The sequence below is a fragment of the Daucus carota genome, chromosome 6 (genome assembly GCF_001625215.2).
Source record: "Daucus carota subsp. sativus chromosome 6, DH1 v3.0, whole genome shotgun sequence".
Classification (NCBI taxonomy): domain Eukaryota; kingdom Viridiplantae; phylum Streptophyta; class Magnoliopsida; order Apiales; family Apiaceae; genus Daucus; species Daucus carota.
The window spans coordinates 15602225-15674313 of record NC_030386.2 but is presented as its reverse complement, the minus strand read 5'-3'; the positions used below and the strand labels follow the sequence as shown (position 1 = coordinate 15674313).

The 72089-nt window shown below is 35.5% G+C and overlaps 4 protein-coding genes and 1 long non-coding RNA gene across 5 annotated transcripts; 2 read left to right on the top strand and 3 right to left on the bottom strand.

Moving 5' to 3' along the window:
- Nucleotides 1-20647: 20647 nt before the first annotated feature.
- On the bottom strand, nucleotides 20648-21443 carry LOC108227142 (uncharacterized). Its single transcript, XR_010284375.1, has 3 exons — nucleotides 21188-21443; nucleotides 20996-21108; nucleotides 20648-20781 (listed from the first exon to the last, which is right to left on the bottom strand). It is a non-coding gene; the product is annotated as an uncharacterized LOC108227142 (long non-coding RNA).
- Nucleotides 21444-24773: 3330 nt separating this feature from the next.
- Nucleotides 24774-26332, top strand: LOC135147219 (protein MAIN-LIKE 1-like). The gene is made up of 2 exons (XM_064080088.1): nucleotides 24774-26205; nucleotides 26328-26332. The coding sequence occupies exons 1-2, from the start codon at nucleotides 24774-24776 to the stop codon at nucleotides 26330-26332; spliced, it is 1437 nt and encodes a 478-aa protein (XP_063936158.1).
- Nucleotides 26333-26337: 5 nt separating this feature from the next.
- LOC135146950 (putative ubiquitin-like-specific protease 1B) lies at nucleotides 26338-27842 on the top strand. Its single transcript, XM_064078885.1, has 3 exons — nucleotides 26338-26825; nucleotides 26947-27273; nucleotides 27368-27842. The coding sequence occupies exons 1-3, from the start codon at nucleotides 26340-26342 to the stop codon at nucleotides 27680-27682; spliced, it is 1128 nt and encodes a 375-aa protein (XP_063934955.1). The 5' UTR covers nucleotides 26338-26339; the 3' UTR covers nucleotides 27683-27842.
- A 25728-nt stretch (nucleotides 27843-53570) lies between these two features.
- On the bottom strand, nucleotides 53571-54512 carry LOC135147218 (protein FAR1-RELATED SEQUENCE 5-like). Its single transcript, XM_064080087.1, has one exon. The coding sequence runs from the start codon at nucleotides 54510-54512 to the stop codon at nucleotides 53571-53573; it is 942 nt and encodes a 313-aa protein (XP_063936157.1).
- Nucleotides 54513-54558: 46 nt separating this feature from the next.
- Nucleotides 54559-56052, bottom strand: LOC108204209 (protein FAR1-RELATED SEQUENCE 5-like). The gene has a single exon (XM_017373538.2). It carries the CDS (start codon nucleotides 56050-56052, stop codon nucleotides 54559-54561), a length of 1494 nt encoding a protein of 497 aa, XP_017229027.2.
- Between the last annotated feature and the right edge of the window lie 16037 nt (nucleotides 56053-72089).

The following is a 72089-nucleotide window of genomic DNA, read 5'->3' as shown; positions in this document are numbered from 1 at the left end:
ATCAGTTGAAGATAATGAAGAAAAAGGCATAGAAGCTGTGACAGTTGAGTCTGTGGTGATTGATTTTGCATGTAAATCCACAGAGCACATTGTCACAGTAGAATAAACTGGATGAGATTGATCCAACAAATCATCAAAATGATGATGATCAACCTCAGAAGGGGGCTTCTCCAAGAAATCTAAAGATGGAGAATTTACAAGTGTGGTGTGAATTAATTCCACATCCACAGAAGAGGTTGGGGATTGTGTTTGAGTAGTAGATATGGTAAGATCATGTATATGTACAATAGGTTGAGAGGAGGAAGGGGGCTGTGACTCCACATTTATTGGAGTCACATCAAGCTGACTTTGTGAAGTTGAGGTTACAGGCATAAAATTCAGAATGGATGCCTGTGTGTGTGCAGAGTGCTTTGCCTTCTCACCTTTGAGCTTCTTTCTCCCATAGGCTTTTATAGGTGAAAAAGTAGTGTCCCTCCCCCTTTTTTGCTGTGTCCCTGGATGGGGACTATTTTCAATAGCACTATTTTCAATAGCAACATCCTTTTGGGAGGATGCTACTAGGGATGTGCTAATTTCCATATTAACATCTACAGTCTTTTGGGAGAGACTGCAGAGTGGCTAGGCTGGTTAGCACTCACCTCTCCATCCTTATCCTTAGGGATTCTTTGGTTTTCACCCTTTCCCTCCCCCTCACTTCCACCAATCACACTCCCCTCAGGTTTGTGTTTCTTGGATTTTACAACAGATGCCTTTTGAGAGGCACCTGAGGTTGGTTTGTAAGACTTGGTTTTAGAAGGTTGTGCCACTTATGTAGACTGTTGATGGGCCTCTTCAACAGCCCTGATGGCAGAAAGCAAAGAAGGTGAAGGTTGAGAAGGAGTAGTAGGATAGCAATGTACCTCTTTTTCTTTACCAGGCTCCATAATTGGCAGGAAATCACCTCCAAGGAGGGGTAGAGATTCATCCTTAAGAGGTCCTTGAAGACCCTCTTCTCCTGCACAAAACTTGGAAGCTTGGCTTCCTGGTTAGTGATGACTAATTTGTCATCAACATGGTTAGCAAGCATCATAAGAAATCTAACATAGTATATGTTCTTAGGCCTATCAGTCCTATCACCTAGCTTCTCCCCAATTTCATGGATCAGCAAAGTGCCAAAGTTAAAGTACTCATTGGTCAAGAACATATAGAGCATTTGAAGAATTTGAGAAGTAATAGCATTGAAATTACTAATTTTACCAGAAAATGACTTAAAAAATGCATCACATAGGTAACTCCATTCTCTCCTTAAACCTCTCCTCTCAATCTTACCTAAAGCATCAGTTGGTAACACATAATTCATGGCATAAAGCATGTTAACTAACTGGATATCAGAAGGCAAGGTAGAAACAATATTTTCAGGAATTCTAAAGCATGCATTCATAACATCACAATTAATTATATGAACATTATCTTTAAGAGTAAAAGAGATAGTGTCATCCTCACTATTAAATTCAGCTGTTGTCCAAATTTCTTCCACAACTTCATGGTAGATAGTTGGAGTTGAGAGCATGGCATGAGACAGCTGACTGGATTTGATGAACTCCATCATCCTGTGATATTCCTTCTCTTCTACAGCTTTAGTGTCCACAAAAGATGCGAAGTTGTTCTTCTCATAGATAAAGTGAGTAGGAGAAGAGTACTTCTTCATTGGCGCCATTGAAGTTACAGTTAAAAAGCTTGAAGGAAGAGAGAGTTTTCTTTGCACAGAGAGAGAAGGAGAGTTTGTGAATTCGAAAGAGTGAGATGAAAGGAAATGAAAATAAATTAAAACACTTAAATACTTTCTCAGAAAATTGTTGTGATTGGCTGAGAAATTACCGTTGAGAAGAAATAACTCTTATTTAACTCTACGAAGATTACACACACGATCGTGTGTATAAAGCAGGAGAGAGATAAAAGAAATTTCAACGGCTCAGATCTGATAATATTTTCAACGGATGAAATAAGCGCCTCTTTAAACTTTCTATTCAACTGATGATGATCAGTTGAAAGTGTTTTCAACTAGTGTCATCAGTTGAATGAAAAACAAAACAAGAGCGCATTGTTTCAAACATCAGTTGAAACAATTTCACTATTACATCAGTTGAAATATTACACATTTTATCCAGAATTATAACTAACTTAATTTTGATAAATCAAAATTAGTCGAATTCTGGCTGCCAAATTACATAAAAATTCACTATAAATTAGGAAAAATTCAACATACCTAATTTACTTACCAACCTTGTGAATGTGGATTCATCAAGAGGCTTTGTGAAAATATCTGCAATTTGTTCTTCACTTGGAACAAAATGCATTTCAACTGTGCCAGCCATCACATGTTCTCTTATGAAGTGATATTTGATGTCAATATGCTTGGTTCTTGAGTGTTGTACTGGATTTTCAGTTATAGCAATAGCACTAGTGTTGTCACAAAATATTGGAATTTTAGAGAGATTTAAACCATAATCAAGCAATTGATTTCTCATCCACAATATTTGTGCACAACAACTTCCACCTGCAATGTATTCAGCCTCAGCTGTAGAGGTTGACACAGAGTGTTGCTTTTTGCTAAACCAAGAAATCAGCCTATCTCCAAGAAATTGACAAGTGCCTGTTGTACTTTTTCTATCAATTTTGCATCCTGCAAAATCAGCATCTGAATATCCAATTAGATCAAATCCAGAGTCTTTAGGGTACCAAATACCAAGATTTGGTGTTCCCTTAAGATATCTGAATATTCTTTTTATAGCAATCAGATGTGATTCTTTAGGATCAGATTGAAATCTAGCACAGAGGCATGTAGAAAACATAATATCTGGTCTACTAGCTATCAGATATAAAAGAGAGCCAACCATGCCTCTATAATTAGAGATGTCCACAGATTTCTCATTAGGACTTAACTCCAATTTAGTGGCAGTTGGCATAGGAGTCTTAGCTTCTTTGCAATCCATTAAATCAAACTTTTTAAGTAAATCATAGATATAATTAGTTTGATTTATGAGTATACCTTCCTTTACTTGTTTAACTTGTAAACCAAGAAAGTAGGTGAGCTCTCCTATCATGCTCATTTCATACTGAGTTTGCATTAAATTAGCAAACTTTTTGCAAAGTCTTTCATCTGTAGAACCAAAAATTATATCATTTACATAAATTTGAACCAGAATAAAGGCACCATTTACATTCCTGTAAAATAGTGTTTTATCCACAGTTCCTCTGGAAAAATGATTATCCAACAAGAATTGAGATAGAGTGTCATACCATGCCCTTGGTGCTTGCTTTAGTCCATAAAGATCTTTTAATAAGAAGTAAACATACTCTGGAAATTCTGGATCTTCAAAACCAGGAGGCTGACTCACATATACCTCCTCTTCCAGTTCACCATTTAGAAAAGCACTTTTGACATCCATTTGATAAACTTTGAAATTTGCATGAGCAGCATAGGCCAAGAAGATTCTTATGGCTTCCAATCTTGAAACTGGTGCAAATGTCTCATCAAAATCAATTCCTTCAGATTGAGAGTATCCTTTAGCCACAAGCCTTGCTTTGTTTCTGGTGACAACTCCATTCTCATCCATCTTGTTTCTGAATACCCACCTTGTGCCTACAATTGTTCTATTCTTAGGCTTGGGCACCAGCTTCCATACATTGTTTCTCTCAAATTGATTTAATTCTTCTTGCATAGCAAGAACCCAATCAGCATCCTTGAGAGCATCTTCTATGACTTTAGGTTCATCCTGTGAAAGGAATGCACTGTACAAACACTCATCTTGAGTGGCTTTTTTTGTTTCTACAGATGCATTTGCATCTCCAATAATTAACTCAAAAGGATGATCCCTTGTCCATTTTCTTTGGGGTAGAAGTGATTGCCTTGATGATGTAGCTTCACTGTTGAAGTTCAGATTTCCATGTTGGAAAGCTCCCCTTAAATTTGACATCTCATTATTTCTAGATTGATTGAAATTTTGAGACATTCTTTCAACTGATGATTCTTGAGGTGTTTCAACTGATGCCTCCAATGTAGTTTCAACTGATGCTTCAGTTGAGTTTTCAATAGCAGTTGTTTCTTGTACTAAGGTCTCATCAGTTGCAATATTAATTCCAGGATTAATTCCAGCATTCTGAACAGTGTCATCACAATCATCATCACTGTCATATAGATCACTTTCACCCTCATTCTCAAATCTGAGATTATCATGAAATCCTTCATCTGTCAATCCTTGAATCTTTTTATCATCAAAAATTACATGAATTGATTCCATAACAATGTTGGTTCTCAGATTGTATACTTTAAATGATTTTCCATTAGAATATCCAACAAAAATAGCTTCATCTGCTTTGGCCTCAAATTTTCCAAGATTTTCACCTTGATTTCTTAGAACATAGCACTTGCATCCAAATACATGAAGAAAGCTAATTGTTGGCTTCTTTCCCTTGAAGAGTTGAAAAGGAGTTAGATTGTGAGGTTTGGTAATTAGAGAAATGTTTTGAGTAAAACAGGCAATGTTCACAGCTTCAGCCCAAAAGTAGATAGGAAGTTGAGCTTCATTAATCATGGTTCTTGCAGCCTCAATGAGAGTTCTATTCTTCCTTTCTACCACACCATTTTGCTGTGGAGTTCTTGGTGCAGAGAACTCATGAATAATTCCCTTTTCTTCACAAAATTCTTTCATCACAGAATTCTTGAATTCTATTCCATTGTCACTTCTTATCCTTCCAACTCTGATATCTGGATTGTTGTCTAATGCCTTGATATGATTGATAATGATTTTCCCAGCTTCATCCTTAGAATGCAGGAAGAAAGTCCAAGTAAATTTTGAAAAATCATCAACAATTACTAGGCAATATTTCTTCTTTGAAATGGACATTATGTTGACTGGTCCAAATAAATCCATATGCAAGAGCTGAAGAGGTTTCACAATTGATGAAAGAGATTTGCTTTTGAAAGAGCTTATCTTTTGCTTTCCTTGCTGACAAGCTCCACAAAAACCATCTTTGGAGAATTCCAGCTTTGGTATTCCTCTCACCAAATCCTTCTTGACTAACTCATTCAAAGTCTTGAAATTTAAATGAGACAACCTTTTGCGCCATAGCCAATTGTCATCTGAGCTTGCTTTACTGAGAAGGCAAGTGATAGATTCAGACTTTACAGAGTTGAAGTCAGCTACATACAAATTTCCTTTTCTTTGTCCAATTAGTACCACATTGATGTCATCTCCCTTGGTGACAACACAGGCTGCAGGAGTGAAATTTACTTTGTATCCTTTGTCACAAAGTTGACTAATGCTAAGCAAGTTGTGCTTAAGACCAGACACCAATGCAACTTCATCAATGATGACATTCTCTTTTGCAATCAAGCCATATCCCATAGTATATCCTTTGCTGTCATCTTCAAAGGTAATGCTAGGGCCAACTTTCTCTACAAACTTTGTGAGCAGGGAAGAATCACCAGTCATGTGCCTGGAGCATCCACTATCCAAATACCACAAATTCTTCTTATGGTTTCCCTGCACACATTCCAAAAACATATCAAGTTGATTTTGGTACCCAAATTGCTTTGGGTCCAGATTTGTTAGTCTTAACAGCTTTTACTTCATTCTCAACTTTTCCCTTGGATTGAAGTGGTTCAATCTTTGGTTTTGGTTGAGAAATAGGAACATCAACATTGTTTTTAAATACAGACATTTGAGGCATGCATACATTGTTCATACTATGCAGATTTGAATGGAATTGAGGCATGTTAAAAGCATTGAAATATGGATTGAATATATATGGCATGCTAGGCTGAGAATATGGATTATGAGGCAGTAAACCAGGCATCATGTTTATAGCAGATAAGTTCATGTGAGGAACAGATGGCATAGGAATAGGCAATGATAACTTAGGAGCAATCACAGTTTTACAATTAGCAGATAAGTGATTTACACTACCACATTTACTGCAAGTTTTCCTAGGAGCACTGGCATTGGGTGTGTAATTAGTGTGCTTATTGACTCCAATTTTACCATTTCTATTTCCTTTCTTCTTTTTAGTCTCTTCTGATTTAGGCTCACTAGCATCCAACTTCTTCTTGGTCTTATGAGTGTTGTTAACACTCTCACTAGTCTCAGAAGAATCATTCTCACCTTTAACAAAGTTCTTTTTAACAGGACCATATTTCTTATTAAGTTTCTTGAGAACTTTCTTGTCAACTGATGAGTTTTTGTTCAACTGATGACTTTCATCAGTTGAAGCTTTACTTTTCATCTGATGATCATCATCAGTATTCTCATCACCTGAGCTGATCTCAGAAATCTCAAGAACTTTCTTATTCCTTTTCCATTCATTTTCCACAAAGGTTTCTCTACCTTGCATGTTGATGATATTAGTGGAAACATCTCTCCCAGATTTCCATTTAGCAATAATCTCTTGTTCCTTATCAAGCTGTTTTCTTATGATCTCTTCTCTTTTCAGAACAACCAAGAGATCATCTTTGGCTGTCTGACACTCAATTTTCAGTTTCTCAAACTCAATAAATTGAGCTTCTAAAGCACTGTTTCTATCACTAAGAAAGGTGTTAGCCTCCTTAATCCTACTATTTTCCTTAGTGAGAGATTTTAAAGAAACATGCAAATGATACAATTCTGTAGACATTTCATTTATGGTAGCATTGCATTCATCTTTAGTTAACTCAACTAAGTTTGTAGTGAATACCTGACTACTGCTTCCAGTGTTTTCTTCTTGATCTGTGGAGTTGGCCATTAGAGCTAGATTGACAAACTCCTCCTCTTCATCAGAATCATCCCCAGCTGCCCAATCATCCTTTGTGATGAATGATCTTTCCTTTTGTTTGAGAAGTTCATAATATTTCTTTTTATAGTCAATGTTTTCACTTGACCTCTTCTCAACTTTAGGCTTTCTGCACTCATTTGCAAAGTGACCTGCATTCCCATAGTTGAAGCACTTGAATTTTGATCTGTCAACCATGCTTCTATCAGACTTGGGATTGCCTTTAAATGATTTTGCAGAATTGAAATTCTTTTTGAATTTCAGTTTGGAGAATCTTCTTGACAGGAAGGCTAGGTGCTCATCAATTCCATCACTTTCTTCACCAGAATCAGCTACATCTTTCTCTTTTCCTTTTCCCTTGCTTGAATCTGAGCTCTCTTCTTTGACCAACTTCTCAGTTTCTTCAACTTGAGACTTTCCCTTGTCCTTGACAGCATCATCAAGAGATGCAACTAGAGCCACAAATGAGTGCCCTTTCTTTTGGCTTTTCTCAATCTCTTCATCTTGTTCCATTTCAAGCTCATAAGTCTTTAAGGTTCCATACAGTCTCTCAAGAGTATAGTCTTTGAATTCTTGTGTGTTTCTGAGAGAGACTGTCATAGGTTTCCATTCTTTGGGAAGAGCTCTGAAGAATTTCAAATTTGAATCCTTAACTTGATATACTCTTCCAAAGAGTTTTAGACCATTTAACAGTTTTTGAAATATGTTAAATGTGTCACTCAAACCTTCACCAGACTTGAAATGAAATGACTCATATTGTTGAATCAGAAGCTGCATTTTGTTTTCTCTTACTTGCTCATTCCCTTCACAGATGGTCCTGATGGTGTCCCAAACTTCTTTGGCACTTGTGCAGCTGATAACACTATCAATCATTTCTTGATCCAAACCATTGAACAGAAGGTTCATGGTTTTCTTGTCCTTGTGCACTTCTTCAGTATCTTCTTGAGAATACTCATGGATAGGTTTTGGAATCATTTTACCTACCATATCTTCACCATCAGCTCCCATACTGGTGCAGACCTTCATTGGGACATGAGGTCCTTTCTCAATGCAGTTCACATAGCTTTCATCAATGGACAACAAATGCAAATGCATTCTCACTTTCCAGTGAAAGTAGTTGTCCTTGTCAAGAACATGAATCTTCACTCCAGCATCCTTCTTACCCATCTTTCTTTAGCAGTGTTGATCTTTTTCCCTGTTTGGTGGGAACCTCGCTCTGATACCAATTGTTATTTTACACCAACTATAAGAAAGATTGTAGAAGGGGTGGGGGGTTGAATACAATCTTTTACAAATTTAAACGATTCAAGAACAAACACTTTAAAACAATAAAACTGAAAACACCAAGTATTAAAAATACGGGTGGATTGAATGATCCACCCGTGAGATTTTATATAGAAGAATCCGTGGATTGATTACAATTCGCACAGCTGCTGGTTCATCACTTGAACAAATTCTAACTCTCAAATTTTCTCTCAAGTGTTTCGAACAAGTTCAATTGATGCTACTAACTTGGTTATATACTCCAAGTTTTACAAAGCTTTTAGCTAGATTACAAAATGCACTCTAATATAAAAATGATGCTGCACATCTTTGTCTTATGCATGCTTTCTGAGATGTCTTCATCTTTGACCATCATCTTGATTTGATCCAGATAAGAATGTTTATGCTTCCTCTTTATTTTCCTAATCAGGCTTCCATGTCTATTTTAGTGTAATTCAATCCATGTGATTTTCGATCCATGTGATTTGTCAGACTTAAGCTCTAGTCACTTTCAACTGCTCTTTGCTTCATCAGTTGAAAGTTCTGGTTACTTTCAACTGCTCTTGACTTCATCAGTTGAATGTTGCGCTAGACTCATCAGTTGAATGAATTACAAGCTTCATCAGTTGAATGCTATTCCAGTCTCATCAGTTGAATTCCTTAGCATCATCAGTTGAATACTTTGTCTTCAATTGAATGCTTGGTTTTCATCAGTTGAAACATGATTCAGTCTTCATCAGTTGAATAGTTACATCTCATCAGTTGAATATCCTTCACTTAGATAAAATTACATGACATTGGATATTTACAATTAGCCATCCTATTCTACCCATCCGTTGATAATTCCCAAAGACAAGAAATAAAACAATTACAACTGAAATTTGATATAGATTCTAAGTAAGACATGTTACAAAATGTTTATGTTATCATCAAAAATCATTGATCCCTAACAAAGTATATGAGCATTAAATTTCTGTTGGGAATCTATCAGAAAAGTTAATTGATCGTGCGCAGGTGTAACAGTTTTTTCAGACGCGTGTAAAGGTAGATGAAATCTGACAAAAAAAATAATGGGTAAACAACATTGAACATGTGAACCTCAATTCCTATATATTATAAGTTTGAGTTTATCTAACGGGAAAAAATTTGACGGAGAACAGTAAAAAAGTGCATTTTTACATTAACTGTATAAATATAGATAAAAATCAATATAATCAATTTAAATTATAAAAGTACCTCATACAATAACTTTAAATGGAACGGTGAAATCCAAGTCCTGCTAGTAATATCAATAGAGAGAATGGGAGACTAATTTGAATAACAGCGAGGAAAATAGGATCATACAATGGTTTATCAATCACAATTGGGTGTCGCGACAAACAATCAATATACACTACGGTGCATATATTACTCGTGACTACCTAACATAAAAGTATTGACAGTATTAGTAAACATGCTAGAAATTCAATGACACTAGAGCATATACAGTTGAGATATATACCTGATGATTAATAAAAAAATTTCAGAAGTGCTAATGAAAAGGAAATAAATTCTTCTGATCGCTAATAGAAGTTGTTCTTCCTTTAAAGTATATGATGAACATTGAATTTATGTTTTGAATTTATAAAAAAATTTAACTGATCGTGTGTGGGTGTAACAGTTTTTTCTGACGCGTGTAAATGTAGATGAAATCCGACAAAAAATAATGTGTAAGCAACATTGAACATGTGAACCTCAATTATTATATATATAAGTTTGAGTTTTATCTCATAACGGGAAGAAATTTGACGGAGAATAGTTAAAAAAATGCATTTTTACATTAACCGTGTTAATATAGATAAAAATCAATATAATTAGTTTAAATTATAAAAGTACTTCATACAATAAATTTAATTGGAACAGTGAAATCCAAGTCCTGCTATCAATAGAAAATAGAAGACTACTTTGAATCACTACAAGGAAAACATGATCATACAATGGTTTATCAATCATAATTGGGTGCCGTGACAAACAATCAATAAACTACGTTACACATATTACTCGTGAATGAACATAAAAGTGTTGATAATATTAGTAAACAGGCTAGAACTTCTATGACACTGGAGCATATAAAGTTGAGATATATACCTGATGCTTAATAGCAAATTTTCAGAAGTGCTAATGAAAAGGAAGTAAATTCTTCTGATCGCTAATAGAAGTTGTTCTTCTTTTAAAGTATATGAGCATTAAAATCCTATTTTGAATTTATCAAAAAACTCAACTGACCGTGCGTGGGTGTAACAGCTTTTTCTGACGCGTGTAAAGGTGGATGAAATCCGACAAAAAATAATAGGTAAACAACCTTGAACATGTGAACCTCAGTTACTATATATATAAGTTTGAGTTTATCTTATAACAGGAGGAAATTTGACGGAGAATAGTAAAAAAATGCATTTTTACATTAACTGTATTAATATAGACAAAAATCAATATAATTAGTTTAAATTTTAAAAGTACTTCATACAATAAATTTGAATGGAACATTGAAATCCAAGTCCTGCTAATAATATCAATAGTCAATGGAAGACTACTTTGAATCACTACAAGGAAAAGAGGATGATACAATGGTTTATCAATCACAATTGGGTGCCGTGACAAACAATCAATAAACTACAGTACATATATTACTTGTGACTGACTAACATAGAAGTGTTGATAATATTAGTAAACATGCTAGAACTTCTATGACACTGGAGCAAATACAGTTGAGATATATACCTGATGCTTAATAGCAAATTTTCATAAGTGCTAATGAAATGGAAGTAAATCCTTTTGATGGCTAATGGAAGTTGTTCATCTTTTAAAGTATATGATCATTAAATTTCTGTTTGGAATTTATCAAAAAAGTTAACTGATCGTGCGTGGGTGTAACAGCTTTTTATGACGCGTGTAAAGGTAGATGAAATATGACAAAAAATAATACGTAAACAATATTGAACATGTGAACCTCAATTACTATATATATAACTTTGAGTTTATCTTATGACGGGAAGAATTTTGATGGAGAATAGTAAAAAAATGCATTTTTACATTAACTGTATTAATATAGATAAAAATCAATATAATCAATTTAAATTCTAAAAGTACCTCATACGATAACTTTAAATGGAACAGTGATATCCAAGTCCGGCTAGTAATATCAATAGAAAATAGAAGACTACTTTGAATCAGTACAAGGAAAATAGGATCATACAATGGTTTATCAATCACAATTGGGTGTCGCGACAAACAATCAATAAACTACGGTGCATATATTACTCGTGACGGACTAACATAAAAGTATTGATAGTATTAGTAAACATGCTAGAAATTCTCTGAAACTAGAGCGTATACAGTTGAGATATATACCCGATGCTTAATAACAAATTTTCAGAAGTGCTAATGAAAAGGAAGTAAATTCTTTTGATCGCTAATAGAAGTTGTTCTTCCTTTAAAGTATATTATGAGCATTAAATTTCCGTTTGGAATTTATCAAAAAAGTTAACTGATCGTGCATGGGTGAAAATGTTTTTTCTGACGCGTGTAAAGGTGGATGAAATCCGACAAAAACTACTGTGTAAGCAACATTGAACATGTGAACCACAATTACTATATATATATATATATATATATATATATATATATATATATATATATAAGTTTGAGTTTATCTTATAACAGGAAGAAATTTGACGGAGAATAGTAAAAAAATGCATTTTTACATTAACTGTATTTATATAGACAAAAATCAATATAATTAGTTTAAATTTTAAAAGTACTTCATATAATAAATTTGAATAGAACAGTGAAATCCAAGTCCTGCTAATAATATCAAGAGTGAATGGAAGACTACTTTGAATCACTACAAGGAAAAGAGGATCATACAATTGTTTATCAATCACAATTGGGTGCCGTGACAGACAATCAATAAACTGCAGTACATATATTACTTGTGACTGACTAACATAGAAGTGTTGATAATATTAGTAAACATGCTAGAACTTCTTTGACACTGGAGCATATACAGCTGAGATATATACCTGATGCTTAATAGCAAATTTTCAGAAGTGCTAATGAAATGGAAGTAAATTCTTTTGATGACTAATAGAAGTTGTTCTTCTTTTAAAGTATATGATCATTAAATTTCTGTTTGGAATTTATCAAAAAAGTTAACTGATCGTGCGTGGGTGTAACGACTTTTTCTAGACGCGTGTAAAGGTAGATGAAATTTGACAAAAAATAATACGTAAACAATATTGAACATGTGAACCTCAATTGCTATATATATAACTTTGAGTTTATCTTATGACGGGAAGAAATTTGATGGAGAATAGTAAAAAAATGCATTTTTACATTAACTGTATTAATATAGATAAAAACCAATATAATCAATTTAAATTATAAAAGCACCTCATACGATAACTTTAAATGGCACAGTGATATCCAAGTCCGGCTAGTAATATCAATAAAGAATAGAAGACTACTTTGAATCAGTACAAGGAGAATATGATCATACAATGGTTTATCAATCACAATTGGGTGTGGCGGCAAACAATCAATAATCTACGGTGCATATATTACTCGTGACGGACTAACATAAAAGTATTGACAATATTAGTAAATAGGCTAGAAATTCTATGAAACTAGAGGATATACAGTTGAGATATATACCTTATGCTTAATAACAAATTTTCACAACTGCTAATGAAAAGGAAGTAAATTCTTTTGATCGCTAATAGAAGTTGTTCATCCTTTAAAGTATATGATGAGCATTAAATTTCTGTTTGGAATTTATCAAAAAAGTTAACTGATCGTGCGTGGGTGAAACAGTTTTTTCTGACGCATGTAAAGGTGGATGAAATCCGACAAAAAATACTTTGTAAGCAACATTGAACATGTGAACCAATATTACTATATATATATATAAGTTTGAGTTTATCTTATAACGGGAAGAAATTTGATGGAGATGTTAGGTCCTATAAACTCACTATATATATAAGTTAATATAGTGAACACAATCAATAACCCAGTATGACAATATAAGAGATTGAAAGCAGTAAACTCTTATTCACAAAGCTCAGTAGGTTACAAAAACTCTCTCAGTGATTTATATATTATCACTAAGAGCTGCTAGGGTTCTTCTAAGAATATACTCGATAACTTAACTCATATAGAGTAACCCTAATCTGTGTTTATATAGACACAGTTACAAAATCAATCTCTGATTTGATATCCTATAAATCAGCTATGTATTCTATCAATCAAAGATTGCTACTGTTTTCTGTTTAGTTTCCATAGTCTGCAAATCACTCCTCCGCTTCTATCCTTCCTTGAAGTATATCCGCTTCTGAGCTCTTTCCACGTGTAAACTCTGATGAGTCTTGACTATGTAAACTCTGATCAGACTTTATCAAACTCTGGTCAGACTTTATTAAACTCTGATCAGCTTCCAGCTTAAACTCTGATCACTCCTGTTCTAAAACAAACTTTAAGAACATTAGTAATCATCAATTATATCTAACAATCTCCCCCAACTTGTGCATAAATATGTTATGTGCAAGTTAACAGATAATTGATGATGTCAAAACAAATAAGTCAAATGCAACAGAGTTTAGCTATATAACAGAAAACTTTTAAAACTTACAGATACTTTTACTCCTTAGCTTCATAGACACCATTGGCTGTCTTTAAGTATTCTCTGAGGAGTTCTCTTTCAGCTTCTGCAAGTGCTGTGATCATCTGTCTCTTGATCCCCCTTAGTTCTGGATCTGAAACTCCAGTTTGATAGATTGCAGCTCTAAGATCATAGATCTTGTTTCTTCTCATGTCTTTATCCAGCCTGATGTAATAACCTTTGTCAGACTCTTCATTGAAACTAAGAGTACTGATTCCAGCTATTGTTTCTATTTTTGCTGAATTCTTCTTCATCTCAACTAGCTGACCTTGATAATTGAAGTACTTTGGAACAAAAGGTCCAGCATTCTTATTTCCAGTTATACCCATCTTTCTCTTGATTTGATCTTTGATCAGATTTGAGATGTGTTGACATGACTTGTTCTTCACTTGAAATATGTGTGAGACATATCTAAATTCCTCCCAGTGTTTAGCATAGAGATCAGCTTCAATAACTCTAAACACTGTCCCATCAGACATAAAGTAGATAAGAATGTTATCACTTCTGTCATTCTTTACCAGTTGGACTGAATCAAGTTTGCCCATTCTTTCTTGCAATGCTCCAGTCTTGGGTGCACAGAGAGATGAGGGGTCTGTTGACATTGATCCTATACTCTGATCAAATTTTTCATATTTAGATCCTAATCCTCCTTTATCTCTTCCTGCCTTTCGATGAGAGATTGGTTGAATTGAGCCTTTGTCGAAATTTATCTCAGTCATCAGACTTGGCTTTGCAAATCCTGGCAATGGGGTTGTTGTTGGTTTAAACACAGCTTGAGCCTTGTCAGAGGTTGTGTCTTTCTTTGCTTCCTCATTAACTTGAGCTGTGTCAGAGGTTAATTTTTCTTCTTGTGATTCTGCAATATGAGCTTTGTCAGAGATTGCAGCTTCTGATTTCTTTCCCTTTACAACTTGATCTTTGTCAGAGGTTGTAGTCTTCTTCTGAATCAAACCTTTCTCTAGGTGTTCATCTACTTTGCTTTTTCCCTTGGATGTATACTCATCTTCAGAGTATACCTTTTTGATTGGTAAACTCTGATCAGCAATAGTAGTTTCCTTGATCAGTATCCCCTTTTCTTTTGGTCTGGCAGTTGATTTTGCAGGTTTCTGGATTTTGCCTGAATTTATAGCATCAACATATTCTTTCTTCAGTTCAGCTTCCTCTGCAGCAATCAACTCCAAATCCAATTTAGCTTCTGGATTTTCTTGTTCAAATAACAGTCTAGCATATTCTTCATCAGTCATTGGTTTATCTGATCCAGCCACTGGTCTTTGCTTTGATCCAGATGTGACATTGTGTGTTGGAGCAGATTTAGAACTTTGCTTAGACTGTTTTGCACTGTCAGAGTTTGAAACTCTTCCACCAGTTGCAGCTTGAAATCTCTTGTTCTTTGTAAAGTCATCCACATCATCATCATCATTTTTCTTTCTTTTCAGAGTTTGAGAAGTAGACTTGCATTTGACTTGTGCTACTCTCTCCCCCTTTTTGACATCATCCTCATCAGGAATCAGTACTGAGGTTATCAGAGAAAGTGAGGATTGGATGGCTTCAAGCTGTTTAGACATTGTCTCTTGAGTGGACTCAATGGTTGACATCCTCTGTTCCAGAGATTGATTTGCAGATACCAGCTTCTTCATGTCTTCCTTCAGAGGTAGTAAATGCCTTTTCTTATCCATATTCCGAGTTTCCTTAAAGTTAGCTACCTCTGTTCTAAGACCATCTACTGACTTAGATGTCTGAGCATGAGCAGTATGAAATGTCTTCAGATATAGAACTGTGGCTTTGAGGCTTGACATGACATCAGAGTTTGTAATTTTATTCTCTGCCATAGATAAGAATTCTTCAGCCTTTACTGGCTCCAGAGAATGCTGGTGACTCAGCCAGAGTTTATCCCATACTTCATTTGGTGGATCAACCTGAAGATCCCTGGGAAGAGGCTCAGAGTTTGGCTTCAGAGTCTGCAGTCTGGCATTGTATTGACTGGTAGACTCCCACTTCTGTTGTTGAAGAGACATGGGGACTTCATCCTCATTTTCATCATCTTCATTGTCATCATCCTCATCATCATCAGATGCAGGATCAACAGCATCTTTAATAGAATCTGGAACAACATTCTCTTTATCTGCAGATTTTGATTTGCTGGGCTCCTCATCAGCTTTGGCAAGAGACTGCAATGCTTCCAGTACTACCTTGTCAGAGTCTTCAATTACAGCATCTAACTTGTAATTTTCTGGAGCTGTATCATGAATAATGGCACCCTCAGGAAATTTCAATGGAGAATGAGGAATTGGAGTGGAGGGTCCATGATCAGAGATTGGAGTGTGAGGATCAGACACAGCTTCAGTTGTAACTGGTTCCTTGCAGATTATTTCCTCATCTACTTCAGATGAAGTAGAAGATGCTATAGCAGTAGAGAGTGGAACAACTTGAAGAGGATGCACCATCAGAGCTTGAGATAAATCAGGAGTAGTAGTAGATGGTGCTTGCTCTTCCTCAAGAGTGAAATCAGTTATCTCAGTGATGGGAACCTTTGCCTTCTTAGGCTTGTTTGCCCTTGCTTTAAATCTGACTTTTCTTGACTGAGGGCTAGCCTGAGGAGGTTCAGAGTTTGTTGCAGGAGAGGCTTCCAGATCATCATAATCATAAGCTGCAACAAGTCTCCTTCTTTTCTGCTTTGGTGGAGAAGCAGCTTCAGAGTTTAAAGTCTTAGAGACTGTGTCAGAGTTTATTGTTGGAACTGTATCAGAGTTTGTTGGCACATCAGACTTTGTCTTCAGAACTTGTGTAGCAACAGAGGTTCTGGTTTTCACAGTGGAAGGGGCTGCATCAGACTTTGTAGCCCTTGCTGTCTTTGATGCAGAAGATCTGCTTGCTGTGGGAGTTCTGGAGGGTTGAGATTGTTGTTGTTGGACTAGGGGCAAATCCATCCTAGCTCTAACTGGAGCTGGAATTAGGAGGGGCCTCTGGATTGGATACTTCTCATCTTTTGAGATGAGGTCCTTGAACACCCTTTTATGAAGCCTAAAGGGCTTGATCTCATCATCAGCAGCAAAATCCACCTCACCAACAGTGGCATTAAACAATAATTGATAGAATCTTGAGAAATATATGACTTGTCTATTTTCATGCATTCTTTCACCAATATTTCTAAGAACTAATCTACCAAAATCAAAATTAGTAGAGTAGATCAGAGAATACCCAATTTGTAGCATATCCATGGGTATAGCATCCCAGTTGGTGCTCTTCTTCTGAAACGCCCTTGTGATACAGTCAAAGAAGAAGCTCCATTCCCTTCTTAGTCCTGGACGCTTCAATTGTCCCAGTTTATCAAGCGATTCACTGTAGCCCAGAGCATTCATCATGCCCCTGAGATTGGTATCTCCATTTGTGATGTAAGCTGCATTCTCTGGCAAGTTGAATGCTTGACGAACTGTGGCTGGAGTAACAGCATACTCCTCCCCTTCATATGCGAACACAATAGATGGTGATCCATCTGCACCACCATTATCATATTGCCCTGTCCTCTAAAAATTGATGATTTGGCTTCCAAAGAGTCTGGCAGGAGCGGTAAGAGCAGTAGCCAGGGCACTCTGTGCCAATAATTGCTGGATTGGATGATAATCTCTTGGAGCATCTGCTGTGTTAAGAATGGCAGCGTGGTTGTTGGGAACAAATTCCACACCTGCATGAATAAACGCTGAAGTCGCCATTAGAACAGAGTTTGTGAAGGAAGAAAGGTGTTTGAGAAAGTGTGTAAGAGAAGATTTGAGTTGCAGAGGGAAAAGCTTAAGAGTTTGTTGAGAGAGTGTGTGTAAAGATGAAGTGTATAGGCAATAAAATCTGATGTGATAAACTCTTCAGATTTTGTTTAGCTGTACACGCTTGGGCTCTTGTTCAGCTGTACACCTGTCAGATTTTAACTGGTAGATGAGTGTTAGTGGCATGGAGAAAAGAAAATAGTAATCATGAGCGCAGTAAAACTTGTGCAGTTATAAATGCTGATTACACGTTCTCCTATTAAAATGTTTTACATGTAAGCCCACTAACAATACAGCCGTTTGGTACACTCTGTTCACATTCTCTGAATATTTAAACTCCTGAGATATACAAGATAAAAAAAATCAAGATAAAATCCCTCGAATTTTAAACTCTGAGATTTAAAACAAAGAAAATAAATTTCTAAGTACCTCAGAATAAGACATGATGTTTAGAAAATTTATCAGAAAATCAGATTTTGTCATAAAATCCATAGCTCAATAATGTGCTTGTGAAATAATGTGTGTGATTTAACATATTAATCAGAGACTAAAGAATTTCATAATTTCTTAAGAATAAGGAAGACAAATATAATCTGTTCAAACTCTCAAGACATAGAGAAGTGACATACTCTGATGAAGAATTATGCAATTAAATACCCCCTATATATACATATATAAATATTTTTTTTTAAATTTTTTTTTATTTTTTTTAAGGACGCTTCTCAGTGTAAATGAGGCACGACCTTTAAATATAATATAGCATCAGTATTTCTCCAGTAATCAGAGATTGTGACTGGTCACCATAGATTATAAAATCTTAGCAATTACTTAATACCAGCAAACGTTTGGGTCTTCCCAGTCACTGTCATATAGACATCTAAGATCTCAAAGGAGTACCATGCTTATCATCTGGGGTATATTAGCTTAGAAATAAATTCATCAGAGTTTATAACCACTGTGCATCTCTAATTTAATGAGAGAAAATTCAAATTAATCAGTCTCACTTATAATTAAGATATGTGAAGTAAAAGAGTCTCAATGATATTAACATGCTTCTTGTGTAATACAGTTGCACAAAATTGAGATCAAGATTGAAGAACTTAACTGAGATTCATGATTACTAATTCAGATCATGCTTCATAGTTTCTTCACAGGTTATTTGTCTCAAAAAAAATGAGATCATTTATCAAGATTCAGAGTTTACAGACATCAGAGAATATTGTCAGAGAATGACAATCAGAGTATAACAGACAGAGTATATCATCAGAGAATATCATCAGAGTTTAACAATCAGAGTATATCATGGCAAATTTGTGAGCAATACATATGGTAATTAAACTTGAAAGATCTGACCATTATGTTTACTCAGTTCCTGTTATCATTCCTAGCTCATTCACCAGCCTAGTAAAGGTTGCTTCACATAGTGGTTTGGTGAATATGTCTGCTAGCTGCTGTTCAGTGGGAACAAAGTGAAGTTCAATGGTTCCTTCCAGCACATGCTCCCTTATAAAATGATATCTTATACTGATGTGCTTTGTCAGAGAATGTTGAACTGGGTTTCCTGTCATAGCAATAGCACTTTGGTTATCACAATAAATAGGAATTTTAGAAAAGGATAACCCATAGTCCAACAATTGATTCTTCATCCAAAGAATTTGAGCACAGCAGCTGCCTGCAGCTATATACTCTGACTCTGCTGTTGATGTTGATATTGACTTTTGCTTCTTGCTGTACCAAGAAACAAGTCTTCCACCCAGAAATTGACAACTCTCACTTGTGCTTTTCCTGTCAATTTTGCAACCTGCAAAATCTGCATCAGAGTATCCAATTAGACTAAAATCTGATTCTCTAGGATACCATAATCCCAATGATGTGGTTCCCTTGAGATATCTGAATATCCTCTTTACTGCAATCAGATGAGGCTCTCTTGGATCTGCCTGAAATCTTGCACATAGACATGTGGCATACATTATGTCTGGTCTACTTGCAGTCAGATAAAGCAAAGATCCAATCATTCCTCTGTAGTTTGTGATATCCACTGATGCACCAATATCTTTGTCTAGCTTGGTTGCTGTTGCCATAGGAGTAGTTGCAGCTGAACTGTCTTGCATACCAAATTTCTTCAAGAGATTTCTGCACTACTAGAATTATGCTAATATACATCAGTTAAAAACTGATGTCCGGTATAAGTTCGACTGATGTTACTGTGGGCGATGTTAAAGGTCCCTGTCTTTAACATCAGTTAATAACTGATGTAAAAGACTACTTATTACATCATTTTCACTTAAAAAACCGATATAATAACTCAATTTTCAAATTTTAACACACTTTTATCTTCTGAATATGATCATAATATGATATTCTAATCTAATTGAACATACTCTAGACATGCCAATTTATTAGTTTTTTTCTAAAAAAACGATGTTGTTACATTTTACATCAGTTTTTTAATAAGACTGATATCTATGGTACTTTTTTACATCAGTTTGGTGGTCAAAACGATGTCTAAACGTAAGCTAACTGATGTCTTTTGTTGTCATTAACAACAGTTCCGGTTAAGGTAGATGATGTCTATTGTGTATTTAACATCAGTTCTGGACACTTAAAATGATATCCAATGGTCCCTCTAACATTAGTTCTGTAAGTTTTGTCGATGTGTATTATAGTCATTTACATCGGTTATTAACTGATGTAAAAGCTTAACGCCTTTAACATCACCCACAAAGACATCGTTCGAGTTTTTTGATTACATCAGCTATTAACTGATGTCTACATCTTTTAACATCACTTCAACTTTTAACCGATGTTTTAATAATCAATAACATCATTTCTAACTATAGTGCTTGATGTTATAATGATATATTAACATCATTTATCTTTTGTAACCGATTTTATGCATTAATATATTTGGACATCAGATTGCTGTATAAATGATGTCAACCAACCTGTTTACACAAAACAAATACCAAACCAATTACAAAATCACCAAATCAACCTCCAAATTTAATTTGCATATATATATATATATATATATATATATATAAACCAATGTAGATCCAACATTCATCCAATACAACTAGTCCAACATTCAAATTTATCTACTCCAAACATCTAATTAAACATAAATTTAAAATGCACATCTTAAAATATCCGATAACATGCAATTAATCTGTCTAACTTATGAGAATCCAAACTACATAATAGACTGGATATAATTTAGCGACTCCAACCAATGATGTCGAGGTCCGCCTTAGAATAAGTCCTGCGACTCCTTGCAGCCTACTGGAAATATAACACACATGCAAGCAAATTTATATAATCTTTCTTTACTGACATATATAGTTAGAATATGTTGTTCAAGTTAAATGACTTTTATAAAATAAACTACCGCAAACAGAGCTTATGAAGAAGAGATAAAAAAAAATGATTAATATCTAGCTGCATTGCATGAGTCATTAGACAAACACAAAAAGAAAATGCCTAATTAGCTTATTACCAGTTGGGGAACCATGGATATGCTCATATATAGATGCTCCCTGATAGATTATTACTCTCATCAGCTACTTTCATGCCTTCATATGTTGATCTGGCCATTAACATTCCATACACCTAAATAAACAACTTAAACTGGGTAAAATTTACATATAGATGTTTACATAGAGAGAAACAAAGGACTGACATAATATACATTGTGATAATGTGCGTGATTTTGGCATCCTCCAAGTTCAGCATCTCCCCTGTGAATAGTACTCTCGGGCATGATTTTTGTAATTGTCTCAAAAGAATAACTGAGATGAGAGATTAAGCAGACATATAGAATAATGGAATGCAAAGAACTTGATTCACTTCACCTCAAAGACAGCAGGCTCATTCATGTCATTCCATAAACCATCTACCCCAAATTTGGAAAAATCTTTAACTAGACAAAATAACCAACAAAAGGCCTTCCCTGTCCAGACGTCCTTTTCAAAACCACTGTCATAAACAAAATAACTTTCTTTGTGTAAATATAAGACGTTTATTTAGAATATAAAGGAGTTGAAAAGAAATTATAATGATATTTGATTGACGATTTGAACCATTAACATTTATTTAGAATTTAACCTTTTTGGAATTATATTAAAATATGAAATATTTTAATATTTTTTCTCAATATTTATTTGAATACATGTAAGCCAGATCCAAATTATAATTTTTAAAATTACTTTAAAATATAAATTATTTTTAAATATGCTAGAAAGGAAACACAATATAAATATAAATTTATCTCTCTTTAAATCTTTTTATTTCTTTCCCCTCTTTATTATTTTTTTAATCTCTTGTCATGCATTAACATAATAACACAATATATGCCAACATGGCATGGATTTTTCTAAAAGAATCAAACAAGAAGGAAACATGTAGTCAAATGAGAGCAGACTAATGCATATGTATAAGTGTGCCATAAGTAAGCTACATACATATATATTTGATTTTCAGGCCATGCATAAATACATATTCATGCAGAGGTCTGAACGATAGATGTTTCAATCTTGCTTAGCATAAGATTTAAAAACTTGCTCAACTTGTTCCAGGATTTCCAGATTTGTCAAGATGATGAGCTCACCTTGTTCGGGCTAATCTATAATTTAGAACTAGTTGAACTCAGCTCGGGCAAGTTAGATAGAATCAAATTACAAATGATATTATATATAATTTAAATATGTTTGAAGTAAAATAGAGCTGGGAGTATGTTATTTTCAAATATGTTTGAATCAAGAATATGTTGAATAGTAGATTCTAAGTTACCTCCAGCTACAAGGTTTGATGTTGCATGGCCATATACATCTGAATCTGATCTGCTTTGGCAACTAAAAAAAGCAACAATAAACAAAATAAGATTTACAAGTTTATAACACAACTAATAACCACCATGTGAAATAAGCACCTATTTTACAAACCACAATGTGCACCCACACGGATACAAATGTTCACTGGTAGAAATGCAACATCTGGAGCAATCAAAAAATCCACTCCCTGCTTCCGGAAAAGTTCTAATGCCTGGAATAAATTCATCAAATAATTAGTGCAAGTATTACATGGGGTTCTGATAATAAATCTGTAATGTGTCAACACAATTTTTGTCTTAGAAGTTACTACCTCAGATATGTACAGTGGCACAATGGTTGATGAGATGCCAATACCAATTCCAGCAAGTAAGCATCCAATTATAATTGTCAGAACATTCTGAGCCGTGGCACTGGAAAATTAGGACTTGTGTAGACTAATGATTAACATTTAGTATGAAGCCCATTAGAAAAAAAAAAAAAAGAAACAGACCACAGAAATGCACCAGCTGCAAGTGGGATTGCATCTATTTGAAATATTATCCTTTTAACTGAACTTCTTCATAAAATATGACAATTGATCAAGTATTTTACTTGTAGACAGCATTGCCTGACAAGGATTAATATTACGCTTATTATATAGCTTTACCAAAGAGATACAGGTCCTGTGTTATTTAATCAGGGAAGTGCCTTATGTTTTGTCTGAATGGAGTTGGCGGAAAACAGAATTATACAGTAATCTCATCAGAACCCAACGATGAAGACTTACCGTCGAGGACATTTAAATTTTTTCGGACTAATAACTATATGCGGATAACTTGAACTAAAGAGATAAGAAACAAAGATTGACAACAACATGAAGTTGGATATAACAATAATCACGAACAAGATAAACTGGACCAGATTAATGTACCTTCTATCCCTTTGAGTTCGACACATTCACTTTCACACCAATTCCTGAAATCTACAGCTTTTGCAACAGAGCATAAAAGTGAGATCAGATTACAAGAATTTTTTACACACTGCATCCTGATATACAAGAATTTTTTATGGAATTCTTTCATATTCGACACATTACAGGTACCTATATATTAACGCAGCCTCTAGGAAGGAGAATCCGAGTTCATGTGTCAGCCCCCAGAACAAATCGAAAATAGTTAGAGAGGAAAAGATGCCGATCTTCCAAGGGGTAACTACATATATTTACGAGCAGACAAACATAAGAATCACAAGTACACCACAAGTACATACACCAAATCAAGCAAACCATAACGACCCTAAAATTAAACCATCAGAATCATAAGCAAACCAAATCGAGAAAATCATATGAGATACAAATCACAAGCAAACCCCTAAAAAATTAGAAGCCCTCATATACATACAAGAAACCCAAAATCAAGAATCGTCATATATAGAAAGGGTCCAGGTCCCCAGCAATCGGTTGCTGGGGAACCTTTAAACAGCCCACCATCTGCGAGCCGTTGGATGGGCTCGTGGACGGCCCCGATTTAAAAATCATCCAGCGCTTTTTTAGCGCTGTACGACTAGCGTCCAGCGCTAAAAAAGCGCTGTACGAGTGAATGTTTTTAACGCGTACAGCGCTAAAAAAGCGCTGTAAACACAGGAAGTATATAGTCGACAGTCCGTTATAATTCAAAACACAACTCAGCGCTAAAACCCTCTCCCTGTACGAACACCCCCAAACCGGATCATCCAATTCATACATCTATACAAACTCGTGCTTGTGATTGGATTCTCCAGTACATCGTGTTTAAATCGTTTCGAAGCCACTGCCATTTCGAAGCCACTGCCATTTCAAGTTTTGTTCAAAGGCTAGCATAGCTTCTAGGTAAACTCTTATTGCAAGCTTATTTGAATCGTGTTTAAATCGTTTGATCAGTGCTTATAGTTGTTGGGATGATATGTGAATTGTTGTGTACAAAATTGCATGTTTGAAGCACGACTACAAACTGTTTGATGAAATGCCCCAGTCAAAATTTTATTGTATTTTGTGAATTACTTTGATTTCTCGATTTATAGCAGTTAAAATGTAAGAATTGTAGCAGCTGAAATGGTGAATTACTGTTTTGGGGGATGGATATAGCAGTACACGTTGTGATTTATAGGTCCCCTTGGTTGAATGATACATAGTTTAGATTGTTAATTATTGTTCTTGGGGAGGGATATCGCAGTAAATGGCTTATTAATCTGTTATACTTGAGGCATAAAAACTGCATCCAAGTATTTTGTGTGGATTGTACAATAAGCAAGATGCATTGAATTATAGCCGTTTAAATGTATGGATTGTAGCAAGTGAATACAATAAGTTTGGTATGCATTGAATTTTGTGTGGATTGTATGAATTGTTACTCTTTCGTTCATTTGCTCTGTATATGTGTTATGTTGCTACATTGTTAATCGTTCTTTTCTTGTTTGGGAATTGCAGAGATGAAGGAGATATTGCCAGGACCGAGCAGTCGGGTACTTATCACTGACAATGCTTATCATGTCAGTGATAATGTATGGAGGGGCATAGACAGGGGGCCTATAGAGTGTTTTGGTGCCAGCCGTCTACTTCACGTTTGGGTTTTGTCTAATGCACAGAAGGAGCTGCTGCACGACGTGGGATTTGGATTGTTTGCTGACCAGGATGTGGGGGTACAGAATGACACGGCATTAGTTTCTGCACTTGTGGAGCGGTGGAGGCCTGAGACTAACACATTCTTCATGAGGCGGGGTGAGATGACTATTACTCTCGAGGATGTTGGTTATATTCTTGGTCTGCCTATTCTTGGGCAACCCTTGGCAGGGCCAGCCATACAGAACCCGGCGTCGTGGTTTAAGAAATACTGGTTCGAGCCACTCAGTGATGAAGATTTTGAGGCTGCTTGGAGTAAGTCGGGCATCAAGTTTACTTGGCTTTATGAGAGATATGGACGGGCGGGTGTGGAGGGTGACCCTGAGCGGATTGCAGTTCACACTCAGGCTTACCTTATGCTGGTTCTGGGTGTTGTACTCTTCCCTACGAGGAGCCGGAGTTTTGTGCACCCGAGGTTCATTGGCCTCCTTCGTGATGTTTCACAGATTCATACATACTCCTGGGGGTCCGGTGTGTTGGCATATTTGTACAGGGCTTTGGGGATGGCTGTGAGGAAGGATAGCACACACATAGCTGGATGTATGTTGCTACTTCAGATATGGAGTTATGAGCGGTTTGATATTGGGTTGCCTACTCCATTTCCTGGGGCTATTAGATATCCGGTTGCGCTATACTGGGCATATCCGAAGACGAAGTCTGTTCTAGTTGAGGAAGCTGGGAAGGAGGAAGAGGTGGTAGTGAGGCTAGTGCTTGGGAAGCGGCGCCGGGGTTCGAAGGGTCCACACCACAACTTGCCACACTATAGGGCTGAGTTTGATGGTGTCGGGTCAGATAGAGTGCAGTGGACTCCTTATGATGAGGAGGAAGAGGAGGTTGACGAGGACTTGGGTGAGCCCGTTGTGATTCGTCATATGGATTGGGATCAGATTGAGGCACAATTGGCTGGACAGTCTAGGCTTCCACTTATATGCTTCGACATCTGCGAGTACCAGCATTCTGATAGGGTTTTGAGGCAGTTTGGGTTGAGGCCATGCATTCCGAGGGCCCCTGTAGACATGACCCCATATAGGGTGCCGAAGCAGAGGTTCCGGGCAGAGAATTGGATGGCTGTGTGGTTCGCAGAGATTGCCCAGTGGAGGCGCTTTTGTGACAGGCCTGACATTGCCCTTTGTGATGATACACTCTACACTACCGAGGATGCTTACATGGAATGGTATCTGGAGGTGTCGAGGAGGGGCATTGGGAAGCCAAAGCCCGTGCCTCAACCAGATTATGCGAGTCGTGAGTTGTTCGACAACTACGAGGCCTTCCAGCTTGTAAGTGTTTTGTTAAGTCCGATTTTTGCAAGTCCTCTATTAATTATTTGCTATGGCCATGTTGTATTCACTTATGTTTTTCTGCAGATTGAGGCTAGTATGGACCTAGTCCGACAGTTGGATGCGCGTCTGCCTGAGAGTTTTGTCCCCGACTTTCGGCAACTTGCACCCAAGTTTGTCGATCGATACAATCGGTTCATGAGGACTGTTAAGGGGCCGGGATTCACCCCTCCAGTCTTTGAGCATCTAGATCGGGCAGACATGTCTGGCACAGGTTTGGCAGGTGTCGCTGAGCAGGACATCATTCCCATGACTCAGCCTTCGCAGCATATCCCTGATCAGCCAGCATCTTCGTCCCGTCCCGACAAGATGGCACTTGTTAGTCTGAGAAAGGGGAAATGGAAGATGAACAAGCCCCTTTCTTCTGCAAAGCAAGATACAATAGCTACTGATTGGGGTTGGAGAGATGGTGTGGTGAAGCTAGACGGGGGGGTGAAGAATGCATTATACGAGTTGAAGCCCTTGAATTTGTTGACACTGGCTCCGGGATCTTGGATTGATGATCGGATCATTTATGCATACATGGTACATTCCTACACCTCTATGTGTATTCCGTTTTGAATATTATTATGTGATTTCTGTACAATTATGTTATGTATGTGGAGTGATATGGTTACTAACTCTTAGCTATCTATTCATGCCACAGATGTTGCTCCGTGATAGGGAGGAGGTCGTTGCTTCGCTATTTGAGAGGAAGCCAACGTACTTTTTTATGGATCCATTCTTCATTCCCTTGGCGAAGACGAAGAATTGGAAGAACCCCGAGTCCTACGTGAGGTTGCATAACTTCTACTGTGACTATGGAAGTGGCGAAGTGGGGCCGACGATCAACAAAGTTGATTTCATCTTCGTCCCGACTTGCGTAGAGGAGAATCACTGGATTCTATTTGTCTTCTCCGTGAAGACATGGGGCGTTGTCATGTTGGATCCTTTATATGATGACCCAAGTTACCCGGAGGAGGAAGAAATTGTGGTATGTATACACATAATGCACCCACTTATGTCATTATTGAATATGTTTTAGAGTATGTTTATTATTAGTATTGACTTGATTAAACATATTTCAGACGGAGATGTTGCCCGAGTTGATCAGATTCTGCGAGAGGTCCCAACATGTTTTTCCAGATGGCCTGGCTCAGATTAGTGCCTTGATGAGAAGGCCAAAGCAAACCAACTACACTGACTGCAGTATTTTTGTGATGAAGTACATGGACTACATGTTGCAAGGATTCCATTTACAGTCGATGACTTGGACGGCTTCCGATGTTGAGACTTTCCGCTATAGGATTGCGAAGGAGATTCATAGGGGAAAAGCAAGAATGATCCCGGGGTTCCTAATGAAGCAAAGGCTGGACAATGCTTCTAGGGCTCAGTTGAAGTAGCTTTGTTTATGTTCTTTTCATTTGTAGGTAGGATTTTGTAGTTGAACTTGTCTTCATTTGGATTTGTAGAACCTCGTTCATTTATCTATATAATGCGGCCTTCGTTTATATCGGTTGTTTAACAACCGTGTCCTATTCCCTTCCCCGATATTTAGTTTGAATTTTTGTTCAGTTTGGTATGATTTTGGTAGGTTTTATGGTTGATTTTGGTTTTATTGTTCAGTTTTGGTTTCAGTTTTGGTATGATTTTTGGTATGATTTTGAATTAAGGTTGATTTTTGGTATGATTTTGGTTTATGGTTGAGTTTTGGTATGAGTTTTTGGTTTATGGTTGAGTTTTGGTATGATTTCTGTCGAGCAAAAAAAACAGGGGGAAACCACAGAAAACAGGGGAAGGCTGGGCAAAACCTTCCCTGTGTTTCCAGCGCTTTTTAAGCGCTGGACACAAAAAACTGTTTTTGCCGTCCAGCGCTTTTTAAGCGCTGTACGGCAAAGACAGTTTTTTGTGTCCAGCGCTTAAAAAGCGCTGGAAACACAGGGAACTTTTTGCCAATCCAAGCCACATTTATGCAGGTTTTGGTAGTACAAAATGTTGTTTTTTACACCATTCACACAAAAACCTCCAAAATCATAGAAATTCATATAAAATCTTTAAAGTTCTAAAAATTCATGGAAATTAGGAAATCCTTACAAATTCATACGCATTACGAAATAAGGAAATTGTTAGAAATTCATACAAATTCATACAAATTAATTGAAAATGCCTAGAATATTGGAGTAGCCAATGGAAAGTTGATGGTGAGGGGTTTCGTCCATGCTAATGAAACAAGTCGCTTGATACAACACCAAAACACTTCCCTCGCGAACCTCTCCCGTCGTGATCATTGGATGATCTTTTGTGTCATCACCAAGCGAAACTAGAATAGACTCGGACCCGTCATACAATCTAAACTTTGCAAGAAGAAACGGATTTGGCTTATCATCAAGATTGTCCGTTTGCAAATTATGTACGAACCCCTTCACATATGCGATACGAAATGTGTCTTTTTGGAAACGTGTCTCGCGGGGCCTCAAATTGCTTATCTCAGCAATTCGCTCGACATTGACAAGTTCACCTCCATCCCAAGGACGTAGCACAAAACGCCTGTCTCTGTCCAAAGCGTCCGCTCCCAAAAGCCGAATGTGAATGAAATACGGTGGCGGGCATCTCCTTGCCTTTGCCTCCATTTCTCCACTTGCAAACCATCCACACGCTTCACTCCATCTCCTCTCCCTTTCAATTTCTTCCTCCATAGGGTACAAGTTGAAATCTTCTTCTTCAACTACGGGAGCATCTATGAAGAACCCGTTTGCATACGATGGACAATCTAATGCCTCCATTTCTCCACTAGCAACCCATTCACGGGGTTCAATTTCTTCCTCCATAGGATCTAAGTTGAAATCCTCTTCTTCAACTACGGGAGCATCAATCAAGAATCCATTTGCATACGATGGACCATCTAACGGCAACCGGTCAATAATGTCAAGCATCTCATTGTCCGACGGGGTCGACCAAGAACGGAACCAACTTTCACTAAGAGCCTCCTCCGAGGGTGAAAGCGAATCACTAACATGAGTAAGTGTGTCACTACTGTCAGATTGATGGCCATTTTCCATTTTTCACCTACAAATAAATATGAAATAAAATCATAAAAAATCACTTTAAATCACATAAAATCATACGAAATGACATTAAATCATCTAAAATCACGCAAAATCACATACAATCATATTTGCCAAGATCACATAAAATCATATAAAATCACATAAAATCATATAAAATCACATAAAATCATATAAAATCACATAAAATCATGTTAGGTCCTATAAACTCACTATATAAGATGATATAGTGATCACAATATGTAACACAGTATGACAATATAAGAGATTGAAAACAATAAACTCTTATTCACAAAGCTTGAATGGTTACAAAAACTCTCTCAGTGATTTATATTTTATCACTAAGAGCTGCTAGGGTTCTTAACAATGTACTCGATAACTCAACTCATATAGAGTAACCCTATTCTGTGTTTATATAGACACAGTTACAAAATCAATCTCTGATTTGATATCCTATAAATCAGCTATGTATTCTATCAATCAAAGATTGCTCCAGTTTTCTGTTTAGTTTCCATAGTCAGCAAATCACTCCTCCGCTTCTATCCTTCCTTGAAGTATATCCGCTTCTGAGCTCTTTCCACGTGTAAACTCTGATGAGTCTTGACTATGTAAACTCTGATCAGACTTTATCAAACTCTGGTCAGACTTTACTAAACTCTGATCAGCTTCATCAAACTCTGATCAGCTTCCAGTTTAAACTCTGATCACTCCTGTTCTAAAACAAACTTTAAGAACATTAGTAATCATCAATTATATCTAACAATCTCCCCCAACTTGTGCATAAATATGTTATGTGCAAGTTAACAGATAATAGATGATGTCAAAACAGATAAGTCAAGTGCAACAGAGTTTAACTATATAACAGAAAACTTTTTAAAACTTACAGATACTTTACTCTCTAGCTTCATAGACACCATGAGCTGTCTTTAGATATCCTTTGAGGAGTTCTCTTTCAGCTTCTTCAAGTACTGTAATCATTTGTCTCTTGATCTCTCTCAGCTCTGGATCTGAAACTCCAGTTTGGTAAATTGCAGCTCTGAGATCATATATCTTGTTTCTCTTCAAGTCTCTATCCAGCCTGATATTGTAAGCTTTATCAGACTCTTCATTGAATGCAAGAGTCCTGATTCCAGCTATTGTTACTATTTTTGCTGAATTTTTCTTCATCTCAACCAGCTTTCCTTGATGATTAAAGTATTTAGGAATGAAAGGTCCAGCATTTTTGTTTCCTGTAATACCCATCTTTCTTCTGATTTGATCTTTGAGCAGATTGGAGATGTGTTGGCATGACTTGTTCTTTACAAGAAATATGTGTGAGACATATCTCAATTCCTCCCAGTGTTTAGCATAGAGATCAGCTTCAATTACTCTAAACACTGTTCCATCAGACATGAAGTAGATAAGTATATTATCTCCTCTGTCATTCTTCACCAGTTGGACTGAATCTAATTTGTCCATTCTTTCTTGCAATGCTCCAGTCTTGGGAGCACAGAGAGATGAGGGGTCTGTTGACATTGATCCTATACTCTGATCAAATTTTTCATATTTAGATCCCAGCCCTCCTTTATCTCTTCCTGCTTTACGATGAGAGATTGGTTGAATTGAGCCCTTTTCAAAGTTTATCTCAGTCATCAGACTAGGCTTTGCAAATCCTGGCAATGGAGTAGTTGTTGGTTTGAACACAGCTTGAGCCTTGTCAGAGGTTGTGTCTTTCTTTGCTTCCTTATTAACTTGAGCTGTGTCAGAGGTTAATTTTCCTTTTTGTGATTCTGCAACATGAGCTTTGTCAGAGATTGCAGCTTCTGATTTCTTTTCCTTTACAACTTGAGCTTTGTCAGAGGTTGTAGACTTCTTCTTATTCAATCCTTTCTCAAGGTGTTCATCTACTTTGCTTTTTCCCTTGGATGTATACTCATCTTCAGAGTATATCTTTTTGACTGGTAAACTCTGATCAGCAACAGTAGCTTCCTTGATCAATATCCCTTTTTCTTTTGGCTTGGTAGTTGATTTTGCAGGCTTTTGGATCTTTCCAGAGTTTATAGCTTCAACATGTTCTTTCTTCAGCTCAGCTTCCTCTGCAGCAATCAACTCCAAATCCAATTTGGCTTCTGGATTTTCTTGTTCAAAAATCAATCTGGCAAGCTCTTCATCAGTCAATGGTTTATCTGCTCCAGCCACTGGTCTTTGCTTTGATCCAGATGTGACATTATGTGTTGGAGCAGACTCTGTGCTTTGCTTAGACTGTTTTTGACTGTCAGAGTTTGAAACTCTTCCACCAATCCCTGCTTGAAATCTCTTGTGCTTTGTGAAGTCATCCACATCATCATCATCATCATTCTTCTTTCTCTTTAGAGCTTGAGAAGTAGACTTGCATTTGACTTTAGCTACTCTCTCCCCCTTTTTGACATCATCCTCATCAGGAATCAGAATTGATGTGATCAGAGAAAGCGAAGATTGGATGGCTTCCAGCTGCTTGGACATTTTCTCTTGAGTAGACTCAATGGTGGTCATCCTCTTTTCCAGAGATTCATTTGCAGACACCAGCTTCTTAACATCATCTTTCAGAGGTAGTAGAGTCCTTTTCTTCTCCATAGTCTGAGTTTCCTTGAGACTGGCTACCTCTGTTCTAAGACCATCTATAGACTTAGATGTCTGAGCTTGAGCAGGATGAAATGTCTTTAGATAAAGAACTGTAGCCTTGAGGCTTGACATGACATCAGAGTTTGAGATTTTATTCTCTGCCATAGATAGAAAATGTTAGGTCCAAAGTATCGTAGAAGGGGGGGTTGAATACGATACTCACTACAATTTAAAATTCTTTCGAATCTTGCGGATAAACAAATTGCAGTTCGGATATTTATTGGGTCGATTTCCGAGGATATGAAAATATTAAACCAACACACAATATTTTCCAAGGTATATCTGTATATTGATAAATACCTCGAAGGTGCTATAAATCCAAACCCGAAGGTTGGCTGCAGAGACTACAATACACTCTACACACAAACGCCTATCAAAACAGATCTTCTATCTAAGCTCTCGTATGTGTGTAGTGTGTGCACTTTACAAAGTGTGTAGTTATTTTCAAATGAAAACACAAAGCCCTATTTATAGACTTTCCAACAACTAACCATGGTTAACGAGTTCGTCCTGGACGACTTGAGTTCGTCCTGGACGGATTAGATTGATAGAAATAAATCTAACTCCAGAATGTACCAAAGATGCGCCACTGACCAGTGATAGTCAAACCTTGCGCTTTGACTTCATCACAGTATATGGTTTGTAGTACTTAGAATAAAATTCTAAGTAATGCTTAAATGAAAAGTCAAACATGGCGCCTTCCCTTGGTCAATGGTTGCGCCAAGAGCTTCACAGTGGACAAGACTTAGATTAAATTCTAAGTAATAGATGCACTTGACTCTTCCCTTGTATAGGAGGCGCCAACTTTGACCAAAGGTCAACAGTTGCGCTTAAGAAGGAAGACAGTGTATGCACTGTGAATACTTAGAAGATTTCTAAGTGTTTGAGAGAGGTTGAGGCGCCAACTTTGACTTAGTCAAAGTTTGCGCCTTAACAGTGTTGGTGCTTCCCTTGATGAACACTTAGACAGATTCAGGAGTTTTCTCATTTAGCATAGGAATTAAATATACATATATATATATAATTAATTGTGTTTAATTAATTACTTGAATTATTTAAATTCAAAATAATTCACAATTAATATATATATATATATATATATCTAATTGATAATTTCCTTTGGCAGTAAATCCTGGAGTAGCTCGATTGACTTGATCAATTAATTCGTTGATCGAATCCACTGAATACTTTCGTGCGTCCTGACGTCCTGTGCACTGGTCTGGTTCACGAACGACTCGAACTGAAATGATTCTTTGAATCCTTTGCTTGATAATAAACTTGATCAGTCATTCCGGGTTAGATGTTGCTTCGATTTGTTGATTATAAATAACCAACCAAGATATATAGAAATATCTTGCTTCAGGGGTTGCACTGAAATCTTTAGAGTACTTGGACAACATCTTCATTGCTTCCACAATCTTGAATACTTCAATCTTTATTCTTCACTGAGGCATGAACATATTAATGAACTTCTTCCAGTGAACTTATTCCTTCAAGACTGTAGATGGCTTCTTCAACCTTTGTCTTCGTATCTTCCGATTCCGGTGCAGGCGTAGTGTTATTTACTTGTCCTGTTCTATTGTTGAGTTATCATCCCTATGTAACAGATAGGGTTTTCTTTACATTTAGACTTACAATCTCCCCCTATTTGTTTGTTAATCATAACAAGCAAATCCTCTGGAGGATAACTCAACTAACACTAGAAAAAGTAAAGTCCTGGACTAGTAAATAATGCTACAAAGTTTCTGGATCATATAATACATTTCCAGATTTCATGAATAGAAATAACAAATGTGCATATCACCTTTATTTCTCTGGTTCTTGCTTTCCTGCCAGATAATCCTCATAGTCTGTCTTGAAGAGAATTCAAAACATTCCATTATGCAAAGAACAATCAGCAGCTTCATTGAATTCTTCAATGGTAATGAATAAGTTCCTGTCTACCACTTACTGAAGAATAAATGTATCACCTTATACTTCTCCTCCCGTTACCTTGATCAGGTTCCCCTTAGTGATAAGTAGCTATCTTCATTAGATGAAAGACAATCCTCCCTCTTAGTTGAAAGAAGAATCTCCCCCTCAGTAGTACACAGCTAAAGAGTAGTTTAATCCCCCTTAGTCGTAGACAATAGAAGAAAGCTAACTTACTTTTTCTTCCCCCTTTCATATATTCTCCCCCTAAATATATTCTCCCCCTTAGTTGTGGAATCCTCCGAGGATATGTGGTATCAAATAGGTCAAGGAACGTGTACAATACTTCCTGTACCAAAAGATAATCTCCCCATAGAGAACTAAACAACGCTAAAGCTGGGGTCGAAGAAAGAGTTTAGAAGAAGGGTTTACTTTGATTGGGTTGGTCCCTATGCTGAAAGAATAGATTCCAAACGGAAAAGTAATGAATAAGAACTGACATTCCAGTAACAACATCCACTTTGTCTTTAGGTATAAATTTGGTAATTAGTAGGTGTCTCACTAAAATGTTCTGCAGGTGTATCACTCAACACTCAATTTTCTCTCGGTTTTAGGGTAAGGGTGTCACTCACGAGTTCTGTAAGTGTATCCCTCCACACAAATACTGAGCTTCCAAAATGCTGAGTACCTGCAAGAAAATCACCTTAGCCACCCTTAAAGGGGGTCACCGGTGGTGCAATGGGAGTTCGTAATTCCCAATCCCTGCAGACTTATCAGATAAATCCGAATCATGGTCCACAAGTTGCCAACCACTAAGTGGCTTATCCAATTAAGGATCCAGAGTTGTTTGCTCTAGGAGGTTAGACAAAGGCTTAATTATGGCAAAGGCCTAAGTCCTCCTCAATGTCTGTGAAGACACTTGATTCAAGTGAATCATCAACCATAAGTTCACACCGTGAAATGGAATGAACCATAGTTGCTTCCGTCAATTCTTTCAACAACTTGTGAGCTTTCAATACCAATTATTATATGTACCTCACAAGTGTTTCACTCTTCTCAAAATCCTATGTGTTTGCACTCACTCATGCTCACATATTTCTCATTCTGATGTCTCACTAGTTCTTCTCAGAATCTCACCAAGTGTTTAACTCTCAGTGTTTGGCTCACAGTGTTTCTCTCAGCACTCAAAGTATGGTCTTCTGTACCTGCATGAGAAAATCACCATAGCCCCTTCAAGAGAGGTCACTGGCGGTGCAATGGGGTTTCGTAAATCCCCGATCCTCAACTGACTCATCAATAAATTGACTCATAGTCAGAGAGTTGCCGATCTCCTATAAATAGGAAATCCATTCCGATTGGATCCAGATCTGTTCTTATCTGGGGAGGGAGACGAGAATCCTGAAGATTTGGCAATTGAGATCCTCGTTTCCTCCTTACACCTGTAAAGGCATCAACCATCTTATCTACCGTAAAATGGTAAATGAAGAAGTTGCTTCTGGAACAAAACCTTTAACCTCACTGTGCATTCTCTTGTATCGTGTCCATAAGATTTTTTGTTTAGGCTCTTCATCAGAGTGATTACTGATGATGTGCTTGACTCAATACAAGATGCTCTGGCTGACGAGCGAATTTCAATGGACTCATCCTGTTGAGAGAATGATTCCAGAGACTGTTTTATTGCCTTTTCAGCTCTATATTCTTTTGAGAGAATACAGATGAGCAACAGTTACCTCAAGTTCAAAAACACCTTTTTCTCCTTGAGAGGTAGAGCTGTGGGTACACTATCCCTCACATCCTTATTTGCTGCAACAAGTACAGTTTCTCCCTCATTGACCTCTAGTCTAATAAGTTCCTTATTACTCCAGGGGGAAAGTTGGGATGTGTTCTGAATTTGGTTTTATAGTCTGGGATAAAGATTGTTGGTTTTCAACCTTATAACTATTTAGGAAAGCCGAAAGGCTGATTAAGTTCCGAAGAACAGAAAGAGATATAAATGCATTTTTGAAAATCTATGATTTTGAATGAAAGCAATTGCATTTAATCTTTTGAGAAAAATGAATCAGCTGTGACTGTAAAATGATTTACATAAAGAATGACAATCACAACCGATGAAAGAAATAAAGTTTTCCTTTAAAAAACTAGTTTGAGTACGAGAGTCTCAATCTATGCATAAAAAGTTTAGATGAACTTGTCTTTGAAAAAGACACAGACTCCTGTTTCTCACTACAATTTAAAAAGGAAACAAGAAAATTTATGCGCTACAGTGTATAAAGCACTCGCCACACTAATTAGTGAAAAAGCCTCATACTAGCACATCGTCAAAACAGACGCTGCAAGTGACAAAGATCACCAAGTACACAAATACAAGATAATCAATGTCTCGTCCTATGACGCTACATGTATAGATGCAAAATATTCTAAGAAATATTTATGAAATAGAGTAGTGGATACCAATTGTTGAAATCAATTGATAAGAAAATTTCTTTGAAGAAACTCACCACTCCAGAACATAAATATGAGACAAAATAAAGATTTTGTTGTCTCCCTTGTACTCAGAATATTAAACACCTAATATATATTTGCACTAGTGGTTTTAAGAAATATGCAACAATATTTCACCAGTGCCAATACATCACAATCAATTCACAAATAAAACATCAATAAAGCATCAAGAAAAGATACCAATCAAATATTTCAAAGATGAATTAATCATGCTTCTATTATTCTATCAAAGTCAATCATGAAACAAATAAGCATATAATTGTCATGGATCACAATCTAACTAAGATAAAATAATAATTACCTACGCAATATCATATAATTATCAGATCAGCATATAACAACTAAAATTATGACAATCATACAAAGATATTCGCAAGCCCGAGGAAAAGTTGAAGAAAAATTCACAAGTCCTATACATGTAAGCATTGGGTACAAGTAAACTCACACAACTCCTCGCAGAACATATTAACAATTAATATTAGTGATCTACATATAAGCATGCAAAATATCACTAACACTAAAAGTATCACAACTATATGCAGTTAGACATGAAATAAGATATCAATTAATAAATCATCAAATATCCAACACAAATAGTTATGCTTCAAATATATACACTAATATAAATGGATTCAGCCTAGAGAGAATCTAAGTAACTCCACAAATACTAGTATATCATGACTAAATTCTAACTAGATTCTAACCACATACCAATTACTGATACAAGTTACAAGTCTAGAAACAAATAAGTCATGCTTCAGATTTTATACCTATAAAAATGAATTCAACCTAGAAAATAATCCTAAGTATGTTCACAAATACAGATATATCACAACTTGATTATGACAAAGTTCTCTACTAGATACCAATTGTTAAATAGGTATAGATCAAGAAAGATAACATAATTAAGTCATGCTTCATGTCATCTCTAATCATTTAAATCATGAACAAATAAGTCACTTAATTGTCATGCACCATAATTTAAATAATTTGAAATAACAAACACTCATGCTAAAATATATAATCACCATTTAAGCATGCAAAGCAATAAACATGGCAATCATATAAAATAGCAAAAGGCACGAGGTACTGGATTTTAAATAAATTCACAAGTCCTATGTATAGACAATTTAATACTCATGAATTCATTCAAGAAATACGATAGACATGCTCATGAAAGAAGTAATACCTTATAGAAAATATATCATGTGATCCACTTGCAGTTAAGTAAAGTGATAAGTTGAATACCTCTGAGACTTGACATTTCAGTTGATGTACCTTTCTTGTACTGATCAAGTCCAGTGGTTGTTGGCACATGTCTTGGCAAGTCTAGAATCTTCCAAAATGCGCATATTCAAAAGATCTTTGACTTCCTTTTATTGCCATCATTCTTTAGGCTAACTAGTAGACCATAAAGAATTGCAACTTTCCAACAAATTCATCATATCACTAATCTGCATTCACTTAGCAATTATCTTGCACAAGTGACGTTAGTCCACATATAATATAATCATGGTATCACAGCACATATAGTTATATTGTGTGTGCCTTGTATCATGAGAGGTAATAATTTGGATACCAAATATGACTCTAGCAAACGGATATTTAAAATAATATGCTAGTCAGAAGTCATACCATGTCCGTGACGATCATCAGGTCCTGGAGAGTAACTCACAGAGAGCTGGTGAAGAAATAGGAATACAAATTCCGTTGGATCTGCAACTGCAAAGTCCTTGAAATTTTGTATGAATCTTCATCTTCTAGCTCACTTTAATATCGTGAACCCGAGTCTCGTCAATGGTGCTTTAGTTCAATCATGAAGGTCGTTGAGTCCCCTAAGATGTAGAGTCCTGAACTTGAAGATTCTGTTTCCATCATCTTCATAACCTTCTTCTTTGTAGTAACTCTAAGCAACCAAATTGGCTTGTCCCTCGTAACAGAGCCAAAATTATCCAGTTGGAATCTGAATACCCGACAAGTACTAGGTACCAAATTGTCTTTAGGTCAGGGTATCAGAATCCGCACAATCTGCTTTTCAAATTGATTGAGATCATCTTGCTGTGCAATCACTCAATCTGGATCCCTTTAAGAGCTTCTGAATCTTCCTCTAGTTTCACTTCAGATTGAAACCCAAAGAAACAACATCTTTTTACAATAGCTCTCCTAGTCTTCACTTCACCATTCGGAACACTTAAGAACTAGAACCCGGGAATGATATTGACTCCAAACCCTTTGTCTAAGCAGATACGTTCTTGATATGTCCTGTTCATCTTCAATGTGGTGTTGAGTTTGACTAGTGGATCCACCAAATGCTCCCCCTAAGCTGTTGCTGGGATCTCCTTAATAATCCTTATCCTTGCAAAGAGATTCTGCTTGGATCTGAATAATTATAATACCAATAATATCACCTTTAACAGCTTGGAGCAAAGTGTCGTTCAACGTCCCATCCAGACTTACAATCACCTTCTGTTGATCAATCATAATCACCCTGTAGACTGTAGACTCCATTGAGTAGCAGAGGAAAATATTCTTTGAGCTTCAAATGCAAGACTTGCAAAGAGGCATTTTCCTCCAAACACATACCAAGAGTTAGTGTTTACTTCTGATTGGCCACTGACAAGAATGGTGTCTTTCTGGATTTATCAATGATCAGGGTTCATCTTGATCAACCTTCATTTGTGACGTCTTGTCCTTCGAACACATACGAACAACACGAAAAAATCTAGAGTAGTCAATGATCATCGCAAAAAGATATCTGGCTTTGTTTGCAGACATGACATTAGCTGCTCCGTCGAAATCCATACGTATCATCTGAAGCGGCTCAGTAATGTTGATCATATCTTTGCTTCTGTGCGATGCTCCTTCGACTTCCCTATTGACATACCTCATGAGCTTCATCCATATTGAATTCCAGATGAGGTAGTCCTCTCACCAATGCTCTTCTTGCAAATAGAAAGAGCTCCTTGTTTTGACATACAAGTTTGAGAGCTTCAAGTGCCATAGCTAATACTCATCTGATGAAGCTTCACTATCGAAACAGCTCACTCCATCTTCAATTGTAGTTCCATATTAGCTACGAGCAGATTCACATCTTTCCTGATTTGAGATAAAGCACTATTCCATGAACTGACATAATGTCCTTTGTCAGAGAATCGTCTGATACTAGGAATTTGTGTGCTTTGACTCTTTCAAGAAAGATATACTTCCATGATGACATTTCATAAAAACAAGCATGTCCCGTAAGAGAATCTTCGTTGTCATCTTCCAAAGATTATTGACGGAACTGCTCACACGATCACATATGCTAACAGGGTACTTTTTGTAAATCATATTATTTCAGTTACTCAGCAAACAGAGTGCACCAAAAATCATATGGAACATATGTAACCTGCAATCACAAATGGAAAGAGTTCTATGGTCCCCAATCATAACTGGGTCCGGATGGATTAGAGATTTTTCTTTAACAGTGGTAACAACATAATCAACCTTAACATGCTAATTCTTATTTAGACATTGCCCTAATGTGATTCTCAAACATGCTTTTTTAAAATCAATGCAAGTACAAAGAAATGCATTCATGACGTGAAAATAAGCAGACATGATGTTGAATACACATGGCAAACAATCAAAGATAAGACAAGAGCAAGACAGGCAGTTATGCAATTCAGAAGATTCAGTACTCTCTACTTAAACCAATTAACACAAGTGCAACAGGTATAAAGTAGAATTACATATATTCAATAATCTTCTAAGAGCATAAGTATCTGATTCCAATCTGTTGTTATATGGCATTATACTATCTCTATTACCTAAGTCAGTTTTAGATCTAACATGAAGTTCTAAAATTTCTACTGACACAAGGTAGACATTCCATCATAGAACAAATAAATTCCTTAACAAACAATTCAGATAAATAAACAAATCTAATTGTACTGGGGAATCTGAAAGTAAGTGTTTTAACAAAGTTATACATGCTAGGATCATAACCCCTAAAACTAAGAGTTGTTTTCCAAAGGAAAGCTTCTAATCTCACCATTGCAAATAATCAAATTCTAAATATTCATACGCATGCTAAGAATCTGCTAAAGACACATGCACAAGATTATCATCAATCCTAGTTACCAGAATGTGCTCTAGCATACTAGTTCAACATTATCTATTGTGATGCTATCATGCTTGTGCTTGTGTGTTAAACAATTCTACTCGAAGATTTATAACATGCTTTGAATATAAAGAAATAAGTATTGCATAGTTAAAAAGAATTCATACCTGAGATGTGCAAAGTGAATCATCTTCAGAGAATGCTTGGATGGCCATAATCATCCTTCTCATCAGCAATTGATCCATCTCACACCTTTCCTAAAATAGCATAAGAACTTGTTGTGATGCTTCTTTCAAAACATCCACTTGAATTTCAGACAAGCCCTATCATCCTTGTTTGTCGAGGCTTCAAATATATATATAGCAACCCTCCTTTGCTAAAGATACCAAACAATATTGTGTGTATTGACCAACTCAGTTTTGAAAACAACCTCCTTGAACTGAACCCTGAAGAGTCACCACTTGAAACCAATGGATTCCATCTGAATCTGACATGACTAAACCTCTCAGACAGTGTTATGCTAATCCTTGAAGTTCTGTCCTCACATTCTTCAAAAGTGTTAACTTTCGTCGATTTGAGCTTCCTCAAATTCAGCAGTTACAAACTCTTCTGTTCAATCCTAAGGTTCTGACATAAATGCACGAAACTGATTTGGTGCGGTAGTAACTCGATAATTATATCCTTAAACCTCCACAGTTCTCTGTCTTTGATTCAGTTGATTCTGGATGGATTTAGCATTGCTACAATTCACTGTGTAATTGTATATCCCCGAATCACTGAGTTAGATTGAAATTCCTTGAAGATTCGTCCGTAAAAACTTCTCTTTTCCTACTACCAGTGGTGCCAAAGTTGACATTTCGAGCCCTGGAAAGATGCTTCACTGCAGATGTAGCAAATTCCCATCCTGATCTGGTGATCTGATAATCAAATAGGAGTAATTACTCAGATCAAGGCCTGAAGTACCTTCTTCAAAATTCACTGTCAGTAGTGTCCAATCAGTCTTCAATAGAATCTTCTTCGAATCACAATCAGTTTTGTCGAACATAGAAAACTGCTTCTAATAATCCTTTGAGTAATCAATTGGATTGGGTCATCAATGTACTTCCATTACCGGTTCTGAGAATCTGGTATTTGAAAACCCGGTGTTTGTCTTGTAATCTGTCAGCCTGATCTGTCTCAACTAAATGTCAATCTGATTTGTCTTGGAGTAGAATAATTAAAAAGGTTACGGGACACTTGATTATTTAAACTAAGTTTAAATTATAGAGAAAATAAATTTAAAAAAAGTTTTAAAAGATGAAAGAAAATAAAGTATAAAATAAGCTTAGTCAAATCTATAAAATAAATTTAATTATATTTAAAAAATAAATTCAAATAAATTCATAATAAACTGAAAAGTTTAGAATAAATTTATTTCAAATTCATTTAGTAAATATATTAAAATTTATTGTATAAATTTAATTTTTGAAAATATTCAAGTGTCTCGTCTCCAATTAAATCATAGCTTCCAGAACAAACTAAATTGAACCCTTGAACTTGAACTTATATCCATAATCAGTTAAATCCTCTTAAATTTATATTTTATATTTTAACTTAAATATAAATTATAAACTATAAAAATTTAAATAATAAATTTATAAAATTTATGATAAACTTAATAAAGTCTAAGAGTAAACTTTACAAGTCTAAAATAAATCTGAACAAATTTATTAAATGAATTTCATAAGGTTTATAAAATAAATTTAATTAAGTTCATAAAATAAATTTAATTAATTCATAATAAACTCAATTAATAAGTTTAAAATAAATTAAATCAAATTTATAAAATAAACTTATTAAAATTTAAAATATAAATTTATAAGTCCTGGTCCAAAGTTCAGTATCCAACAGATAATCCTTGCTTAGGCCTACGGACAAATTCAGCAACACAAACCGGAAGAACATTTCCCCTAATCAAATATCAAAAGCTAGGTTCTTGATTTTCCGTACGATTAGGATCCTGATTTGTATATCAATCAGCCTGGCTCTGATACCAATTGTTAGGTCCAAAGTATCGTAGAAGGGGGGGTTGAATACGATACTCACTACAATTTAAAATTCTTTCGAATCTTGCGGATAAACAAATTGCAGTTCGGATATTTATTGGGTCGATTTCCGAGGATATGAAAATATTAAACCAACACACAATATTTTCCAAGGTATATCTGTATATTGATAAATACCTCGAAGGTGCTATAAATCCAAACCCGAAGGTTGGCTGCAGAGACTACAATACACTCTACACACAAACGCCTATCAAAACAGATCTTCTATCTAAGCTCTCGTATGTGTGTAGTGTGTGCACTTTACAAAGTGTGTAGTTATTTTCAAATGAAAACACAAAGCCCTATTTATAGACTTTCCAACAACTAACCATGGTTAACGAGTTCGTCCTGGACGACTTGAGTTCGTCCTGGACGGATTAGATTGATAGAAATAAATCTAACTCCAGAATGTACCAAAGATGCGCCACTGACCAGTGATAGTCAAACCTTGCGCTTTGACTTCATCACAGTATATGGTTTGTAGTACTTAGAATAAAATTCTAAGTAATGCTTAAATGAAAAGTCAAACATGGCGCCTTCCCTTGGTCAATGGTTGCGCCAAGAGCTTCACAGTGGACAAGACTTAGATTAAATTCTAAGTAATAGATGCACTTGACTCTTCCCTTGTATAGGAGGCGCCAACTTTGACCAAAGGTCAACAGTTGCGCTTAAGAAGGAAGACAGTGTATGCACTGTGAATACTTAGAAGATTTCTAAGTGTTTGAGAGAGGTTGAGGCGCCAACTTTGACTTAGTCAAAGTTTGCGCCTTAACAGTGTTGGTGCTTCCCTTGATGAACACTTAGACAGATTCAGGAGTTTTCTCATTTAGCATAGGAATTAAATATACATATATATATATAATTAATTGTGTTTAATTAATTACTTGAATTATTTAAATTCAAAATAATTCACAATTAATATATATATATATATATATATCTAATTGATAATTTCCTTTGGCAGTAAATCCTGGAGTAGCTCGATTGACTTGATCAATTAATTCGTTGATCGAATCCACTGAATACTTTCGTGCGTCCTGACGTCCTGTGCACTGGTCTGGTTCACGAACGACTCGAACTGAAATGATTCTTTGAATCCTTTGCTTGATAATAAACTTGATCAGTCATTCCGGGTTAGATGTTGCTTCGATTTGTTGATTATAAATAACCAACCAAGATATATAGAAATATCTTGCTTCAGGGGTTGCACTGAAATCTTTAGAGTACTTGGACAACATCTTCATTGCTTCCACAATCTTGAATACTTCAATCTTTATTCTTCACTGAGGCATGAACATATTAATGAACTTCTTCCAGTGAACTTATTCCTTCAAGACTGTAGATGGCTTCTTCAACCTTTGTCTTCGTATCTTCCGATTCCGGTGCAGGCGTAGTGTTATTTACTTGTCCTGTTCTATTGTTGAGTTATCATCCCTATGTAACAGATAGGGTTTTCTTTACATTTAGACTTACAGAAAATCTTCAGCTTTTGTTGGCTCCAGAGAATGCTGGTGGCTCAGCCAGAGTTTATCCCATACCTCATTTGGTGGATCAACCTGAAGATCCCTGGGAAGTGGCTCAGAGTTTGTGTCCAGAGTTTGCAGCCTGGCATTATATTGGCTGGTAGACTCCCACTTTTGTTGTAGATGTGACAGAGGGACTTCATCATCATTTTTATCATTGTCATCATCTGAACTGTCATCATCCTCATCATTATCAGATGCAGGATTAGCAACTTTCTCAACAGGATCTTGAACAGATTTTTCTTGAGCTTCAGAGTTTGTTTTACTAGGCTCTGCACCAGCCTTAGCAAGAGACTGTAGTGCTTCCACTGCTACCTTATCAGGTTCTTCAACTACAACATCTGACTTGTAGTTTTCTGGAGCTGTATCATGAACAATGGCATCCTCAGGAATTTTCATTGGAGAATGAGGAATTGGAGTGGAGGGTCCATGATCAGAGACTGGAATTTGAGAATCAGATACAGTAGTCTCAGCTTCAGCTGTAGCTTGCTCCTTGCATATAATTTCCTCATCTACTTCAGATGAAGTAGAAGATGCTGTAGCAGTTGAGAGTGGAACAGCCTGAAGAGGATGCACCATCAGAGCTTGAGAAGATTCTGGAAGTGTAGTAGATGGTGCTTGCTCTTCCACAAGGGTAAAATCTGTGATCTCTTTTATGGGTACCTTTGCCCTCGCAGGCTTTTTAGCCCTTCTTTTGAATCTAGCTGGCTTTTGTTGAGGACTGGTTTGAACAGGTTCAGAGTTTGGTGTAGGAGAAGGTTCAGAGTTTGGTGCATGTGCAGGTTCAAGATCATCATAATCATAGGCTGCAACCAGTCTCCTTCTTTTCTGCTTTTGAGGAGAAGCAGCTTCAGAGTTTACACGATCAGTGTTTACAGCATCAGAGTTTACAGCATCAGAGTTTGCTGGTTTATCAGACTTTGTCTTCAGAACTTGTGTAGCAACAGAGGTTCTGGTCTGCTTAGTAGAAGGGGCATCAGATTTTGTAGACTTTGATGGTTTAGGTGTTGATGATCTGGGTTTTCTGGTGACTGTAGGAGAAACTGGATGTTGTGATTGGGGTTGTGGTGCTTGAGGCATATTCAGCCTAGCTCTTAATGGAGCTGGAATTTGTAGAGGCCTGAGAACTGGTCTCTTCTCATCTTTAGATATGAGATCTTTGAAAACCCTTTTATGAAGTTTAAAAGGTTTGATCTCATCTGCAGCATCAAAATCCACTTCTCCAACAGTGGCATTAAACAACAATTGGCAAAATCGTGAAAAATATATAATCTTACGATTTTCATGCATTCTTTCACCAATATTTCTAATCACTAATCTACCAAAATCGAAATTAGTAGAATAGATCAGAGAATACCCAATCTGTAGCATGTCCATTGGAATGGCATCCCAGTTGGTAGATTTCTTCTGGAAGGCCCTGGTAATGCAATCAAAGAAAAAACTCCACTCCTTCCTGAGTCCTGGACGCTTTAATTGACCCAATTTATCCAAAGAGTCGTAGTAACCCAAATCAATCATCATTGTTCTGAGATTAGCATCTCCATTTGTAATGTACGCAGCATGCTCTGGCAGGTTGAGTGCTGCTCGGACGGTGGCCGGAGTAACAGCATACTGCGCTCCGTCATACTCAAATACAATGGATGGTGACCCAGCTTCACCACCATTGTCATAATGCCCTGTTCTCCAGAAATTAATGATTTGGCTTCCTGAGAGTCTGGCAGGAGCTGTAAGGGCATTAGCAAGGGCACTCTGTGCCAAAAATTGTTGGATGGGATGATAATCCCTTGGAGCATCGGCAGTATTGAGAATGGCAGCATGGTTGTTGGGAACGAATTCCACACCTGCAAAGGTAAAAGCTGTAGTGGCCATTAGAACAGAGTTTGTGAAGGAAGGTGTTTGAGAAAGTGTGTTAGAGAAGATTTGAAATTCAGAGAGAAGAGCGTAAGAGTTTGTTGAGAGAGTGAGTGTAAAGATTAAGTGTATAAGTGAATAATAAGCAATAAAATCTGATGTGATAAACTCTTCAGATTTTGTTTAGCTGTACACGCTTGGGCTCTTTGTTCACTTGGACACCTGTCAGATTTTAACTGGTAGATGAATGTTAGTGGGATGGAGAAACGAGATTAATAATCATGAGTGCAGTAAAACATGTGCAGTTATAAATGCTGATTACACATTCTCCTATTAAAATGTTTTTCATGTAAACCCACTAACAATACATCCGTTTGGGATACTCTCTTCACATTCTCTGAATATTTGAACTCCTGAAATGTATAAGATTTTAGAAAATCAAGATCAAATCCCTCGAAATTTAAACTCAGAGATTTAAATCAAAGAAAATAAATTTCTAATTACCTCAGAATAAAGACATAATTTTTAGAAAATTCATCAAAAAAATCAGAGTTTGTCATAAAATCCATAGCTCAATAATGTGCTTGTGAAATAATGTGTGTGATTTAACATATTAAATCAGAGACTAGAGAATTTCACAATTTCGTAATTATAAGGTAGACAAGAATAATTTATTTAAACTCTCAAGACATAGACAACAGACATACTCTGATGGAGAAATATATAAAATAAACTAACCCTTTTTTTTTTTGGACGCTTTTCAGTGTAAATGAATTACGACCTTCAAATATATTTTTGCAACAGTATTTCTCCAGTAATCAGAGATTGTGACTGGTCACCATAGATTATAAAATCTTGGCAATTACTTAATACCAGTAAATGTTTGGGTCTTCCCAGTCACTGTCATATAGACATCTAAGATCTCAAAGGAGTACCATGCTTATTTCCAGGGGTGTGTATAGCATCAGAGTTTATAAACACTGTCTGATTTACTGAGAGAAAATGCAAATTAATCAGTCTCGCTTATAATTAAGATATGTGAAGTAATAGAGTCTCAATGATATCAACATGCATATGGTGTAACGTAGTAGCACAAAATTGAGATCAAGATTAAAGAACTTAACTGAGATTCATGATTACTAATTCAGATCATGCTTCATAGTATCTTCACAGGTCATTTGTCTCAGAGAAATAAAAATGAGATAATTTATCAAGATTTAGAGTTTACAAACATCAGAGAATATCGTCAGAGAATGACGTCAGAGAATGTCAATCAGAGTATAGCAAACAGAGTATATCATCAGAGAATGTCATCAGAGTTTAATAATCAGAGTATATCATTACAAATGTGTGAGCAATACATATGGTAAGTTGACAATTTCAAATTTGAAAGATCTAACCAGTATGTTTACTCAGTTCCTGATATCATTCCTAGCTCATTCACCAGCCTAGTAAAAGTTGCTTCACTTAATGGTTTGGTGAAAATGTCTGCTAGCTGTTGTTCAGTAGGAACAAAGTGAAGTTCAATGGTTCCTTCCTCCACATGCTCCCTTATAAAATGATATCTTATACTGATGTTCTTTGTCAGAGAATGTTGAACTGGGTTTCCTGTCATAGCAATAGCACTTTGGTTATCACAATAAATAGGAATTTTAGAAAAGGATAACCCATAGTCTAACAATTGATTCTTCATCCAAAGAATTTGAGCACAGCAGCTGCCTGCAGCTATATACTCTGACTCTGCTGTTGATGTGGAAATGGACTTCTGCTTCTTGCTGTACCAAGAAACAAGTCTTCCACCCAGAAATTGACAACTCCCACTTGTGCTTTTCCTGTCAATTTTGCAACCTGCAAAATCTGCATCAGAGTATCCAATTAGACTAAAATCTGATTCTCTAGGATACCATAATCCCAATAATGTGGTTCCCTTGAGATATCTGAATATCCTCTTTACTGCAATCAGATGAGGCTCTCTTGGATCTGCCTGAAATCTTGCACATAGACATGTGGCATACATGATGTCTGGTCTACTTGCAGTCAGATAAAGCAAAGATCCAATCATTCCTCTATAGTTTGTGATATCCACTGATGCACCAGTATCTTTGTCTAGTTTGGTTGCTGTTGCCATAGGAGTAGTTGCAGCTGAACTGTCTTGCATACCAAATTTCTTCAGAAGATTTCTGGTATACTTGGCTTGATTTATAAAAATCCCATCTTCAGTCTGTTTAACTTGTAAACCCAGAAAATAACTGAGTTCCCCCATCATGCTCATTTGGTACCTGGACTGCATGAGCTTGGCAAATCTTTGACAGAGTTTAGCATTAGTGGAGCCAAAAATAATGTCATCAACATAGATTTGGACTAAAAGCAGATCATTACCATGATTCAAATAGAACAGGGTTTTATCTATGGTACCTCTAGTAAATCCACTTTCAAGAAGAAATTGAGCCAGAGTTTCATACCATGCCCTTGGAGCCTGCTTTAGTCCATAAAGTGCCTTGTCCAATCTATAGACATAGTCTGGATGCTTTGGATCCACAAAGCCTGTAGGTTGTTCAACATATACCTCCTCATCCAGTTTCCCATTTAGAAAAGCACTTTTGACATCCATCTGAAATACCTTGAATTTCTTGTGAGCAGCATAGGCCAGAAAGATTCTAATTGCCTCCAATCTTGCAACTGGAGCAAATGTCTCATCATAATCAATACCTTCCTGTTGTGAATACCCTTTTGCCACAAGCCTTGCTTTATTTGTGAAAACCCATTTTGTACCAACTATGGATCTATCTTTAGGTCTTGGTACTAGGGTCCACTCTTTGTTTCTCTCAAACTCATTTAGCTCCTCTTGCATTGCTTGAATCCAGTCAGCATCTTGAAGAGCTTCCTCCACTTTCTTAGGTTCTGTTTGTGACAGAAAGCAATGATGTAAACACTCATTTGTTGTAGCTGTCCTTGTTTGCACACCTGCTTCTGGATCTCCAATTATTAAATCAGGTGTATGAGATTTTGTCCATTTCCTAGCATGTGGAAGTTGGCCATTCTCATTATTGGATCCTCCCCCTTGATCCATGCTTTCTTGATTCTGTTGATCATTCTCTGTAGCTCCCCCTAAATTTGTGCTATCAGAGTTTGAATCAGTATTCTCTGATGAGTTTGAGTCAGCATTCTCTGATGAGCTAGAGTCTGAAACATTCTGATGCTCCCCCTCAACATTTGCTTCATCATCATGAACCTGTAAGTTTTCACCAGAGTTTGCTGTATTTTGCTCACAGTCAGAGTTTGACTGTTCATCAGAGTTTGTTGAATCAGAGAATATTTCTTCATTTTCAAAATGCAGTTTTTCATGATCATCCATATCTGCTAAACCCATAATTCTTTTGTCATCAAATGACACATGTATGGATTCCATGATCACCTTGGTTCTTAGATTGTAGACTCTGAAGGCCTTTGTTATCAGAGGATAACCTACAAAAATGCCTTCATCAGCTTTTAAATCAAACTTGGTAAGCTGTTCTGGATGAGTCTTCAATACAAAGCATTTGCACCCAAATATATGAAAGTACTTCAGATTTGGCTTCTTTTTCTTCACCATCTCATATGGGGTCTTGCCATGCTTATTAATCAGTGTTGCATTTTGAGTGAAACAAGCTGTTTGAACAGCTTCTGCCCAGAAATAAGTAGGCAATTTAGCCTCATCAAGCATAGTTCTGGCAGCTTCTATAAGAGTCCTGTTTTTCCTCTCAACTACACCATTTTGCTGTGGTGTACCAGGTGCAGAAAATTGTTGCACTACACCTCTTTCTTTGCAGAACTCTTCCATTGTTGAATTTCTGAACTCAGTTCCATTATCACTTCTAATGATCTTCACTTTGTCTTCAGATCCATGATCCAGTTGCTTCACATGATCCATCAGATGCAAGGCTGTTTCATCTTTAGAGTGAAGAAAATATACCCAAGTGTATCTAGTATACTCATCAACAATGACAAGAGCATATTTCTTCCTTGCAATGGATGGTACATTAACTGGTCCAAATAGATCAACATGTAGAAGATGATATGGTTTCTTTATTGAGAATTCAGTCTTACTCTTGAAGGATGTCTTTCTCTGCTTGGCCTTTTGACATGAATCACATAATCCATCAGATGTGAGTAGTGATTCAGGGAGTCCTCTCACAAGCTTTTTCTTTATAAGCTCATTTATAGAGTTGAAATTTAGATGTGAGAGCTTCTTATGCCACTTCCAACTTTCTTCTGCAGAGATTCTTGTAGATAAGCAAATTTCTTTTCCTTCAGAGTTTGTAGGCAGGTGGATTTCATAAATATTTCCATGTCTGTGAGCAATCACTGCCACCTTGCCTGTTGACTTGCTTACTATCTCACTGTGTTCTTTATAGAAATCAACATGATATCCTCTGTCACAGATCTGACTGACAGAGAGTAAATTGTGCTTTAGCCCTTGAACAAGAGCTACATTTGATATGATGACATTTCCAAGATTGATGTTGCCATATCCCAGAGTCCTTCCTATGTTGCCATCTCCATAAGAAACACTTGGGCCAGCTTTCTCCACAAACTCTGACAGCAGGGCCTTATTTCCAGTCATGTGTCCTGAACATCCACTGTCCAAGACTAGAATATTCTTCCTGTTGCCCTGCAATCACAAAGACCACTAATTGTTAGTTTTAAGGACCCAGACTTGCTTGGATCCTTTGGCCTTATTAAGTTTGTTAGCTTTTGCAGCGGAATTATTTTTATCAGAGTTTGAGCTAACAGACTTTAGATCAGAGTTTGTACTTGAAACAGATTTTGTACTTGCAGAGCTTTTATTAATCTTCTTCAAAGAAGGTTTCAATTGATAATAATCATAATACAAACTATGATATTCTTTGCAAGTATAAATAGAATGCCATAAACTACCACAATGAAAACATGGATCTTGTGGTTTATATCTAATACTACTTTTTCTAACTCCAGACTTTGTAGGTAAGGAGTTAATGTCTTTGTTCTTCCTGCAAAAATTAGCAAGATGATTAGTATTTCCACAGTTATGGCATGTCTTCCTAGGTGCATTTGGAACAGGCATGTAGTTATTACTCTTGTCTATTCCAACCTTGCCATTTCTATTTTTCCTAGGCTCCTTGTCTTTGCTATCAGACTTTACCTCTTTAAGCTTATGCTTAAACTGTTTTTGAGTCATCAGTCCTATGTTAACCTGTTTGGGCTTAACAGTTTTTAAATTGTTGTTAATCTCTGATTCTGGTCTATTCTGTTTAGACTTAGAGGATTCAGCAACAAATTTAACAGGTTTAACCTTAGGTTTTTGAGTTTTAACAAACTCTGTTTTTGATGACTCAGCTTCTGAGTTATCAGTGTAACCTAGTCCCTTCTTCCAGTTTCCATTACCTAAGATATCCTGAGTAGTTTTGCCTGAATTAGTCCATGTCTTAATGATCTCCCTTTCCTTAGCAAGTTCTGATTGAAGAGATGCATACCTCTTTAATAATTCATCTTTGACAATGACAGCATCATCTCTTTCTTTCTGAACTTCCAACATCTGAACTAATTCTTTTTCTAGATAATCATTCCTTTTCTTTACACTTAGAGTTTCAGATTTTAATCTTTCATTTTCTAAAGTCTGATCTCTAAAGCTGATATGCAAAGTTTTAAGAAACAATCTTAACTCAGTTATATATTCAGTATCAAAGGCAAGAGTAGAATGAGGTACCTTTGCAGTAGATTCAGAGTTGTTGTCAGTGTTTGCCATCAGAGCATAATTGACTTCTTCTTCTGAATCAGATGTATCTGTCCAGTTTCCTTTCTTGGTGATAAAGGCTTTTTCTTTTTCCTTCTTGGATTTCTTGCATTCAGATGCAAAGTGACCCTTTTCACCACAGTTGAAACAGGTATACTTGTCAGCTTTTCCAGCTTTCCCTTCCTTGCCCTCATTCTTCTTGAAGTTCTTCTTATCATAAACTCTGTCAGAGTTTCTGTCTTTCCTTGAAAAACTTTTGCCTTTGTTGAACTTTTTATAGGCCAACTTCTTGAAGCTTTTCACCATCAATGCTGCTAACTGCATCATTTCACCATCACTGTCATCAGAGTCTGAGACATCAGAGTTTGAGTCATCAGAGTTTGATGACTCAATGTCAGACTTTGTGACATGAGCTTTTCCTTTGCTCTTAGCAGCTTCCTCTTGAACTTTCAGAGCAACAGACTTTGATTTGCCTCCATGACGTTTGCTTCTTTGCTCCATCTCAAGTTCATGGGTCTTCAGTCTTCCAAAAACATCATCAAGAGACATTTCTCCAAGATCAAGATTGTCTCTTATTGTGGTGACTTTCAAATCCCACTTTTCAGGAAGAGCCAGAAGGAATTTGAGGTTTGAGTCTTCAAGATCATATTCCTTGTTCACCAGAGATAAGTCATTCAGCAGTTTGACAAATCTGTCATACAGATCTGTCAAGGACTCACCAGACTTTGAGTCAAAGTGCTCATACTCCTGTGTAAGGATTGTTTTTCTATTTTTCTTTATGGCCTGAGTTCCCTGACATCTGGTTTCAAGGGCATCCCAGATTTGTTTAGCAGTTTTGCACCCAATCACCCTATTAGACATTGCATTATCAAGGGCACTGTGCAGAAGGTGTTTTACTTTGGAGTCTTTACCAATTGACAAGATGTCCTCAGGGGTATAATCTTTCTTTTCTTTTGGAACCATCTTCTGAGGTTCATCAGCAAGCCGAACAGAGAGCTTGGTGGGCATATGTGGTCCATCATAGATCCTGTCAAGGTATTCTGGATCAACAGAGTCTAAGAATATGATCATTCTCTCTTTCCAGACTGGATATTCAGATGCCTTAAGGATTGGAACTCTAAAGGATGAAGCTTGTGATTTTTCAGACATGATTGTGATTAAGATCTCACTGTAGTAGTCTTAACAGAGCTGGCTCTGATACCACTTGTTAGGTCCTATAAACTCACTATATAAGATGATATAGTGATCACAATATGTAACACAGTATGACAATATAAGAGATTGAAAACAATAAACTCTTATTCACAAAGCTTGAATGGTTACAAAAACTCTCTCAGTGATTTATATTTTATCACTAAGAGCTGCTAGGGTTCTTAACAATGTACTCGATAACTCAACTCATATAGAGTAACCCTATTCTGTGTTTATATAGACACAGTTACAAAATCAATCTCTGATTTGATATCCTATAAATCAGCTATGTATTCTATCAATCAAAGATTGCTCCAGTTTTCTGTTTAGTTTCCATAGTCAGCAAATCACTCCTCCGCTTCTATCCTTCCTTGAAGTATATCCGCTTCTGAGCTCTTTCCACGTGTAAACTCTGACGAGTCTTGACTATGTAAACTCTGATCAGACTTTATCAAACTCTGGTCAGACTTTACTAAACTCTGATCAGCTTCATCAAACTCTGATCAGCTTCCAGTTTAAACTCTGATCACTCATGTTCTAAAACAAACTTTAAGAACATTAGTAATCATCAATTATATCTAACAAATCACATGTTACAAGATCACATAAAATCACATAAAATCACATAAAATCACATAAAATCCTATAAAATCACCTAAAAAAGTTACATCTAAGAACTCTTATTTTGGTCTCCAAATTTTTTGCAAGTCCTTACATCATGGCCTTCTTCATGACATTGCTTGCATTTCCTCTTTTTCTTACTAAGGCCTTCAATTGGATTTTTGAAACGTTGTGGCTTCTTCCTACCCTTCGTTTGAGACACTATAGGATCAAGTACCGGCTCGTTCAACTCGTCACCAATATTCTCTTCAATGGGATTCTCAGTATTTGTATTAGGAGCAGCATCAACATTATCAACAGCCATTTTCTCAAGATTTGCAATTTCTCGATTCATCACCTCTAGGGCATACTCATATCTTTCTTTCGAAACCATGCTGCTATGACAAAAACTCATTGTTAACAAAGTCATATGGTTGAATCTTTGACTTGGTGTCAATTCTGTAGATGTTGGATCATCGCAACCCATAGCATAAGGTAGCATACCATCTACCCTATTAGCATCTCTAGTCCAACGACGTTGAATAAATGTTACTGGAATTTGGGCAACATTTTTCTTGTTTAAAACGGCAATGATGTGTCGACACGGGATTCCTAAATGTTCATACATCCGACACACACATCTTCCTGTCAGGGCCACTTTGTTGAATTTTACTTCATACATTGTTCTTTTGTCGACTTCGGTCAGGGGTCTAAAACACCTATAATGTGTGACTTCATCCCCTGACGTGAACTGATCTGTATCCTTCTCGACAAAGTATTTAGAGGCTTCCACCAATTGAACTTGAAATTGGCGAAACATCTCCTTGGTATACATGGAAGCCCCGTCTTGTTCCAAAGCCGTCTTCAACCTCAAGTAACGGGTTTTATTCTTTGTGTCATTGTCCTCCTCCTTCTCCCGCATAAATTGTCTTTCAATTGCTTTTTGTGCATTCTCAACAAATTGCTTCAATCCTGTACTAGAACTAACATAGCTATCAAAGAATGCATTCATTCCCTCGCTCCTCGATGTTGTGGTCTGACCCGCAGAGAATGTACTCTTAGTATAGGCCGAGATCCAACTCCTTCAACAAATACAATCCTTGCAACCATGAATGATCTTTCAAATCATACTTCACCACTAAATCTTTCCACCTCTCCTCAAAAATATCCTCCGTCAATGAATGGTATATGCATTTGTTGAAATCTACTTTGAATGTTCCCGGATGCTTAATATAAAGGGTGTTCAATTTTTCGGGGAACTTCTGGCTTATATGCCAAGAACACAACAAATGTCGGGTTTGGGGTAGTATGGATGCAATTGCCCCCGCCATAGCTTGTTCTTGGTCCGTGATTATAGCGTTCGGGTGTTTATCGCCAACCGCTTCAAGCCATGTTCTTAGCACCCATTCGAAACTACTTTTTACTTCATCCCTCATGAGTGCAAATCCAAAAAGAACAGATTGGTAATGATGATTGACCCCTGTAAAAGGCACAAATGGCATGGCATACCTATTCGTTCGGTATGTCGTATCAAAAGCAACATCATCTCCAAAATTACTATAGGCCATCAAACATTTAGGATCCACCCATACTAGATTTTTCAAACGGTTTTCTCCATCCACTTGAGTTTTCACAAAAAACTTCCCACCGCCTTCCTCTTTAAGACGACTTAACAAATCCAAACCCGCTTGAGCATCACTCACTTGTATCTTTTTCTTCCGCTCATCCCGCACTACATTCCTAATATTTTGGCTACCAAAACCAACATTACTTACTCCACCTTGCATATTGCTAAAAAGACTCATGGTTTGGCTAGGCCGAATACCCGACACATTTAACACATTTATAAGATTTCTTGCCGCACTCGTCACATGTCTTTCCCGTTGAATCAAAGTCATCTTGCTAGGAGATACAAGATCATGATTGTGTTCTAATTCAACTGTTGTTAACTCCCAATAATCTTTTTTCTTCTTTTTCACAACAAACATCCTTACCTTACAACCACTTCTAGGAAGTTTATCCCGACGACGTGTGCCCTTACTACTGCCTACACATACTTCTTCATCCAGGACATTTTTTTCTTGATTTTCACCCGCGAGTCTACAAACAAACATTCGGGCATATATTTCATCAACTTTTGCCCGTTTCTTTGTTTGTTGTATTTTAACAGCAAACCCGTTCTTAAGGGCATATGACCTAATAAATCTATCCGCGTCATCTAAACTATCAAATCTCTGATTCAAATACGGGACTTGAACATTTTTATTTTTTTCATTCTCATCATCAAATTTATTATCCACTCCTTTATCATCACTGTGTACGTTCTCATCAACCTCATCATCACCACTAACAACATTTCGAGCATCAACACAATCTTCATCAACACTAACATATTCTTCACCATCAACATTTTCATCATCTTTCAAATCAATAAATACACGATCTACAACACTATCAACCTTAACAACATCATCTACATCTACGTAATCCTTATTATCAACTTTTTTAACTTTTTTTCTTGGAACAAAATCCTCAAACAAAGAATCCGCCATAATAACAACAGAAATGAAGTAAACAATTAGATTAGAGTTAGAAATTACCACAAACTTGAGTATGCACTTGCTATTTTAGCTCCAAAAGATCAACCTAGCTCTCCACTTGGTTTTTTAGCTCTCGAATGTATTTTTGGCTTTCAGACCTAAAGTGACCTAGTACGTGAGTACATGATCACTTCTCTGTGTTTCCAGCGCTTTTTTAGCGCTGGACGAGTTAAAATATCTCACCCGTCCAGCGCTTTTTTAGCGCTGTACGCGTTGAAAACATTCACTCGTCCAGCGCTTTTTTAGCGTTGGACGCTAGTCGTACAACGCTAAAAAAGCGCTGGACGATTTTTAAATCGAGACCGTCCACGAGCCCATCCAACGGCTCGCAGATGGTGGGCTGTTTAAAGGTTCCCCAGCAACCGATTGCTGGGGACCTGGACCCATATAGAAAATAGAAGAATATTAACCCAAAATACAATCAAATATAGCATGTATAGACCAATCAAAGCTTACCAACTCAAGAACTAAGCCCCCAATTGACTGATTAAGCTCAAGCTTTGAGCACTCGAAATAGAGCATCTACCAGCAAGATGCACAGGAAAGACCTCGGTACTGAAGAATTAAAGGCGGAACTGGGGGTGTAGAGCTCTTGGAGAGCCTGAACAGCGACGGAGATGATGAACGCCGGTGAATTCGATGTGCGGCGATTTTTAGGGTTCTTGGGCAGAGAGCGTGTGTTGGGTCGTTTTGGTTTTAAACTGAGTGTGTTCTGTATCATTGTGATTGTTTTTGGATGTGTTTTATGTTTTAAGTTTGTTTTAATTATGTAATGTAATGTTTTTTGTTTTATATTTGTAATGTGTTGGGTTGTAATGTGTTGGATAATTTTAATTTATGTGTGTGTGAGAGTAGTTCTAATTAGTTTAATATTTTAATTTAGTTGAATAAATATAATTTTTAATATCTTAAAGTTATAATATATATGATTTGTGTATTTTAATTATTTTTAATATTTTAAAATTATATATACACACACACATATATATATAATTTGTGTATTTTAATGATTTTGATTGTATAAATATTTATATGTATATGTTTATAGTTGAATGATTTTATTTTAAAGTTTTATGTTATGAATATTGGAGAGAAATGAAATTTGTTTAAGGGAGGGATATTTTTGATAAGGGGGGAAATGGGGTTTGGAATGGTGAAAACTTTTTTTAAACACGTACCTTACACATCAGTTGCATAAATAACTGATGTCTAAAGTACTTTAACACATCAGTTTAAGTGAAAATGATGTTAAAAGCATTTTTAACATCAGTGGCAATTCTAACTGATGTCTGAAGTGTGATGTCTATTCCACTTTTTCTAGTAGTGCTGGTATACTTGGCTTGATTGATAAAGATCCCATCTTCAGTCTGTTTAACTTGTAAACCCAGAAAATAACTGAGTTCCCCCATCATGCTCATTTGGTACCTAGACTGCATGAGCTTGGCAAATCTTTGACAGAGTTTAGCATTAGTGGAACCAAAAATGATATCATCAACATAGATTTGAACTAGAAGCAGATCATTACCATGATTCAAATAGAACAAGGTTTTATCTATGGTACCTCTAGTAAATCCACTTTCAAGAAGAAATTGAGCCAGAGTTTCATACCATGCCCTTGGAGCCTGCTTTAGTCCATAGAGTGCTTTGTCCAATCTATAAACATAGTCTGGATGCTTTGGATCCACAAAGCCTGGAGGTTGTTCAACATATACCTCTTCATCCAGTTTCCCATTAAGAAAAGCACTTTTGACATCCATCTGAAATACCTTGAATTTCTTGTGTGCAGCATAGGCCAGAAAGATTCTAATTGCCTCCAATCTTGCAACTGGAGCAAATGTCTCATCATAATCAATACCTTCCTGTTGTGAATACCCTTTTGCCACAAGTCTTGCTTTATTCCTTGTAATGACACCTTCACTATCTGTTTTGTTTCTGAAAACCCATTTTGTACCAACTATGGATCTATCTTTAGGTCTTGGTACTAGGATCCAGACTTTATTTCTCTCAAACTCATTTAGCTCTTTTTGCATTGCTTGAATCCAGTCAGCATCTTGAAGAGCTTCCTCCACCTTTTTAGGTTCTGTTTGTGACAGAAAGCAATGATGTAAACACTCATTTGCTGTAGCTGTCCTTGTTTGCACACCTGCTTCTGGATTTCCAATTATTAAATCAGGTGTATGAGATTTTGTCCACTTCCTAGCATGTGGAAGTTTACTACTTTCATCATTGGATCCTCCCCCTTGATCCATGCTCTCTTGATTCTGTTGATCTTCCTCTGTAGCTCCCCCTGAATTTGTGCTTTCAGAGTTTGAATCAGTATTCTCTGATGAGTTTGAGTCAGCATTCTCTGATGAGTTTGAGTCTTGGGTAGAGTCTGAAACATTCTGATGCTCCCCCTCAACATATGTTTCATCATCATGAACTTGTAAATTTTCACCAGAGTTTGCTGTATTTTGCTCACAGTCAGAGTTTGACTGTTCATCAGAGTTTGTCGAATCAGAGAATATTTCTTCATTTTTAAAATGCAGTTTTTCATGATCATCCATGTCTGCCCATAATTCTTTTGTCATCAAATGACACATGTATGGATTCCATGATCACCTTGGTTCTTAGATTATAGACTCTGAAGGCCTTTGTTGTCAGAGGATAACCTACAAAAATGCCTTCATCAGCTTTTAAATCAAACTTGGTAAGCTATTCTGGATGAGTCTTCAATACAAAGCATTTGCACCCAAATACATGAAAGTACTTCAGATTTGGCTTCTTTTTCTTCACCATCTCATATGGGGTCTTGCCATGCTTATTAATCAGAGTTGCATTTTGAGTGAAACAAGCTGTTTGAACAGCTTCTGCCCAGAAATAAGTAGGTAATTTAGCCTCATCAAGCATAGTTCTGGCAGCTTCTATTAGAGTCCTGTTTTTCCTTTCAACTACACCATTTTGCTGTGGTGTTCCAGGTGCAGAAAATTGTTGCACTACACCTCTTTCTTTGCAGAACTCTTCCATTGTTGAATTTCTGAACTCAGTTCCATTATCACTTCTAGTAATCTTTACTTTGTCTTCAGATCCATGGTCCAGTTGCTTCACATGATCCATCAGATGCAAAGCTGTTTCATCTTTAGAGTGAAGAAAATATACCCAAGTGTATCTAGTATACTCATCAACAATGACAAGAGCATATTTCTTCCTTGCAATGGATGGTACATTAACTGGTCCAAATAGATCAACATGTAGAAGATGATATGGCTTCTTTATTGAGAATTCAGTCTTACTCTTGAAGGATGTCTTTCTCTGCTTGGCCTTTTGACATGAATCACATAGACCATCTGAAGTGAGTAGTGATTCAGGTAGTCCTCTCACAAGCTTTTTCTTTATAAGCTCATTTATGGAGTTGAAATTGAGATGTGAGAGCTTCTTATGCCACTTCCAACTTTCTTCTGCAGAGATTCTTGTTGATAAGCAAATTGCTTTTCCTTCAGAGTTTGTAGGCAAGTTGATTTCATAAATGTTACCATGTCTGTGAGCAATCACTGCCACCTTGCCTGTTGACTTGCTTACTATCTCACTGTGTTTTTCATAGAAATCAACATGATATCCTCTGTCACAGATCTGACTGACAGAGAGTAAATTGTGTTTTAGCCCTTGAACAAGAGCTACATTTGATATGATGACATTTCCAAGATTGATGTTGCCATATCCCAGAGTCCTTCCTATGTTGCCATCTCCATAAGAAACACTTGGGCCAGCTTTCTCCACAAACTCTGACAGCAGGGCCTTATTTCCAGTCATGTGTCCTGAACATCCACTGTCCAAGACTAGGATATTCTTCCTATTGCCCTGCAATCACAAAGACCACTAATTGTTAGTTTTAAGGACCCAGACTTGCTTGGATCCTTTGGCCTTATTAAGTTTGTTAGCTTTTGCAGCGGAATTATCATTATCAGAGTTTGAGCTAACAGACTTTGGAACAGAGTTTGTACTAGAAACAGATTTTGTACTTGCAGAGTTTTTATTAACCTTTTTCAAAGAAGGTTTCAATTGATAATAATCATAATACAAACTATGATATTCTTTGCAAGTATAAATAGAATGCCATAAACTACCACAATGAAAACATGGATCTTGTGGTTTATATATAATACTACTTTTTCTAACTCCAGACTTTGTAGGTAAGGAGTTAATGTCCTTGTTCTTCCTGCAAAAATTAGCAAGATGATTAGTATTTCCACAGTTATGGCATGTCTTCCTAGGTGCATTTGGAATAGGCATGTAGTTATTACTCTTGTCTATTCCAATCTTGCCATTTCTATTTTTCCTAGGCTCCTTATTTTTGTTATCAGACTTTACTTCTTTAAGCTTATGCTTAAGCTGTTTCTGAGTCATCAGTCCTATGTTAACCTGTTTGGGCTTATCAGATTTTAAATTGTTGTTAATCTCTGATTCTGGTCTACTCTGTTTAGACTTAGAGGATTCAGCAACAAATTTAACAGGTTTAATCTTAGGTTTTACAGTTTTAACAAACTCTGTTTTTGATGACTCAGCTTCTGAGTTATCAGTGTAACCTAGTCCCTTCTTCCAGTTTCCACTACCTAAGATATCCTGAGTAGTTTTGCCTGAATTAGTCCATGTCTTAATAATATCCCTTTCCTTAGCAAGTTCTGATTGAAGAGATGCATACCTCTTTAATAGTTCATCTTTGACAATGACAGCATCATCTCTCTCTTTCTGAACTTCTAACATCTGAACTAATTCTTTTTCTAGATAATCATTCCTTTTCTTTACACTTAGAGTTTCAGATTTTAATCTTTCATTTTCTAAAGTCTGATCTCTAAAGCTGATATGCAAAGTTTTAAGGAATAATCTTAACTCAGTTATATCTTCAGTATCAAAGGCAAGAGTAGAATGAGGTACCTTAGCAGTAGATTCAGAGTTGTTGTCAGTGTTTGCCATCAGAGCATAATTGACTTCTTCCTCTGAATCAGATGTATCTGTCCAGTTTCCTTTCTTGGTGATAAAGGCTTTTTCCTTTTCTTTCTTGGCTTTCTTGCATTCAGATGCAAAGTGACCCTTTTCACTACAGTTGAAACAGGTATACTTGTCAGCTTTTCCAGCTTTTCCTTCCTTGCCCTCATTCTTCCTGAAGTTCTTCTTATCATAAACTCTGTCAGAGTTTCTGTCTTTCCTTGAGAAACTTTTGCCTTTGTTGAACTTTTTGTAAGCCAACTTCTTGAAGCTTTTCACCATCAATGCTGCTAACTGCATCATCTCATCATCACTTTCTTCAGAGTCTGAGGGAACATCAGAGTTTGAGTCATCAGAGTTTGATGACTCAATGTCAGACTTTGTGACATGAGCTTTTCCTTTGCTCTTAGCAGCTTCCTCTTGAACTTTTAGAGCAACAGACTTTGATTTGCCTCCATGACGTTTGCTCCTCTGCTCCATCTCAAGTTCATGAGTCTTCAGTCTTCCAAAAACATCATCAAGAGACATTTCTCCAAGATCAAGATTGTCTCTTATTGTAGTGAAGGAAGAGCCATAAGGAATTTGAGGTTTGAGTCTTCAAGATCATATTCCTTGTTCACCAGAGATAAGTCATTCAACAGTTTGACAAATCTGTCATACAGATCTGTCAAGGACTCACCAGATTTTGAGTCAAAGTGCTCATACTCCTGTGTAAGGATGGTTTTTCTGTTCTACTTGATGGCTTGAGTTCCCTGACATCTGGTTTCCAGAGCATCCCAGATTTGTTTAGCAGTTTTGCACCCAATCACCCTATTAGACATTGCATTATCAAGGGCACTGTGCAGAAGGTGTTTCACCTTTGAGTCTTTACCAATTGACAAGATGTCCTCAGGAGTATAATCTTTCTTATCTTTTGGAATCATCTTCTGAGGCTCATCTGCAATCCCAACAGAGAGCTTGGTGGGCATATGTGGTCCATCATAGATCCTGTCAAGGTATTCTGGATCGACAGAGTCTAGAAATATAATCATTCTCTCTTTCCAGACTGGATATTCAGATGCCTTAAGGACTGGAACTCTAAAAGACGAAGCTTGTGATTTTTCAGACATGATTGTGATTAAGATCTCACTGTAGTTATCTTAACAGACCTAGCTCTGATACCACTTGTTAGGTCCTATAAACTCACTATATAGGTTAATATAGTGAACACAATCAATAACCCAGTATGACAATATAAGAGATTGAAAGCAGTAAACTCTTATTCACAAAGCTCAGTAGGTTACAAAAACTCTCTCAGTGATTTATATATTATCACTAAGAGCTGCTAGGGTTCTTCTAAGAATATACTCGATAACTTAACTCATATAGAGTAACCCTAATCTGTGTTTATATAGACACAGTTACAAAATCAATCTCTGATTTGATATCCTATAAATCAGCTATGTATTCTATCAATCAAAGATTGCTACTGTTTTCTGTTTAGTTTCCATAGTCTGCAAATCACTCCTTCCGCTTCTATCCTTCCTTGAAGTATATCCGCTTCTGAGCTCTTTCCACGTGTAAACTCTGATGAGTCTTGACTATGTAAACTCTGATCAGACTTTATCAAACTCTGGTCAGACTTTATTAAACTCTGATCAGCTTCCAGCTTAAACTCTGATCACTCCCGTTCTAAAACAAACTTTAAGAATATTAGTAATCATCAATTATATCTAACAGGAGAATAGTAAAAAAATGCATTTTTACATTAACGGTATTAATATAGACAAAAATCAATATAATTTGTTTAAATTTTAAAAGTACTTCGTACAATAAATTTGAATGGAACTGTGAAATCCAAGTCCTGCTAATAATTAATATCAATAGTGAATGGAAGACTACTTTGTATCACTACAAGGAAAAGAGGATCATACAGTGGTTTATCAATCGAAATTGGGTGCCGTGATAAACAATCAATAAACTACAATACATATATTACTTGTGACTGACTAACATAGAAGTGTTGATAGTATTAGTAAACATGTTAGAACTTCTATGACACTGGAGTATACAGTTGAGATATATACCTGATGCTTAATAGCAAATTTTCAAAAGTGCTAATGAAATGGAAGTAAATTCTTTTGATCGCTAATAGAAGTTGTTCTTCTTTTAAAGTATATGAGCATTAAATTTCTATTTGGAATTTATCAAAAAAGTTAACTGATCGTGCAAAATAATACGTAAACAATATTGAAAATTTGAACCTCAATTTATATATATATATATATATATATAACTTTGAGTTTATCTTATGACGGGAAGAAATTCGACGGAGAATAGTAAAAAAATGCATTTTTTACGTTAACGGTATTAATTTTGATAAAAATCAATATAATCAATTTAAAATTTAAAAGTAATTCATACAATAACTTTGGATGAAACAGTAAAATCCAAGTCCTGCTAATAATATCAATAGAGAGTTAAAATAATACTTTGAATCACTATAAGGAAAATAGGATCATGCAACGGTTTATCAATCACAATTTGGCGTGGCGACAAACAAACAATAAACTACGATACATATTTTACTAGTGACTTATCAACATGAAAGTGCTGACAATATTTGTAATTAACCGGCTAGATTTTCTATTACAGTAGAGCATATATAGTTGAGATATGTACCTGATGTTTAAAAGCAAATTTTCAGAAGTGCAAAGGAAATAAATGGGTAAACAACATTGAACATGTGAACCTCAATTACTCTATATTATAAGTTTGAGTTTATCTAACGGGAAAAAATTTCACGGAGAACAGTAAAAAAGTGCATTTTTACATTAACTGTATTAATATAGATAAAAATCAATATAATAAATTTAAATTATAAAAGTACCTCATACAATAACTTTAAATGGAATGGTGAAATCCAAGTCCTGCTAGTAATATCAATAGAGAGAATGGGAGACTACTTTGAATAACAGCAAGGAAAATAGGATCATACAATGGTTTATCAATCACAATTGGGTGTCGTGACAAACAATCAATATACTACAGTGCATATATTGCTCGTGACTAACTAACATAAAAGTATTGACAGTATTAGTAAACATGCTAGAAATTCAATGACACTAGAGCATATACAGTTGAGATATATACCTGATGATTAATAAAAAAAATTCAGAAGTGCTAATGAAAATGAAATAAATTCTTCTGATCGCTAATAGAAGTTGTTCTTCCTTTAAAGTATATGATGAGCATTGAATTTATGTTTTGAATTTATAAAAAAATTTAACTGATCGCGTGTGGGTGTAACAGTTTTTACGGACGCGTGCAAATGTAGATGAAATCCGACAAAAAATTAATGTGTAAGCAACATTGAACATGTGAACCTCAATTATTATATATATAAGTTTGAGTTTTATCTCATAACGTGAAGAAATTTGACGGAGAATAGTTAAAAAAATGCATTTTTACATTAACCGTGTTAATATAGATAAAAATCAATATAATTAGTTTAAATTTTAAAAGTACTTCATACAATAAATTTAAATGGAACAGTGAAATCCAAGTCCTGCTATCAATAGAAAATAGAAGACTACTTAGAATCACTACAAGGAAAACAGGATCATACAATGGTTTATCAATCACAATTGGGTGCCGTGACAAACAATCAATAAACTACGTTACATATATTACTCGTGAATGAACATAAAAGTGTTGATAATATTAGTAAACAGGCTAGAACTTCTATGACACTGGAGCATATAATGTTAAGATATATACCTGATGCTTAATAGCAAATTTTCAGAAGTGCTAATGAAAAGGAAGTAAATTCTTCTGATCGCTAATAGAAGTTGTTCTTCTTTTAAAGTATATGAGCATTAAAATTATGTTTTGAATTTATCAAAAAAGTTAACCGACCGTGCGTGGGTGTAACAGCTTTTCCTGACGCGTGTAAAGGTGGATGAAATCCGACAAAAAATAATAGATAAACAACCTTGAACATGTGAACCTCAGTTACTATATATATAAGTTTGAGTTTATCTTATAACAAGAGGAAATTTGACGGAGAATAGTAAAAAAATGCATTTTTACATTAACTGTATTAATATAGACAAAAATCAATATAATTAGTTTAAATTTTAAAAGTACTTCATACAATAAATTTGAATGGAACATTGAAATCCAAGTCCTGCTAATAATATCAATAGTCAATGGAAGACTACTTTGAATCACTACAAGGAAAAGAGGATCATACAATGGTTTATCAATCACAATTGGGTGCCGTGACAAACAATCAATAAACTACAGTACATATATTACTTGTGACTGACTAACATAGAAGTGTTGATAATATTAGTAAACATGCTAGAACTTCTATGACACTGGAGCAAATACAGTTGAGATATATACCTGATGCTTAATAGCAAATTTTCAGAAGTGCTAATGAAATGGAAGTAAATTCTTTTGATCGCTAATAGAAGTTGTTCATCTTTTAAAGTATATGAGCATTAAATTTCTGTTTGGAATTTATCAAAAAAGTTAACTTATCGTGCGTGGGTGTAACAGCTTTTTCTGACGCGTGTAAAGGTAGATGAAATCTGAAATAAAATAATACGTAAACAATATTGAACATGTGAACCTCAATTGCTATATATATAACTTTGAGTTTATCTTATGATGGGAAGAAATTTGATGGAGAATAGTAAAAAAATGCATTTTTACATTAAATGTATTAATATAGATAAAAATCAATATAATCAATTTATATTATAAAAGTACCTCATACGATAACTTTAAATGGAACAGTGGTATCCAAGTCCGGCTAGTAATATCAATAGAGAATAGAAGACTACTTTGAATCAGTACAAGGACAATAGGATCATACAATGGTTTATCAATCACAATTGGGTGTCGCGACAAACAATCAATATACTACAGTGCATATATTGCTCGTGACTAACTAACATAAAAGTATTGACAGTATTAGTAAACATGCTAGAAATTCAATGACACTAGAGCATATACAGTTGAGATATATACCTGATGATTAATAAAAAAAATTCAGAAGTGCTAATGAAAATGAAATAAATTCTTCTGATCGCTAATAGAAGTTGTTCTTCCTTTAAAGTATATGATGAGCATTGAATTTATGTTTTGAATTTATAAAAAAATTTAACTGATCGCGTGTGGGTGTAACAGTTTTTACGGACGCGTGCAAATGTAGATGAAATCCGACAAAAAATTAATGTGTAAGCAACATTGAACATGTGAACCTCAATTATTATATATATAAGTTTGAGTTTTATCTCATAACGGGAAGAAATTTGACGGAGAATAGTTAAAAAAATGCATTTTTACATTAACCGTGTTAATATAGATAAAAATCAATATAATTAGTTTAAATTTTAAAAGTACTTCATACAATAAATTTAAATGGAACAGTGAAATCCAAGTCCTGCTATCAATAGAAAATAGAAGACTACTTAGAATCACTACAAGGAAAACAGGATCATACAATGGTTTGTCAATCACAATTGGGTGCCGTGACAAACAATCAATAAACTACGTTACATATATTACTCGTGAATGAACATAAAAGTGTTGATAATATTAGTAAACAGGCTAGAACTTCTATGACACTGGAGCATATAATGTTGAGATATATACCTGATGCTTAATAGCAAATTTTCAGAAGTGCTAATGAAAAGGAAGTAAATTCTTCTGATCGCTAATAGAAGTTGTTCTTCTTTTAAAGTATATGAGCATTAAAATTATGTTTTGAATTTATCAAAAAAGTTAACCGACCGTGCGTGGGTGTAACAGCTTTTCCTGACGCGTGTAAAGGTGGATGAAATCCGACAAAAAATAATAGATAAACAACCTTGAACATGTGAACCTCAGTTACTATATATATAAGTTTGAGTTTATCTTATAACAGGAGGAAATTTGACGGAGAATAGTAAAAAAATGCATTTTTACATTAACTGTATTAATATAGACAAAAATCAATATAATTAGTTTAAATTTTAAAAGTACTTCATACAATAAATTTGAATGGAACATTGAAATCCAAGTCCTGCTAATAATATCAATAGTCAATGGAAGACTACTTTGAATCACTACAAGGAAAAGAGGATCATACAATGGTTTATCAATCACAATTGGGTGCCGTGACAAACAATCAATAAACTACAGTACATATATTACTTGTGACTGACTAACATAGAAGTGTTGATAATATTAGTAAACATGCTAGAACTTCTATGACACTGGAGCAAATACAGTTGAGATATATACCTGATGCTTAATAGCAAATTTTCAGAAGTGCTAATGAAATGGAAGTAAATTCTTTTGATCGCTAATAGAAGTTGTTCATCTTTTAAAGTATATGAGCATTAAATTTCTGTTTGGAATTTATCAAAAAAGTTAACATATCGTGCGTGGGTGTAACAGCTTTTTCTGACGCGTGTAAAGGTAGATGAAATCTGAAAAAAAATAATACGTAAACAATATTGAGCATGTGAACCTCAATTGCTATATATATAACTTTGAGTTTATCTTATGATGGGAAGAAATTTGATGGAGAATAGTAAAAAAATGCATTTTTACATTAAATGTATTAATATAGATAAAAATCAATATAATCAATTTATATTATAAAAGTACCTCATACGATAACTTTAAATGGAACAGTGGTATCCAAGTCCGGCTAGTAATATCAATAGAGAATAGAAGACTACTTTGAATCAGTACAAGGACAATAGGATCATAAAATGGTTTATCAATCACAATTGGGTGTCGCGACAAACAATCAATAAACTACGGTGCATATATTACTCTTGACAGACTAACATAAAAGTATTGACAGTATTAGTAAACAGGCTAGAAATTCTATGAAACTAGAGTATATACAGTTGAGATATATACCTATGCTTAATAACAAATTTTCAGAAGTGCTAATGAAAAGGAAGTAAATTCTTTTAATCACTAATAGAAGTTGTTCTTCCTTTAAAGTATATGATGAGAATTAAATTTCTGTTTGGAATTATTCAAAAAAGTTAACTGATTGTGCGTGGGTGAAACAGTTTTTTCTGACGCGTGTAAAGGTGGATGAAATCCGACAAAAACTACTGTGTAAGCAACATTGAATATGTGAACCACAATTACTATATATATATATACACATATATATATATATATATATATATATATATATATATATATATATATATATATATATATATATATATATATATATATATATATATATATATATATATATATATATAAGTTTGAGTTTATCTTATAAGAGGAAGAAATTTGACGGAGAATAGTAAAAAAATGCATTTTTACATTAACTGTATTAATACAGACAAAAATCAATATAATTAGTTTAAATTTTAAAAGTATTTCATACAATAAATTTGAATGGAACAGTGAAATCAAAGTCGTGCTAATAATTAATATCAATAGTGAATGGAAGACTACTTTGTATCACTACAAGGAAAAGAGGATCATACAGTGGTTTATCAATCAAAATTGGGTGCCGTGATAAACAATCAATAAACTACACTACATATATTACTTGTGACTGACTAACGTAGAAGTGCTGATAATATTAGTAAACATGCTAGAACTTCTATGACACTGGAGCATATACAGTTGAGATATATACCTGATGTTTAATAGCAAATTTTCAGAAGTGCTAGTGAAATGGAAGTAAATTCTTTTGATCGCTAATAGAAGTTGTTCTTCTTTTAAAGTATATGAGCATTAAATTTCTATTTGGAATTTATCAAAAAAGTTAACTGATCGTGCAAAATAATACGTAAACAATATTGAAAATTTGAACCTCTATATATACATACAATGATATATATATATATATATATATATATATATATAACTTTGAGTTTATCTTATGACGAGATGAAATTTGACGGAGAATAGTAAAAAAATGCATTTTTTACATTAACAGTATTAATTTTGATAAAAATCAATATAATCAATTTAAAATTTAAAAGTAATTCATACAATAACTTTGGATGAAACAGTAAAATCCAAGTCCGGCTAATAATATCAATAGAGAGTTAAAAGAATATTTTGAATCACTATAAGGAAAATAGGATCATACAACGGTTTATCAATCACAATTGGGCGTGTCGACAAACAAACAGTAAACTACGATACATATATTACTAGTGACTTATCAACATGAAAGTGCTGACAGTATTGGTAATTAACAGGCTAGATTTTCTATTACAGTAGAGCATATATAGTTGAGATATGTACCTAATGTTTAAAAGCAAATTTTCAGAAGTGCAAAGGAAGTAAATGTTTCGGATCGCTAGTAGAAGTTGTTCTTCGCTTAAAGTATACGAGCATTAAATTTCTGTTGGGAATCTATCAGAAAAGTTAATTGATCGTGAGCAGGTGTAACAGTTTTTTCTGACGCGTGTAAAGGTAGATGAAATCTGATAAAAAAAATAATGGGTAAACAACATTGAACATGTGAACCTCAATTACTCTATATTATAAGTTTGAGTTTATCTAACGGGAAAAAATTTCACGGAGAACAGTAAAAAAGTGCATTTGTACATTAACTGTATTAATATAGATAAAAATCAATATAATCAATTTAAATTATAAAAGTACCTCATACAATAACTTTAAATGGAACGGTGAAATCCAAGTCCTGCTAGTAATATCAATAGAGAGAATGGGAGACTACTTTGAATAACAGCAAGGAAAATAGGATCATACAATGGTTTATCAATCACAATTGGGTGTCGTGACAAACAATCAATATACTACGGTGCATATATTGCTCTTGACTAACTAACATAAAAGTATTGACAGTATTAGTAAACATGCTAGAAATTCAATGACACTAGAGCATATACAGTTGAGATATATACCTGATGATTAATAAAATAATTTCAGAAGTGCAAATGAAAAGGAAATAAATTCTTCTGATCACTAATTGAAGTTGTTCTTCATTTAAAGTATATGATGAGCATTGAATTTATGTTTTCAATTTATAAAAAAATTTAACTGATCGTGTGTGGGTGTAACAGTTTTTACTGACGGGTGCAAATGTAGATGAAATCCGACAAAAAATAATGTGTAAGCAACATTGAACATGTGAACCTCAATTATTATATATATAAGTTTGAGTTTTATCTCATAACGGGAAGAAATTTGACGGAGAATAGTTAAAAAAAATGCATTTTTACATTAACCGTGTTAATATAGATAAAAATCAATATAATTAGTTTAAATTTTAAAAGTACTTCATACAATAAATTTAAATGGAACAGTGAAATCCAAGTCCTGCTATCAATAGAAAATAGAAGACTACTTAGAATCACTACAAGGAAAACAGGATCATACAATGGTTTATCAATCACAATTGGGTGCCGTGATAAACAATCAATAAACTACGTTACATATATTACTCGTGAATGAACATAAAAGTGTTGATAATATTAGTAAACAGGCTAGAACTTCTATGACACTGGAGCATATAATGTTGAGATATATACCTGATGCTTTATAGCAAATTTTCAGAAGTGCTAATGAAAAGGAAGTAAATTCTTCTGATCCCTAATAGAAGTTGTTCTTCTTTTAAAGTATATGAGCATTAAAATTCTGTTTTGAATTTATCAAAAAAGTTAACCGACCGTAACAGCTTTTTCTGACGCGTGTAAAGGTGGATGAAATCCAACAAAAAATAATAGGTAAACAACCTTGAACATGTGAACCTCAGTTACTATATATATAAGTTTGAGTTTATCTTATAACAGGAGGAAATTTGACGGAGAATAGTAAAAAAATGCATTTTTACATTAACTGTATTAATATAGACAAAAATCAATATAATTAGTTTAAATTTTAAAAGTACTTCATACAATAAATTTGAATGGAACATTGAAATCCAAGTCCTGCTAATAATATCAATAGTCAATGGAAGACTACTTTGAATCACTACATGGAAAAGAGGATCATACAATGGTTTATCAATCACAATTGGGTGCCGTGACAAACAATCAATAAACTACAGTACATATATTACTTGTGACTAACTAACATAGAAGTGTTGATAATATTAGTAAACATGCTAGAACTTCTATGACACTGGAGCAAATACAGTTGAGATATATACCTGATGCTTAATAGCAAATTTTCAGAAGTGCTAATGAAATGGAAGTAAATTCTTTTGATCGCTAATAGAAGTTGTTCATCTTTTAAAGTATATGAGCATTAAATTTCTGTTTGGAATTTATCAAAAAAGTTAACATATCGTGCGTGGGTGTAACAGCTTTTTCTGACGCGTGTAAAGGTAGATGAAATCTGAAAAAAAATAATACGTAAACAATATTGAACATGTGAACCTCAATTGCTATATATATAACTTTGAGTTTATCTTATGATGGGAAGAAATTTGATGGAGAATAGTAAAAAAATGCATTTTTACATTAAATGTATTAATATAGTTAAAAATCAATATAATCAATTTATATTATAAAAGTACCTCATACGATAACTTTAAATGGAACAGTGGTATCCAAGTCCGGCTAGTAATATCAATAGAGAATAGAAGACTACTTTGAATCAGTACAAGGACAATAAGATCATACAATGGTTTATCAATCACAATTGGGTGTCGCGACAAACAATCAATAAACTACGGTGCATATACTACTCGTGACAGTTGAGATATATTCCTATGCTTAATAACAAATTTTCAGAAGTGCTAATGAAAAGGAAGTAAATTCTTTTGAACACTAATAGAAGTTGTTCTTCCTTTAAAGTATATGATGAGAATTAAATTTCTGTTTGGAATTTATCAAAAAAGTTAACTGATCGTGCGTGGGTGAAACAGTTTTTTCTGACGCGTGTAAAGGTGGATGAAATCTGACAAAAACTACTGTGTAAGCAACATTGAACATGTGAACCACAATTACTATATATGTATATAAGTTTGAGTTTATCTTATAACAGGAAGAAATTTGACGGAGAATAGTAAAAAAATGCATTTTTACATT

Excerpts from the sequence above, each read along its gene's own strand:
- LOC135146950 (XM_064078885.1), top strand. The coding sequence starts at position 26,340 with ATGGACCTAGTCCGACAGTTGGATGCGCGTCTGCCTGAGAGTTTTGTC. Across the intron at positions 26,826-26,946 it reads GGATCATTTATGCATACATG|ATGTTGCTCCGTGATAGGGA; the intron begins GTACATTCCTAC and ends TTCATGCCACAG. Across the intron at positions 27,274-27,367 it reads CGGAGGAGGAAGAAATTGTG|ACGGAGATGTTGCCCGAGTT; the intron begins GTATGTATACAC and ends AACATATTTCAG.
- LOC108204209 (XM_017373538.2), bottom strand. The coding sequence starts at position 56,052 with ATGGCGGATTCTTTGTTTGAGGATTTTGTTCCAAGAAAAAAAGTTAAA.
- LOC135147219 (XM_064080088.1), top strand. The coding sequence starts at position 24,774 with ATGAAGGAGATATTGCCAGGACCGAGCAGTCGGGTACTTATCACTGAC.
- LOC135147218 (XM_064080087.1), bottom strand. The coding sequence starts at position 54,512 with ATGAATGCATTCTTTGATAGCTATGTTAGTTCTAGTACAGGATTGAAG.